Consider the following 72,089-nt stretch of genomic DNA (forward strand, 5'->3'; position numbering starts at 1 on the left):
AAGCCCAATAGATCACAAAACAAGGGGTAATTACCCAATATACACAATATGTTATCTGTAGCCCTGTAGGGGAAATGTACACTCAATGAAGAGTGGGTCCAAAATTCAGCCACGAGAATCCTTATAAGTGTCCTTAAATGGTTTAGCATATTGTCAAACTGGTAGCCCTTAGTCAAAATGTACTGACATGCCAAAGCTACATTGTATATTCTGAGATATTGTTGTTCTGTTCAGAATTTCATAAAGTATTGCCCATACACAAAATAGCACAATATCTTGTCACATAGTACAATAAGTTGGACTACTGGTAGCCCTTATATGGCCTATCTTGTTGAATTTCTTAAAGTGTTTATTTAATAAGAGGTTGAACATGTATAAAATAACATTGATTGATAATTTACTTTTCAATTTACAGAATATTATGGATATTGTTTGGCAGATACTTATTGCAGTTTTCATAGTGATACTGACAGCACTGGTCATTCTGAAACTGTATGTGGAGAGTATTAAAGGAAAATGCACAAGTGACGTAGATCTTTCAGGAAAGGTTGCCATAGTCACAGGGGCCAATACAGGTATAAATCCTCTTTGTAAAGTGTCTTAAGTTAACTCTTGCCCTACTGGTTGCAACAGTTTCTACTTACATGTATGAAGCCAGTGCAGACCGTAATCAGCTGGCACATCTGTGCCTGTCAGTATGTATATTGAAAATTTCTCCTTCAGTATAGACTAATCCATTCATCATTGATTGTGAAAATCTCAAAGTATGTACTGACTGAAATGCAAGCAGTGTAGATCACGATCAGCTTGACAGCGGAAAATGAGTATTATGTCACTTAAAACTTCTTATTACTTTTGAATGCTCTTTTCATACTCTAGATTAGAAGTATAGATACCGATAATAACTAAACTGTAACTCCTCTCTAAAATACAAACGAAATACACAATAATGTTGTTTCTTTTCTAGGTATAGGCTTCCACACAGCGTTAGACTTTGCAAGACGGAATGCAAGAGTGATTTTAGCTTGCCGTGACCTTGTTAAAGGTCAGATGGCTGTAGATAAGATACAAGAAGAGACTGGAAATAAAAATGTTCTTGTTATGAAGTTAGATCTAAGTTTGATGAAATCTGTGAGGGAGTTTGTGAAGCTGTTCGAAGAGAAAGAGACAAGATTAGACATACTTGTCAACAATGCAGGAATGGCAGGTATAGCAAACTAGTTATAGTGTGACTAGAGCTGTCTTTGATAGAAACGATATCAAGTATTGGTGATATTTTTCTATCAATCGGTAATTAATACACATTTGAATAAATCAATAATTTTGACTAATTAATTAAATTTTTATAAATTATAAAACTCACTCAAAACATACACAGAAGTGGATGTCCATTTTTATTACTATGCAATCATTACATATTGGACATTCTTCATAGAAGTGATGACAAAATTGGTTTGAAAAAATCATACAATTGGCATTTATAAGCTCATAATTATATTAATGTATGTAGTTGATATTTGTCATCCTATATGTATATCATTGGTATGCTTTGCACTGAATCAATGACAGCTCTAAGTGTGACTAAAAAATATGTTGGAACACAATACTAAAGTATATACCAGATAAGACGATTGAATGATAAAATGCTATAATCTTGTCTTTTAACATGCTGAAATGCACTTTAAGATGGTTATTTCATCTCCTTGTAAATTAATGAATGAAAAATGTAAGAATATAAAAAGCAAAATTTTTTCTATTTTGTGACAAGTGTTTAGAGGGACTGTCTAACTCTGTAGTGAGTTATATCTCTATAACTTGTTATAGTGTAATATGCCTCCTATTGTAGTACATGTACTATAAAAGTAATTAACACCTTTGTGAACTTATCAGTCTAATATACCCATTACCAGTACATTCCATTCAAACATTGTTTTGCAAAATTTTTTATATATTTATACACTATGTGAAATTTACAAAATACATCATGTATTGATTTGCAATATTTGGCAGAACCTTTACCCACAAGTTTTTGCAACAGTAGATACATATACAATGTACATAGGATACAAAAATGACTATCAAAGAGGTGCAAGCAGCATAACAATTATAAAATTTGTGTATGGTAATCCCTGATATTGAAGTAGAATAAGTAAATATTGAAAGTTTAATCTTTTGCTGTGACAGTAAAGGTATAAACTTTATTATTTATGATATGAATTATATTTACTGTGTAATAATGGGGAAAACATTTGCTCTGTTTGAATTGGGCAAGATTAATAGACTGCTGGCTTAGCTCAGTAACAAGATCGAGCATTAGATTTGTAATCTAGGGGTGGCAGGCTTGTTCAAGTCTTTGGCAAGGCAAACTTTTTATGTGATCTTGAACATTGAGTCTAATGGTCATTTGTCTCTTGTAGCTAATTCAGAAATCATGTGGGATAAGTAGTTAGTCACTTGCAGAAAAAAAGGTAATTACTGGTCAGTTATCTAGGAAAGTCGGTTACAGACTGACCGCAAAGTTGTCACCAAAAATGTTTTAAAATTGGCTTAAAAACTACTGGTTGGAGACCACAAAAAACCGGACAACCACCAAACCTGGACGGCCCCGAAAATGCCTTTTTTATTTGTTCATTGGTTGTTGATTTATCATTTGCTTTTTAATATATAAAAAATAACTGCATGTTTGTTCTATAATTAAGTAATTAAATTCATTTCAATTTTCGTAAATGGTAATCTTTTTCTAGAACGTTGACATTGAAAATTTGGACGTCAAGAGTCCAATACCTTACCAATTATACTAGCTATAATCATTTGTAAAGTAAATAATAGAATATCCAAAACTTCAGCATTTGCTGCTGAAATATTTTATATTATGTTAAAAATAAAAAATTAAAACACCAAAGCTTTTATTGAATTAAATCAGCATCATGGACATATCTGAAACATGGTACTGTAGTGTGGACAATATTGGTAATTTTGATACCCTCCTTCACAGGCCTCAGATATAAATGTCAACATAATCAGAAATAAACAAACTAGTCTGTTAGTTCAGATATGAACCTAGCTGTACTGTGTAAAATTTTAAGATCTCTAGCTTTTAAATTATAAAATCTGTGTGGTTTGTTCAAAAAGTGTCCGGTTGGTGGTCCCCGACCAGTAGATAAGCAAAATAAGATTTATAAATTATATCAATTTGAATGATAATGTACAATTTGTATTGACTAGTAATCTTTTATGCAGGTTTGCCATTGACAAAAACAGAGGAAGGATTTGAAGTGATGTTTGCTACAAACCATTTTGGACATTTTCTTCTCACAAACCTTCTCATGGGTAAGATAGTTCAGCCTTCCTATTTTATTATGTTTCTAATTTAATGTAAAACACATTAAATTAATTGACTGGTATATGTACATGTATGCTTTTCATAGTTGTGTTTTGACATTGATAAATTTTTGCCAAAATTATGATCTTTAATTCTGATGACTTCACCAGTAATGCTTTGTTTTTCATTAAATTCACAATAACTGTTTCATGATTTATATTATCAGACCTGCTAAAGAAGTCACAGCCCAGTAGAGTAGTGAATGTATCATCCCTGGCACATAACTGGTCAAAGGGGATTGACTTTGAGAACCTGAGGGCAGAAAAAGACTATTCTATTCACAACTGTTACTTTGATACCAAACTAGCAAATATCCTGTTTACTAGAGAACTGGCAAGAAGGACAGAATGGACAGGTTTGTTATAAAATAAATCTAGAACCAGTCGTGAGAGTCATGAGGCAAAAAAAAATGAATCCAGGAACCAGTCTACAAATACTTGCAATTTTACTATTGGTTGATCTTGAAAATTGTTATTTATCAACATCCAATCAAATGCCTAGTTTAGACTGGTTTCTAAGTTTAACTTTTAGAGCCTTAAAACTGATTTGAATTTTTATGCATGTTGTGCACATTCACATTCACGGGCATATTTAAATATCTTCTAACTGATTAATTTTATGACAATGTATATAACACTGTTTTACCAGCAATTGGACAAATTTGCTCTCTATCTAGTCTCATTACTATTGGCAGCATGATTTTTAACATTTTGATTATTAACATTTTACAGTTTAAATTAAAATGAGGAACATTTATTGCACACTACATGCTAAATTGAGGGTGAATGTTTAAAGTAATGTGTGATTTTATTGCATTGTAAAATAGAAGTTCATTAAATTCAGTATTTCTGTCTCTTGATTTTTAGCTTCATGATTTGAAGAATAGTGACTATTATACTCACCCATGTGACAGCTACACACTTTGGTTAAGTTTTTTGGGTGCAAGTTGGTATCTCCAAAACTACTGAAGTGAATGGTTGAAACTTCACACAGTAAATGTGCGTATTCAAGGCCCATAACTCTAACATGGATTTTGACAGAATTATAGCCCTTTCTGTACTATTAATATTAATTCTGAAATTCTAGAATTCATTTGTCAATGCCTAGAATTCATTTGTCAATGTGGGGTTTGTATAGGACTTTAATGTTATAAGCAACAAAACTCATATTGTGGAAACCAATAATTTGGCACCTAAAATTTAGTTAAAAAGGGGCCTAACTGTGTCATTTATAAGTTAAATTGCATGTTGTTATTCAGGGATATACACATCTGCATTACATCCCGGAACTGTTCGGACAGAACTTTTGAGGCATTTACCGCTGTTTTTGAAATTTATTGGCTTTTTCGTCAAATTCTTTTTTAAGGTGAGATTTTAATGAAGTCTTCCTTTGCCTGGCTAATCAAGACTACTCCTTTGCTTGGCTAGTCAAGAAATATTAAAGCACTGTTTCCTGAAGTGAAAACCCTTTCAACCAATAAAATAATCAGTGTAAAAGTCGTTTGATAATTTTGTTATTAAATCTATTTGCTATGGATTATAAGTGTGAAAAAATCACAATCTACTTAGTATTTAAACTATAAAGGGTTGTATTATAGAAAGTTATGGATTGATAATTGATTACGTAAAATAGCTTATTTAGAATAGATTTTTAAATTTTCAGTTTAATAACAGTGTCTGCTCTTTATAAATAAACAAAAATGAGCAATCTGTAGGTTTTTGATCATTAACTTGTAGAATCAAGAGATATAATTTTAACTCACTAATAGAAACAATACATCATAAATGCATTTAGTTTATAAAAAAAAGATACTTTGAAAGTAAAATATACTTACAGAATCTGTTTACTACATAAACTGCAGAGTGAATCCTGTAAACAAGGTGCCGAAAAAATCATATAAATTTACAGTGATTATTTTATACAGTAAAAGAATTATGACAACATGAAGGACAGTTTTGACATTCTTGTAGAAATACGAGTGGCATTTTAGCTTAATACATTTCATTTCTAGTTTATAACCTTAACCTGCATACATGCAGACTTTCAAAATTTTTTCAGTGCTAGAATAAAGCTAACATATGTTTGTTTTGTCGTGAATGATATACTCTCTCCCTCCACCAATTATATGACACACCCTGAAGCCCCACCCACACATCCCGTCTTCCAGATAAATGGACTTTGGTGTCTTCAGGGTGTGAAAGACCATGGTGACACAAACCAATTGCAGTGAGTTTCGTGTTTCGTCATAAATCGTTATCAAACCTGTTATAACATTACTATCATCATCTCTACGTAAAATTTTCAATATCTGACAAAAGCTAAAGGTATTTGATTATATCACTAATATCTTGTGCTTCTTTGAAATTCTAAGATATGTTGGAGTAGAGAAGTGTTTCCCAGGGTTAGATATACAAATTTGACCATAATTGTTAATTAAGTTCTACTGTATGATTTTTTATCCACTATACTTGTTTGTGATGTTAAAAAACATAAAATTTGTATTTTTTATATAGAGCAAGCAAAGAACATGAAATAGAGAAATCTGCAAAGACTTATAAAATGATATACCCAGAATGAAATTAAAAAGTGATTTTAGTGAAAAGGATTGCAAGGCTTTACCATTTTGGTCGTTTTGCACAATATTAATGAATAGTCTGGAAAAATGGGATGACTTAGTCTGAAAACTTGTGCACAGACTTTCGTCCATTTGTATCTCGGAAAAACATTTCTAGTCCTGTCATGCAAAGAAAAACCTCAGAGGAGTCCCTTTAAGGAGAGCATAGGTTGTAAAAGAAACTCTAAATTAAATTAATTCAGGTTGAAAAGGCAATATCAGATTTAATCTTCTCCCCTTTGGGTTTTTAGGATGGTTGTCTTTTCATTGCTGCATATTGTAGGACATTTCTCTGCCTTGTTGATCTTCAGTAAAATATTCAAGATTTCAAATGACCAAACATTTTAATAGTAGGCTTAAATAACTGGTTAAATAACTTTATGTTCTTCACATTTCAATAGGAGTGATAACTTCATGTTTGCATCCAGGGACAATCAATTCAGAAATCTGGAGACATCTGCCCATACCTCATGCTATTGTTATGGTTATACCTCGATATATATTCTTTAAGGTGAGATTGCTGTAGTAACTGGCATGCATTAGTGATGTTTAATGTTGTTCCAACCCAACTACATGCATGGTTATTATTATGAATTGTGCTTGATATAGTTATACATTTAAATAGTAATTTTCGGACTTGTTGGTTTATTTATACCTCCCTTCCCCCCCCCCCCCTAACCCCCCCCCAAACAAAACAAAATCCTTCACACTTAACACACTGTTTTTTCATAGCACCTGTATTTATGGACAGATATCTAATCTTCTCTTACAATATATAGAGGATATTGAATGAGTGTAGGTTTAACTGGTTGAATAAAATTAAGTCAAGCAAATGGCATGATTTTAGTGCCTTTGTTATGGAACAATCAGCTAAATTTTGCTCCCTGGGCAAGTAAATTTAGTTCCCTTGTTATATGACTATTGATTAAATTTTGCACTATGGGCATGATTTAGTCCCCTTGCTATAAAACAATCTACTAAAATTTGCACTCTTGTAAAAGAACAATCTGCTAAAACAATCTACTAAAATTTGCACTCTTGTAAAAGAACAATCTGCTGATTTTTTCACTGAGGGCAAGCAAAAGTTTACTTGATGAAAGTTGGACAGCAATCATGTTCTCTGCACCCACATCCAGAAATACCTAGATAAGGTATCTTTTTATTGAATGATTTGTTTATGTTTACATTAAGGCCATAAGAATAATTATGAATATCTTATAATTTATCTTGTTTTAGGAGTGACCACTTTATGTTTACATCCAGGGCCAGTTAATACTAAATTATTGCATGATGCTTTCAATCCTGTCCTAAAACCACTACATCCTATAGCTGCTGCATGCTTTGTAAAGGTAGTTGTACTAATATCTAACATTCTCATACCTTTGTTGTATTTATACATGTATTTCATTTTAGAGATTCTTCATTATTCTGTGTATATTTAGCTCAACTATTCCGAAGAATATATTTAGCATGGTATCAAGATTGAACTACTAATTATACCCCCAAAAACGAAGTTTAGGGGGGTATATAGGAGTCACCCGGTGGTCGGTCGGTCGGTCGGTCCAGACGTCCGTTGCATTTTCCTTGTCCGGATCATAACTTGAAAACTAATGGTTGGAATTCAATATAACTACATACAATGGTTAAGCACATTGAGAGGAAGTGCAGTGCACAATAACCATAACTCTATCTGGACTAATTACAGAGTTATTGCCCTTTGTTGATTTTCCTTGTCCGGGGCATAACTTGATAACTACTGGTTGGAATTCAAAACAACTTTATACAATTGTCAAACACAATAAGGGGAAGTGCAGTGCACAAGAACCATAACTCTATCTAAAGTAATTACAGAGTTATTGCCCTTTGTTGCTTTTCCATTGCTTTTTTTTTGTCCGTTGCATTTTCCTTGTCCGGAGCATAACTTGAAGACTAATGGTTGGAATTCAATATAACTACATACAATGGTCAAGCACATTGAGAGGAAGTGCAGTGCGTAAGAAACATAACTCTATCTTGACTAATTACAGAGTTATTGCCCTTTGTTACTTTTCCTTGTCAGTGGCATAACTTGAAAACTACTGGTTGGAATTCAAAACAACTTCATACAATTGTCAAACACAATAAGGGGAAGTGCAGTGCACAAGAACCATAACTCTATCTAAAGTAATTACAGAGTTATTGCCCTTTGTTGCTTTTCAATTGCCTTCTTTTTTTTGTCCGGAGCATAACTTGAAGACTAATGGTTGGAATTCAATATAACTACATACAATGGTCAAGCACACTGAGAGGAAGTGCAGTGCATAAGAACCATAACTCTATCTAAAGTAATTACAGAGTTATTGCCCTTTATTACTTTTCCATTGCTTTCTATTGTCCGGACCATAACTTGAAGACTAATTGTTGGAATTCATTATAACTTCATACAATGGTCCAGCACATTGAGAGGAAGTGCAGTGCACAAGAACCATAACTCCATTTTGACTTATTACAGAGTTATTGCCCTTTGTTTCTTTTCCTTGTCCAGAGCATGACTTTAAAACTACTGGTTGGAATTCAAAACAACTTCATACAATGGTCAAGCACAATAAGGGGAAGTGCAGGGCACAAGAACCATAACTCCATCTTGACTAATTACAGAGTTATTGCCCTTTGTTACTTTTCCTTGTCCAGGGCATAACTTGAAAACTACTGTTTGGAATTCAGTACAACTTCATACAGTTGTCAAGGACATTCAAAGGAAGTGCAGTGCACAAGAGCCATAACTCCATTTTGACAAAATACAGAGTAACTGCCCTTTGATACTTTTCCTTGTCCGGAGCATAACTTAAAACATACTGGTTGGAATTCAAAACAACTTCATACAATGGTCAGGCACAATAAGAGGAAGTGCAGTGCACAAGAACTATAACTCTATCTTCAGTATTTATAGAGTGTTTGCCCTTTGTTCTTTTTCTTTGTCTTTCTGGACTTATTACAGAGTAATTCAATTAAACTTCATCAATGGCCAACCACATTGAAAGGAAATGCAACATACATGAACCTAAATTATCTTTAATTGCCCACAACCATAACTCTATGTTTCAATTCTTTTACAAGGTATTCTGTTACTAGTAACATCCTCATTTCCGAAGCAGACTTGTGGGGGTATTAATCACATTTAGTGATAGTTCTAGTTTAAATATAGAGTTATGATATAGAGATATCTGTGTCATACAGGACTGACAAGAAAGTTTTATCATCTTACTCTTTTATTTCTCGCTTTATTTACAGTCATATTTCAGTTGACCATATTTGCTATTCACTGTATCTTGATTTTTAAGATTTCATCCAAAATATTGTATTGTTTATGATGGATCAGGATATCAAGTCTGTGACCCTGGATTATTAGACCATCATGCTTCTACCTAATGCATGTTTTGTAATACCACATTATATTGTATTAGATACCACTGTGTATTGTACTGAATGTGAATTAATTTTATATATCTAAGTTTTATAATATTACTTATTGTATTGTACATCTAATTTTCCTAACATCTTTTAGTTTTCTCATTTTCTTAATATACCACTGTGTATTTTACTGAATGTGAATTAATTTTATATATCTAAGTTTTATAATATTACTTATTGTATTGTACATCTAATTTTTAGTTTTCTCATTTTCTTAATATGATAATTTACATTAAATATTCTTTCTGTATTTGAATAAATGATATGTTGTAAATAACATATTAAATTATAATGTTTGAATAATGTTTGTGAGTTCTTATTTTGTATCATCTAGGAATTTTGTCTTTACTTTCGGTAAGAAGATTTTAATGAGGATTTAACTGTGAAATATTGAGTAATAAAATAATTATTTATCACACACCCATGCAGATTTTGCGACTCCGTAAAAATTGTATTGCACGGCCATGCATATATTTTGACATGAGGTCATTTGTGTTTTACACACATTATACAGACATGCAAGATGTTAGTGTTACATTATAGGTGGGTCAATGAAAAATTATTCTTTTGCACTTTGAACAGTCTTTATTTTGGGTATGTGATAAATAGAATGTTATGTTTGTGTAGGTTCATTACTGATTTAATTGAACTCGTTAAATAAAATAATATTATGCTTGCCAGAGGCTCGCATAATATAATTTTATTCAACTTGTTCAATAAAATTGATTCATTATTGAATTTACACTCATTCAATATCCTCTATATTTTTATCAAAATCTTCACATTTATGCACTTACAATTACTAGTAATTAATATATTTCATTTTTTTATCACAGACACCTGAAGAAGGGGCTCAGACCTCTATATATTGCTCAATAAGCAAGGACATCGAAGGGGTGTCCGGCAAGTATTACGTAGACTGCAAAGAGGCTGAAGAGCAGAGTTCTGAGATGAGCAAAGACATGGGTGTTGCCAAGAAACTCTGGGAAATAAGTGAACAGTACACAGGATTAGCAGAAAATAACTGATTAGTTATATAATTATATGCTTTACCAATGATGTGGTTTCTATTGCTACAAAACAAAATAAATGATTGTATTATCATCCAGAAGTCTTTCCATAGAAACATTGTTAGTCATTTCTTGTTCACTTTTATATTCAATCTTTGACAAACGACATCTATAGCTTACGACAAAAGACTATGTGCAGGATTTTTCATCTAGTTTTGATCTCGAAGGTTGTTTTTTTTATGCCTTATCATGAGTATATGTATACATATCCTTTTGTTTTCTGTCTGACAATTAGGTTTAATGATTTGATTTTTGCATGGATTATAATATACATAAATGTGAATTAAAGGCCCATTATGGGTCAGAAACACTATCATTTTTATTTCACAAAAACTTTTTATCTTTGGTATCTTGTTAAAGTTTCCCAAAACATTTGCTATATATACATGATCTATCTTTTGCATCTTTAGTTCTGTTGGCAATTGGTATAATTATTGTGAATTAGTATTTTGTATGGAAGTCAAAATACTACTTTTACATTTTGCTACTTTTACAACACATCGCTGCATGTTCAGCGCTACTTTTTCAGTTGTTAAACATCTAACATGCTCTAAATCCATTATTAAATACACATATTTGACATTTCTAAAGAATTAAAAAAATAGAAATGTGTCCTTTGGACACGGGTGCCCCCACCGCACCACTGTTCTGTCAATCTTTTTACTAAGTCAAGGGAAATAACTCTACAAATACTGGATAAATCCACAAGCAAAACCCCAGGTGCAAATCTAAATATGCTGAGCAACCTGCCCATAAGGTTTAATGACTCTATGTCAAATACTTTTTGAGTAACTTGCGACACAAGTTGAAAATTGCAAAAAAATTCTAAGTCAAGGGCAATAACTCTAACAAGAGGGCCATGATGGCCCTGAAGTCGCTCACCTGTATATAGGCCCCTGGAGCGGGGCCAGTTTAAACCCCTGGGCTTTTATTTGAACAAACTTGGTAGACACCCATTAGAAGATGTTTCATGCTAAACATCTAAGGTCTAGCTCGTTGGGTTTTTTTAAAAGAAATTTTTTCAAGTTTTTTCTTTACACATATAGATAAAAACAATGACACACCTGGGGCAGGGCCAGTTTTGACCCCAGGGCTTTTATTTGAACAATCTTTGTAGACACTTACTAGAAAATGTTTCATGCTTAATATCTAAACTCTAGCTATTCGGGTTTTTTCAAAGAAGATTTTTAAGTTTTTGCTATACACATATACGGAAAATCAATGTCCCCCGGGATGGGGCCAATTTTGACCTCAGGGCTTTTATTTGAGCAAACTTTGTAGACACTCACTAGAAGATGCTTTGTGCTTAATATCTTAACTCTAGCTATTTGAGTTTTTTTAAAGAAGATTTTTTAAGTTTTTGTAATACACATATAAGGAAAATGAATGATCCCCGGGGCGGGGCCAATTTTGACCCAAGGGCTTATATTTGAACAAACTTGGTAGACACTCAAGAAAAAATGTTTCATGCTTAGTATCTAAACTCTAGCTATTTGGTTTTTTTTTTTTTTTCAAAAAAGATTTTTTAAGTTTTTGCTATACACATATAAGGAAAATCAATGACCCCCCGGGCGGGGCAAATTTTGATCCCAGGGCTCATTTTTGAACAAACTTGGTAGACATCCATTAGAACATGTTTCATGCTAAATATCTTAGCTCTAGCTCTTTCGGTTCTTTAAAAGAAGATTTTTAAGTTTTTACTATATGCATATAGAGAAAATCAATGGCCCCCTGGGGCCGGGCCAATTTTGACCCCAGGGCTTTTATTTGAACAAACTTGGTAGACACCCATTAGAAGATGTTTCGTGCTAAATATTTAAGCTCTAGCTCTGTGGGTTCTTTAAAAGAAGATTTTTAAAGTTTTTACTATATGCATATAGGGAAAATCAATGACCCCCTGGGGCGGGGCCAATTTTGACCCCAGGGCTTTTATTTGAACAAACTTGGTAGACGCTCACTAGAAGATGTTTCATGCGAAATATCTAAGCTCTAGCTCTTTTGGTTTCTTAGAAGAAGATATTTAAAGTTTTTTCTATTGGTTGCCATGGCAACCAGAGTTCTGCATGGAATTAAATTCTTTGAACAATTTTCAAAGGTGACCACCAAAGGAACATTCCTGTGAAGTTTGGATGAAATTGGCTTAGTGGTTTATGAGGAGATGTCATTTAAAGTAAAAGTTTACGGACGGACGCCGGACGGACTCCGGACGAAAAGCGATCACAAAAGCTCACCCTGTCACTTTGTGACAGGTGAGCTAAAAATACGAAATAAATCCAGATGAAAGTACCTGGTGCACAACTGCACATGCTGATCAATATTCCTGTGAAGTTTCATGACTCTAGGTCAAATACTTTTTGAGTTACATGCGACACAAGTTGAAAATTGCAAAATTTTACTAAGTCAAGGGCAATAACTCTGAAAATACTATAAATATCCAGAAGAAAATATCCAGGTGCACAACAACACATGCTGATCAACATTCCTGTAAAGTTTCATGACTCTAGGTCAAATACTTTTTGAGTTACGTGCGACACAAAAGTGAACGGACGGACGGACAAGGGTAAATCTAAATGCCCAACACTAAAGTGGGGGCACAAAAATATGGACATAATGTGCCTTTAACTTACAAGCATTTGCCTTTGGACAACATGCAATCATATATACATTTATTTTAATTTATCAAATGGTCAGAACAATGTTTTATTATAAGAAATAATAATCCAGTTGCTTTATTGTGAGGAACAATAATTCAAATTAGAAAACTAAACCATTTATGTAGTTATTTCTTAGAGTCATCTTTAAATTATTATGCCTTACCTGGAAGTATATTCTAGGTTATTATTTTTTAATCAGGGAATGTTTTTTAAAGTCCACATACACAAAGTGTATACAGTACTGTCTATACAATATGTGAGTGAGATGTAATGTTACAAATTGTATTATGAAGTTTTATAAAGTTTGTCTCTATGTGACTAAATGGGCATTAATGTTTTATCAATATACATCCAAGATCTTGTTAATATTACCAATTACTGTTGCATGTACACATGTATTTGTATTTCTGACTCTTCAGATAAAAATATTTACATTGAAGAAATCTATAAACCAGACTGTCATTGATTCAGTTTAAAGCATATCAATAATATATCAATATGGTATGACAGAAATTAATGATATATCAAATATTATTGGATGACTGACAGAAATTATTGTTTTATCAAATATTATTGGATGACAAATTATGAGATATCAACAATATATTGATATAACCAGTATTTTATTGTCTGTATTTCACTTTTATACATGTACCTGGTTTCTTGAGTGTTCAGTAAAATACATGACTTTGTGCTGTACTTAGAAATATGATATGTATTGTTTAAAGCAGCATGCCTCCAGATTCCTGAATTATTTCATTGAAAATTTAAAAATGTATTTAATAAGAAAAAAATTTGTGAAGTGAACAAAGACAGTAATTTATACATTGCTAAAAAAATATATTAAAGGTACATTACCAAAAAGATGTCAGAATATGCAAAAACAGTGCTTACATTGTTAGTCTCAAAGTAGAAATATGGTGATAAATACTGCAAAGTCAGTCATAAATCACACAAAACATGTAAATTCTTACTTGAATCTTTTTACTTTTCTTTAAATCTTATTATAATTTTCTCAAGTTTGATGTTCTTGTAAAATTTTGGCTCATCTGGAGGCATGTGGCTGTAAAGTTCCTGAAGGACTTTGTTTTTATAGGTGCTTTTATAAGAATGGATCTGTAATGAACTATTCCATCAAGTAATATCACAACTGATTAATTTGACTGAAGACAGTACATTCTCCTACACTGCTGTATAAAGTTCTTTAAGCAGAAAAAAAGTCAGTTTCCTCGTGGGGCTATGGCTTAAACTGTAGTAGATAAACTTTACTTAAATTTTCTTATTACAATTATACACAGAAAAATGCACCTCCAAATATCATTCAGTAACAAAGAAAACCTTGCAACTGTAAACAGTACAAAGATTTTATATGATTGAAATTAATGTAGAATTTTTTGCACATTTTACTGGATATACTGATATTTACATTTAAAAGAAGTTTTTATCTGCACTTATTGCATTTTAAATTGAATATTGACATAGGCAAATTTACACTACAAAGCAGATAGATTTTCGGATCCCCTTGAGCCAATTTCATCAGTATTAAGCAATTGCCCCAATAATAAACCAGGAATTGGTAAGAGAAAAAAAAGTTGTTTTAAAAAAATTATATGGAACAAATGAGATCAATGTAAAACAACTTCAATATAAAATATTAACATCTTATTTTTATTTGCTCTGTTAAACATAAGAAAGACTTAACAATTATTTTCTTTATGTACAAAAGGTGCATTTTTTAAAAAACAAAAACACTCGAATGAAATTTTCATCTAATTTATTAGCACAGATTTGATCCATTAAAAAAAGCACCTTGCTTCCAGAATTGTGTTTATTTAAAAAAAAAAGATTTTCTAATGAGTAAAAAATGTTACTGAGTATTCAAATCAAGTAATACTATCCTTAGATATTTCTTTATATTATCATTATAATATTATGCAGAGTTTTTTTCTTACTCAATTATTAACAAGAGCTATTCTTTTTATAAAGTAGTACAAGTATAGTAAATTCCTTCAATTTTGAGCATACTACATTTGAATTTTTTACACTTTCACCTGTATTTGTGAATATTAAAACATTTCTTAAGAAATATTTTTTTCTAAAGTTTGATTTTAATTTGAATATTTCTTTCAATCAGCTGGAAGCAGGTGCTTTAAATGTAATAACACTTGAGTAACTCGGCATTTAACACTAGGAATGTTAGCGGCCATACAATATCACCGGTATAATAGAGCCAGGTCTGTCTGCAAACCAGTGCAGTCTGACCCTATCAATTTTAACAATTTTACATATAAAAGAAATTCTAAAAATACTATTGGACTGTTCCAAATTCAAAACTGGACAATTCTATTAACAGGGTACAGTTAAAGAAAATGGTTGATAATGTAGTAATATGTTGATGACCTTTATCTGGTGATACAGTCACCTTTGCACAGTAACAGGTTGACTCCTATTAAATTCAATAGTTAAGCCCATTACTGCACTAGGATGATATGTAATTATTTTATTACATGTCTATATAAAAAATAATAGCCTTGACATTTATATCACATTATTTCCTTGAAAGATACCATGCAAAAAAAACCCTCAAAAAATCTGTTAATTTAGTTCCAGATTAAATTGAATTATGGTCAAGCAACAGCAATATGTTAGTATAAATAATGACAAAATACTGACTAGGTAATAAAATTTCTGTGGTATAATAAAACTTGTAGTAAAGTATTACTAGAAAATGTATTTTCCGTGTATAGCATGCTACTTATATATGTATATTAAGGACTCAATTTTCTGTCTCATAATAAAATGAATACAGGAATTTTGGTGTTTGTTTTTTCATCCAATATATTATTTCTTAAATGTATATAAAGGCAGTTTTAAAAAAGTAATTAATAATTATATATAATCAAAAACAGAGATGGTGTCCTAATCATAATCAAATCATAATAAAATCAGTAATAAAAAAATCCACTGCACAACCACTTCAAAAGTATTTGGCATTTTCTTTTTTCCTCTTTAATAAGAGTTGTCTTCTGTAATATACAACATTGCCATAGTATATGACCTGCATCTCAGATCACAGAATGATCCCTGTACTGGAAACTATTGTATGACCAGTTAACAACAAGATTTGAAGACCAAATAATTACTTGTGATTTGTCACAAGTCGTGCTTAATATCTAATTTGTCTTTAACTTTGTTCTTTGCTTCTTTCAAGCTGTGGTGAAATATACACTTCCTTATAAATGATAGCGTCAGTGTGTATAATTCCGACTGGGTGTCCTTGGGTTTTAAACCAAATGTTGAAAATTGGTTTGGGTCTCTATAGCATGAAAAAATGCCAACCCCCCTGGGGGCGAAAAAAATTAAAAAATTTCTTAAAAATCAATAGTTTCACTTTATCAATATAAAACATCAATAAAATTTCATACCTTTTAGGGATAAACAAAAAACTTTTCAACTTTATTTATATGTATGACAGATTGCAAAGTGCTTCCACAAGCCACAGCGATCATAATAGTTACTTTTTTTTTCGAAACAGACAAATAAAAAAAGGCCCCAAAACTTTTTACTCAAATCAGGCTAAAAAAGTACAAAATTTTTATTTTTATTTTTTCCCCAAAAGGGGCATATTGGGAAAAGGCACCCCTCTGTCTGTTTCGTCTTCACCTTTTATTCGAGTCCAGACGTAACTTGTCATACAAATTTAGGGGGTTTTGAAAAACATTTAATTTTGGGTTGGCAAAAATGTCTACCCCATCAAGACGATGTGTTCCGTCCGAGAACCACATCCCTACCTCAAAGGTCAAGGCTACAGTTGCATTTTGAAGTTTCAAATTATCACGAATAAAGTTAATTGGTACACACATTCGTGTCCGGACTGTAACTTTGTCATGCATTGAAGGATTTCAAAATTACTAGGCATAAATGTTAACCACATTAAGATGATGTGTGGCGTCTAAGAATTACGTCCCTACTTCAAAGGTCAAGTTCACACTACCATTTTGAAGTTTCACATTATCACAATTAGAGTTAATAGGTACAAACAATCATGTCCGGGCTGTAACTTTGTCATGCATCAAAGGATTTTAGAATAACTTGGCATAAATGTCTACCACATCAAGACGATGTGTCGCTTTCAAGAATCGCGTACCTACCTCAAAGGTCAAGGTCACCCAACCATTTTGAAGTTCACTTTATCACAACTAGAGTTTATAGATACACACATTCGTGTCCGGACTGTTACTTTGTTGTACATTGAAGAATTTTAATATAACTAAGCATAAATGTCAACAACATTAAGACAACATGTCGCATTTAAGACCCCTGTCCCTACCTTCATGGTCAAGGTCACACTTATAGTTTGAAGGTACTCCTTCTCTCAAGAAGAGTTTAAAGATACACATTCATGTCCGGACTGTAACATTATCATGCATGGCAGGATTTTAAAATAACTTGGCACAAATGTCTACCACATCAAGACGATATGTCATGGCTAAGGCTCATGTTCGTCTGGGGACCACTTACACAACAATCATGTCCAGACTGTAACATTGTCCTGCATTGACGAATTTTAAATAACTTGGCATAAATATCTACCACATCAAGATGTTGTGTTGCATCCAAGACCCTTGTCCCTTTTCAAAGGTCAAGGTCACACTTATATTTTGAAGGTTCACTCTATCACAATAAGAGATTATAGGTACACATATTTGTGTCCTGACTATAACTTTGACATGCATCGAAGGATTTTAAAATAACTTGGCACAAATGTCTTTCACATCAAGATGACATGTTCCTACCTCCAAGGTCAAGGTCTCTCTAATAGTTTGATGGTACTTATGCTCATAAGAAGAGTTTGAAGGTACACATTAGTTTCCAATCTGTAACATTGTCATGCATTGAAGGATTTTAAATAACTTTGCATAAATGTCTACCACATCAAGATGTTGTGTCGCATCCAAGACCCTTGTCCAAAGGTTTTAAGTTTGCTATAAATAGCACTTCATTTTACAAAAACAACATAAAGCAATTAGTCACTTTCATTCTCTTCTCTTTAAATAATATCTGCAGGCTTAAGAAACCTTTTTGGGGGCATTTGTCACCTGCGTGACAGCTCTTGTTTATTTCTGAGTATACTTGCCTATTTTTCTATTTTAGTACCATAGCTGATCTATGTAAATAATTAAAATTTTCAGTTTCTGTTTTTGGACCTCAGTGGAATTCCTTTTAGAGGAAATTAAATATAAAATTTGGATACTACCTGAATATTCTGGTGGTACAAGGTGTACTTTCATGTTTAATCCAATACTGGTTTTATCTGTCTCCCCAAAACTCAGAACCGGCATATTATACTGTTCATATAGACGTAAGAAACTCTTGTGCAGATCTTTTAATTTTTCATTGTCTGAAATGTTGGTTTTGAACAAAAAGACTAATGATTACAAATGAAATCTTATGTTGGTAAAATTCTTCAGATTTATAAAAAAAAAATTTCTAAGTCATATGGCAACTTTCTAGATTTTCTAGTGGAGGAAGACCTCAGTTGCTCATCCATGCATTACTTCAGGAAGCAGAAGCCTCCCCACAAAAAAGAACCACCAAAATCTCTGGAAAAATTCGAATCAACAATGTTGATTGATAAGTGGTTTAAAATCAAAGATCATAACCACTTGGCTGTGGATGCCCCACATGATCAAGTTAATAACAAAATAAAACTTTCAATACGCTTAGGTAATGTATTTACTCAGAATGTGATTTGGAATAATAAGATGTAAATATTTATAAATTCCTAAAATTGTTTACAGATTTTTCTTAAAAAAAAAAATATATATATATATATATATATTTTAAAATGTTTACTAATCTGGCAGCATATATCCATAAATATTTACCTTGATTTAATTCTTGAACTTCTATAGAAGGAAACAACATGTATTTAGCAAGAGTGCTGATTTTTGCCAGGGCTGATCCTTTATGTGGTACACTATAGAATACCACACCAATTGTGTTGTCAAACACTTTAGAGAACCTTTTATCCATGCTAGCTATATTTAACATCTCTTTTATTAACAATCCTGAAAAAAATGAAGCATTAATATAACTTTCATGTGAATAATGAAAGTATAATATGCACCTATTTGAAATACAATTTTTTTAATAAATCTTTGGTAAAAAAAAACAGCCTTGATAATGAAAATCTTAGGTAAAAAAAACAGCCTTGATAATGAAAATTTTTCTAACTTCAAAAAGGGCCATAATTCTATCAAAATTCATGTTAGAGTTATGGGCCTTGGATAGAGATCTCCTATTATAATATCAAGTGTATGAAGTTTCAACCAATTCCCTTCAGTAGTTTCTGAGATAAAATTTTGCACACTAAAACTTAACTAAAGTGTGATGCCTCCCCCATGCTGATGCCTGGGTGAGTACATTAAAATTTTACTCTCCATATTCTCCAAATGTTCAAACTGAAAAATGCAAATCAAAATATTAAAATCATCTACAAGGTAAGTGTAGCTGCAAACATACAGAGGTGACATACAAGATTTCCACCAAAATGAAGTCAATTTCAAATCTGGATGAAAATGTAATCTACTCTGTATATTTTTATCTGAATTTTTTCAGGACCTTTTAAAACAACCTTACCACCCATAGAATGCCCCATCCATATCACAGGTCTTTTGCCAACACCAGCTCTCTCTAGCTTTTCTAGAAGTTCCATCCCTCGACCAGATAATGTCCTCCTGAAACAAAAAACATCTTTTATAACAAAAAAATCCCGAAAAGATGGCTTTGTTATTTTTGCCAATGATGAACTTTATGCAAACTATAACAGGAGATCATAAATTAAATGTTTTTGAGAAATAAAAGATACAATTTTAGAGCTTAATGGGTGTTTAACTTAAAACATCCTAATAATTTCATCCCTCATTCTGTATAATGAATATGAAGTTTCGGTGAGTTCATCATCATAAATAAACAAGCTTCTTGCAAAATAAATCATTGAATAAGATACCAACAGCATAGATCTCGGTCATAATGCATGGACAAACAGACTGGCAAAGGTTAACACAGGTAATGATTATATAGGTATGCTGCAAAATTCTGCTTTAATTTATGTGACCTACTTTTCAGCTTCCAGTGGATGTCTGGTATCCCATGTAGTCAATTCTGTTTGATATCCAACATTCAATATTCGAAGGTTATGTACATCTCTAGCTAACCAATCCTGATTTATAGAAGCAAAAATTAAAACTTCAACATTCTTTATATTTGACATCAATTGAACATTATGTTGAAGTATTATTATGAAATCAGCTTTAACTCCAACACATCTTGCATAAGGAAGTGTACTTATATCCATTAAGTATTTATTCATGATTGGAAACTTAAAAAAATCTTATAATTAAATTTGTTTCATACAATGCCAACTATGCAGCTTACACTTATCACACTGAAATCACTTCCTTGTTGTAATAGTAAATATACAAATAATGAATGAAGAGATATAAAGTTTAACTAATTTTCAACCATGACAACTTAATGCAATCTCACTATTATCATACCATATGAATCATTGATTTAATCAGCAAGTATAAAATACTACAAGAAGAGAATTAATAAACTAATAACAAACTAACCTTCGGCCAGAAGAATGTATGATTCTGCCTGACTGAATCTGTAACAACAAAATCTTTCTCGGTAAGTCGACGATCCTCTTGTCTCCATGTTTTAAATGGTCCACCCAACAGACCATGTACAAACACTATATCAACCTTCACCCTATTTTTTCTATCTCTACAATAAAATGAAGACAGTGAATGAGTGTGGGTTCCAGAATCAAGTTACTGAGAGTTGAATAAAATTATATTATGTCAGTCCCCTATAGCAAGTTCAATACATTTTGATAATGAACCTATGTGAATATTATATTCTAATTATCATATAACCAAAACAAAATAAGATTATAGTAAAAAATAAATCTTTCTTTACAGACAACCTTATACTATATCACTAACATTTGCTTAAATAGTTAAACCTGCACACATCCAGATGAACCAAAATGTTTCAGGAAAATCAGCCTTGAGAAAAATGTACCAAGGTTTTTAAGCAAAGTAAAAACATTCACAATTTAAGAAATAATTTACATGTTATATGCAATAAAAGGCTGATTTCCTCAATATTTCTCTGATGTGACTAGAGCAGTTAGGGTAGGGTTATTTTTGCATATTCTGCCATTTTTTTGGGGGGTAATTTTTGCCCTAACCGACCAGTGCAGACCATAATCACCTTGCACAATCATGGTTTGCACTTTTGTTACTCTTCTTCTCTTTTTTTATTGGGATTTACGTCGCACCAACACTGTATAAATCATATGGTGACTTTCCGGCTTTAACTGGTGGAGGAAGACGTAAGGTGACCCTCTGTACATGATTTCAGACCATACTGGCATCTGAGTAGAACCACTGACATTCTGTACACTAGCTGGATAGCTTTCAGTACATTTTTTTTTAAATTTCCCCTAAAATGATGAATGGTTTTGTCAGGATTAAAAGATGGACAAGTCTATTTAAGATATTTAGCTAGGTAAGGGATAATAAATACATACAGTATTTTATGTACAGGGTATGTCAGGTACACACCATCCTCATAGAATGCTTTAATATTTTCCTCTGATTGCCAGTCTCTATCTAGGTTAGCTAGAGCTCGGGCTGTGAGGAAAAATAGAGCTGTATCCGAACTTTCCAACCATCTGTGTAAAACAGCAACCCAGCCTGCAAATAACAATGATTTATACCAGATTATAATTTCCAGGAGCTGTCCATAAAGACAGTGCATTTTATATTGCAATGTACATAATTTTATCAAGGATAAAAACTGAACTGAAATATTCTTTGTCAAAAAAGGGACAGAACTTTCTCAAATGATTCTCCATTTACTTCCCTTTTAAAATTTAAAGTTAAATCCCATTTTGGTAATAATAAACAAGACTTTTATTTTAATTTTGATGTTATTATCTTCAACAGTTCTTGAAAATTAAACCTTTAAATACAAAGCTTAGGTGATTAATAGTAAAGAATGGGCATAACTGCCACAATGAGTTTTGAAATAACTTTATTTCACATTTTGATGGTGAACAACAAAGTATTTCAAGAATGAAGAGAATACCTACGTAGGTTTTTGAGAAATGACCTAGACATAAAATATTTAAAACATTATTGGAAGGGGATAATGGACATGTATTTCAAAATTTAATTAAATATCTTTGATAATTTCTGAAAAATTGACATTAACTAAAAAATCTTAATCAGCACAGAAATTACTTCACTTTTTTTTCAGGGTTACCTATCTTTTTAAATAATTTCTTATGCTAACCTACCTCCTTCTGTTACAGATCTGTGAAGGTTGTCATTCAGAGATATGTTAGCCAGAATCCTAGCTATATATCTCCGTATAGCTACATTCTTATGAAACGTCAAGTAAACTCTCTGTAAAATTTGTAACCCACCAAGTTCTACCAATTTTACACACTGGTTTGGTACCTTTAAAATTGTAAATAACATAAGTCAATAACAAGTACATAGTCAATTACATGTGCAGTCTTATTAAAATTACCTCCTAAATAACACTGGTCAGACATTTGGTTCAAAACATCATCTTCCACAATCTAGTCTGAAAGTAACTTGTCAACATTAAATATCACTGCACTGAAGGGCAACTGATTCAAAATCAACAGTCTTAACTAACAAGAAATGTCGGAGGACAGAAACGCTCGACTATTCGAAAGTTGTCACAAGGGTGTTTCATTGGGAATAATAATGCTTGCCTATATGAATACATAAAATTGTCCGAAAAGGTACAAAGGCTTGTTATTAAGATGTTGTATTGAGTTAATCACTGCTTTATTATTATGAATGCATAAAATTGTTGCAAAAAAGGCACAAACCCTTCAGTAGTTATCGAGATACCAGCTTACAAGCCAAAATTTTACCTAGAATTTCTAAGCCCAAAAAAGGGCATAATAATGCAAAAAAGCAAATCAGAGTTATGGGACTTGTGCCAATCATGTTAAAAATTCAAAGAGAACAAGTGTGTGAAGTTTCAATCCATTCCCTTTCGTAGTTATGGCGATACCAGCTTACATGTAAAAACTTAACCACAGGGACGCTGACAAATGGGTGACTGCATTAGCTCGATTATTCTGGAAATAGTAGGGCTAAAAATTGTGCAAGTGGAGGTCATATGGTGACTTTCAAGCTTTCAGTGCCTTATTTCAGGCAGGAATGAGCACCTGAGTAGAACCAAAAGCATCCTGTAAGCTAGCTAGATGGCTTTATCACATGAAATAGTCCAAAGTCCATGATGGGGTCTAAACCAACTACAGTCAGAGGAGCAAGTGGTTTGAAGTAAATGAACTCAACCACCCGGTTACAAACACCTCTAACATGGACTAATCTTCTGTAAACACGGACTGATCTTCTTCAAGAAAACAACATGCCACTCCCAAAATATCAAATAGTAATTTATTAGGTAATTTTGAGAAGTTTCACATTGAGGCACTAACTATACAAGCATTCAAACTTACAAAATAGTATATGACAAAATACTTACAAAGGTGTGATAGGCCAGAGCTTCCAAACAGTAGGTTTCAAACAGACCATCTGTTTCATCACTGAGAAATTTCACAAATTGTAGTGGTGTCCCACCAAAATTCCACTGTCCAGTCTGCAAACATGTATACATGGTATATATTAGTGTTATTTTGCATATACTTATGAGTCAAGGACAATAACTCTAACAATGCAGGACAGACACTGATGTTAAACCATGAATATGCATGTATTATGAAAATAGGCCGCATCACAGACATTTGTTAATATATAATAAATTCTTTTCATTGTATGTATCATTTACATGGACATAAAATTTCTGTAACTTTATAAATAAATTTTTAGTATAATGTACAAAAACATTTTGTGACTATAGTAAACATAATACTTAAATGGACATGAATATAGGGCTGTCATTGATGGAAAATTTTGTACTGATATATCGGAAAGTGAATATTGAAAATATATAGAATTCAATAGCTTGTACATTTGAATATGTGTAATAAACAGTTATCATGATGTACCCAAACATATTTTATACAACAAGCACAGACTATGAAAAGAAAGTATGTTTACTTGTTATCTCTTACAGACCTTTAAAAATTAAATTAAGTGTTCAAACGAGGCAAGAAAAAGGGAGAAAAGTGACTTTTTTTCCTTAACACAAAGTAGAGTGATATTTTCACAAGACATTAACTGTATTGATATTATAAATTTATGAATTGATATTGTAGCGACTGTTTAACATCGATGATATTTCAATTTCCCGATTTTCAATGACAGCCCTAATTGAATATTCAATATAACTTTTTTATTATGACATATAATAAAAAAAGGTTAAACTAGGTTAACAAAATTTAAGTGAGGCCCTATGGGTAGGTTAACCTTCAGTTAACAAGATATGGTTAAGAATACCTCTACAATATTTTTGGGTTTTCCTTCCAAGAGAATCTTGTCGGTATATTGTTTAATGCCGTTATCAACAACATCCTTCTGAAGAGATGCCAGTAAATTTCTTAATGAACGCTCTACAGTCTCCTGCCACATAAAAACAAAAATCATTCTTCACTATTTATTCTATACCAAAGCATGAGATTTTCTTACATTTTAATGAAATTATAAAGTTAATGAATAAGTTCTAGGAAACACTTTATTGAAAATACATAGCTTCCATAATTGAAATTTTAAGACAAAATCTTGAAAAACTATGCATTTCATTGTTATTTAAAATCTGATCATTTCATAAATGTTTGTACACCTTTTATCTCAAACGGGATAAAAACTACCTTAATAAGATATATAACCATTTTGTATAAAATTGGCAGCCATATTGGACGCCATCTTGGATTCTGAAGTGTTGTGAAGCAAAATTTTGTAAGATTCAGATTTTTGTTAAGAAGAGAATATATTCTTGCTCTGGTGTAAGTTTTAGATTTTGACAAAAAATTTGATTTGATGGCCTTCAGCTCATAGGCTAAATCCAAAATATCTATAAAGTTAACAAAAATGGACATATGATTATGTACTAAAATTTTACCTATGAAAAAAAATTTGGAAACATGTACTATACGCTTAAATATATTCACTTATACATGAACTACCTTTGGTGGAGGAAGCCATGGCATTGGTCTAAACAATCTGTAGTCAGATTTAGGTATTCTTGCTAAACTAACCATTGTTTGGTTAGAACATGCCTGTTGTACCATCCTGTATTGATAATCTGAAACATTTAATTACCATGTTATACATATAATTATATAAATATATATTAATATATAAATATTATTATATAATAAGAAACATTTTTGCAATTATAGAAATTAATAACACCAACATACTTAGATGAACTTACCTCAGTATTGAAATATCTATAAAAAAAGCTGTCAGAAGGACAGCATGCTTGACTTTAATAGTAAAACAAGAGCCTGGATAATGCTGAATTTCAATGAAAGTTCATAAAGGGCTATAATTCTGTCAAAATTCATATTAGAGTTATGGGTCTTGGACAGTGATCATCTATTGCGCTCACAAATAAGTGTGTGAAGTATCACCTACTCCCTTCATTAGTCCTGGAGATACCATCTTGCACACAAAAACTTAACCAATGTATGATGCTGACACCTGGGAGAGTACAATAGCTCTCCCTATTCTTCAAATAGTCAAGCTAAAAACTGTTTTTTAATTTCAATATTGGAATTTAACATAATTATAATAAAAGTATTTCCCATCCTGTTCAAAATTTCAAATTGGGAAATTTTCAGTCACAAAATTAGGTTTATCAGGATAGTATCATTTTGGGAAAAATACGAGTTTCTAGAAATATGAAACAAATCTTTATACAGAACATGTATAATGAAAGCCAAACAATGCTATAAAAGAATAAAAATTTAGTTCTTATAATCACAAACTGCTAAATCCAAGGTAAGTCATATAATCGAAAGTAAAGGAACCGAATCCATGTTTAAATTTCTATCTATCCAAACATTTCTACAACCCTACCTTCCCAGTCATTATCGGATGTTAAGGCGAGAAGACCTCTACGACGTATCGAAGGATCCCTGGACTCGGCTAGCTTTAATAGTATTGCTGGATCTCTCGTCTTCGACTGAGCTAATGGTATGACCAAACCTGCAAACAGTTATTTGATTACAAAAATATTTCATATGCATAATCATAAATAGTAAGCATGACAGCACATAACAATACAATTTCAAACAAAACCTTTTACACAAGGTAACAAATATGCTTAAATGTATGCATAATGCTTACACTTAAAAATACTGAAATAATGAATGTATATCATCAAATAGCAAAAATAAAGTATTTTTAATGCAATTTTTTAACAAATTCAATTTCTGGTCATGTCAGCATAAATCCACCCAAATGACTTTCAAGAAAAATTTTCCGGTAATTACCACTTTTTTCGCAAGTGACCAACAGCTAATCCAACATGATTTCTGAATCTGGGATGAGAAACAAAAGACCATTAGACTCAATGTCTGAAATCCATTGTAACAGAGAAATTTTGCCTCATAGCGACAACTGATATCCAACATTTACTCACCTTTGAATTTTTCAAATTTATAATTTATCCTGGACTTGATATCTTTTGTAACTGAAAGAGATAAGAATCTTTGTTACACTATTGTATGTTTTATAGTGCTATTTCTCTTAAAACAAACAGAAAGTACAAAAAATAGAGTAAAAAAATGAGTATGCAAAGATTCCAACCCTAACCACAAACTCTAACATCAACATTAGTGACTTTGACCTCAGTTTATACCAAAAGATATACAGTAGACTCTCGTTATCTCGAAGTCTTCGGGACCGTCAAAAAAATATCGAGATAACGAAATGTCGAGATAAACGTATGAGGGTTTGAACATGTCAAAAACTAATTTTTACAGAAGACATGCGCATACCTTATAAGTCAAATTAATACGATGTTTCATAATCTTGTGTCAATCCTTATAATAAAAAATAACAATTTGTTACATAATTTAACGGATGTTTACCAGCGAAATACAGCATTTAGGTGCTATGTGATAAACACATAGTGAGGTTTACTCAGTTATACACCACTAAAACAGAAACGTTGTTTTCTAACCTAATTTATTTATTTATTTAGTACTTTAACATTGCATAATAACACATATTACATATAACATATTTCATAGCAATCATTTTGTGAGAGTAATAGCACATTTATAAAAGCACACAATTTATGAATAGTTAGCACGTTTATTTAATTTACCGATTATTCGATAACAAGTTTACAAACTGATATCACTTGCAGTAAAGTTTATTCGAATGAAAGCACACAGTATTAAACACATTATTAATAACTTTTCTTAAAGAATGATGTAATGTCCGTTTGTTTTCCGCATCTGACTGCTAGGTGTTTCCTTGAAATGTATACACAACGGAAAATTCACTCATTTTCGACATAAGTCAATCAACACGCTAATTAGATCAACAATTATTTCAAAACACCTTGACTTGTTACAAACATATCATCATCAATTATTATGACACGCGCTTTGAGCGATAACCGTCCGCTTTGTGTTTTTCACACCTCTGCGGGAGGGCGCAGACGAACAATTAATTGTTGAGATAAACAAAGGATTATAGTGTGAAAATAACTATTGGGACTGAAATATCACATCGAGATACTGAAAAAATCGAAATAAAAATATCGAGATAAAGAAATATATTCAATATAGATAAAGAAGGGGAAAAAACGGGACTTTCAGAATTTGATCGAAATAACGAAATATCGAGAAAAGCGATGTCGAGATAACGATAGTTGACTGTAGCTCTATAGATGGAAGTTAAATATGTATAGGAAAGTAGTCAACAAATAAATGCTTTACGACAAACAGAAGAAAAATCTGCTTTGCTTTTTATTTTTAGTCTGCTAATTGCATCAGCTTCTATCCATGCAACCAGAACAGACCATGATCAAGTGGCACATCTCTGCAGTTTGACCTTGGTCTGCACTGTGTTGAAATTTAAAATGAAATCCAAGCTACTTTTATACCAATTATATTGATAACATAATCAGCTTATCATTGACACTTATAATGTTTAGAAGCTTAACATTAAAAGAATTTTTTAGTGGACTAAATAAAAGCAATTTCAAGAAGACAAATAAAGTTTAGGTTTGAATCTCCAACACAAGAATTTGAGGGTTTACCGCAAAACTGTTGTTAGTCATTCTTTACTTCATATAAGTTACTACAGTTTTGCAGTCAATTCTCCAGATGTAAATATAAAAGTAGAGAGTATAAATAAACTTACAAACATCATCATAGGTGAGTTTCAGCGGCTCTTTAAAATACAATGGCCCCCTGTCTCTATCTATATCATGTGTATTGCCAACTATTTTCAACCTATCACCTAATGTCCACACTTGATATGTCACAAAACAGGAACTAAAATTTGCAACAACACAAACACATGAATATGAGTCAACCCTCACACAGGGTTTTCATTTTTATCTGAGGCAACAGATGTGCCAGAGAAAACTACAGATTTGATCAAGATACAAGGTGAATATTCTAATCTACAGGCTGAATATACAACTGATTTGAACAGCATTTTAACTGATGATATGGATTGCCAATCTGCTAATAATGAAAACCCTGCTTACATGAAATGTATGTACTCAAATTAAATGATATCACAATTTCTGGAAAGTGGCTACAGCCATGTCTATGCGACTGTTAATGTCAATTGATCCATATAAATTTGAAAAACTAAAAACACATAAAAAAAAACACACTAAAATTTCATAATTGCTAATCCACATACTTTAAAAAAAAACAAGAAGCGCCGCAATGCGATGAAAACCAGGTTTTCAACAACCAAGTTTTGATGTGACAGCAATCAATAGGTCAAAAAGCACTGAAGTTATTGAGTAGAAGCTGAAAATTCTATTGTAAGCAAATGACCTTGAACTTGCTCCCAGATATCTTAGTGGCAATCCAAAGCTGCCACTCAGCAAGTTTGGTGTCAAAAGGTCAAAGCAAACTCAAGTTATAACATGAAAACTAAATACATGTACATTAACCTTGATCACAGACACCTGGGTAGCAATCCCAAGCTGCCTCTTGATATAAGCTACCAATTCATCAAGTTTGGTGTCATTAGGCCAAAGCAAACTCAAGTTATTGAGCAGAAGCTGATTATCTATTTTTAGTAACAGTGACCTTGACCTTGATCTCAGACACCTGGATAGCAATCCCAAGCTGCATCTTGATATAACCTATCCATTCACCAAGTTTGGTGTCAATAGGCCAAAGCAAACTCAAGTTACTGAGCAGAAACAGTGACCTTGATCTTGATAACAGACACCTTGGTAACAATCCCAAGCTGCCTCTTGATATAAGCTATCCATACACCAAGTTAGGTGTCAATAGGCCAAAGCAAACTCAAGTTATTGAGCAGAAACTGAATTTCTATTTTTAGTAACCGTCACCTTGACCTTGATCACAGACACCTGGATAGCAATCCCAAGCTGCCTCTTGATATAACCTATCCATTCACCAAGTTTGGTGTCAATAGGCCAAAGCAAACTCAAGTTACTGAGCAGAAACAGTGAACTTGACCTTGATAACAGACACCTTGGTAACAATCCCAAGCTGCCTCTTCATATAAGCTATCCATACACCAAGTTAGGTGTCAATAGGCCAAAGCAAACTCAAGTTATTGAGCGGAAACTGAATTTCTATTTTTAGTAACAGTGACCTTGACCTTGATCACAGACACCTTGGTAGCATTCCCAAGCTGCATATTGATATAACCTATCCATACACTAAGTTTGGTGTCAATAAGCCAAAGCAAATTCAAGTTATAGAGCAGCAACTGAATTTCTATTTTTAGTAACAGTGACCTTGACCTTGATCACAGACACCTTGGTAGCATTCCCAAGCTTCCTCTTGATATAAGCTATCCATACACTAAGTTTGGTGTCAATAGGCCAAAGCAAACTCAAGTTACTGAGCAGAAACAGTGACCTTGACCTTGATAACAGACACCTTGGTAACAATCCCAAGCTGCCTCTTGATATAAGCTATCCATACACCAAGTTAGGTGTCAATAGGCCAAAGCAAATTCAAGTTATAGAGCAGCAACTGAATTTCTATTTTTAGTAACAGTGACCTTGACCTTAATCACAGACACCTTGGTAGCATTCCCAAGCTTCCTCTTGATATAAGCTATCCATACACTAAGTTTGGTGTCAATAGGCCAAAGCAAACTTAAGTTATTGAGCAGTAACTGAATTTCTATTTTTAGTAACAGTGACCTTGACCTTGATCACAGACACCTTGGTAGCATTCCAGTGCTGCCTCTTGATATAAGCTATCCACACACCAAGTTTGGTGTCAATAGGTCAAAGCAAACTCAAGTTATTGAGCAGAAACTGAATTTCTATTTTTAGTAACAGTGACCTTGACTTTAATCACAGACACCTAGGTAGCAATCCCAAGCTGCCTCTTGATATAAGCTACCTACACACCAAGTTTGGTGTCAATAGGCCAAAGCAAACTAAAGTTATTGAGTGAAAACAAAAGTTGACGCCCGCCCGCCGACTTCGGCATTACAATAACCTGGTTTTCGTTGAAAACCAGGTTAACAAAAGCAACAGAAAACACAACAACAAATATTTTTGATTATGTAAAACCTTAAATTAAAAATTTATATCTGTGCAGAATAAATTGGATAACAGTAATATACACATTTTATCAAAACAGTTATGACAAAAGTCTGCATAATTCTGGGAAATTCGCAATTACTTTCAGTAATATTTCAAGGAAGTTACACAGTCACCCCTTACTATATAGCCCAAACCAAATGTTGCAGAGCATTCAATTTCAATACAGGCTTTCTGCTATTGCTTTAGCACAATCTCTTCAATACATTCATTAAAGTGAACATCTATGATGACATAATTGTGTATACAGCATACTGTATAGAAAGTAAATAAATTTTGTTTACATACTTGTACTTTTGTATGAATACTATGATTAAGTCCATTTGTATAAAACTTTCTAAAAATATAGCACACAATTACTTATGTAAGGATGTGCATTTTGTAAAGTAAGTAAATATAAGCTCAATAATTATAAGATAAAAACAAATTAATATGACAGAAAGACTTAATTCTCTCACAATTTCTTTTTGTTTGATTTTCAATATTGATTTTAAACTGATAATTACTGTTCTGTTTTTAGCAATGATTATGTCTACTACTCTACAAACAGAAACAATTTATTCAACTAAAACAGTAGCTGCTGTCATAAAAAAAAATATTATGCAATCATACATACCTTCCAACAAGACTTCCAAGGAAAATTCCTGATCATAAGAAATAATATAATAATAATTATATAATAATAAAATATTAAAATATATAATACATGTAAAAATCTTTAAATAAAAAAACAACAAAAAACAACAACAAAAAAAAAAAAAAAAAATGATTATCTGAAATATTTTACTTGTTTTGTATAATGAGCATACATGTACAATCTAATGTTTTAATTATTTCTATTATGTAATTCTTAACTGCGTAAGTATATTTCTGACGAATGCCTTTGTAAAATGAACACCAGTAAACTGTAAGAAATTGCCAGAGACATATTGTTTGTAATCAAATTGTTCACTTCTTTGCTTTCTTAAGAGAATAAAATTTAAATACCTATTTTTTGTCTCCTGGAAAATTTCAAGTATGCTTTAAATGTATCAGCTGTCTTTTTTGATCTCAAGTTCACCTTCTGCCAAATTGTTCTGTGATTGAAGAAGTTTGGTCCAATATACAAGATCTTTCCTCTTGAAACTCTGATACCGGTAACAGCTGATTTATGTCCCTTGCTCAAAAGATCGGTCATTCCAGTTGGTTTGAAAGTTTCATTTAAGGAGCTGACTCATCTGACTGAAAATACATAGTAAATATGTATAATGATAACCCTTATTAAGCAGGGATTTTTTTCACTATATAACCCCTTAAAGTTATGAGGGCATATTTTTCACTACAGGTATATAACAGGAGCCTTATAAAAGCCCCTTCACAATTTCAAGAAGAATCCTTCACAATTACAAATGCCAGCTTCACAACTGACATACCACTGTTCACAATCAACAGATTCTTTTGACTGCAAAATTACAACATTTCAAAATATTAATTTAAATTAATTAATTCGACAAGTCGACATGTCCAAAATAAATGACAGTCGGCGTCACGTTTTTAACACCTCGTGATCATGACAAAGGTAATTAATTATAATGTTAATTGATACAAAATAAGAGGTGCTGTAACTGATTTGTTTCCTTTTACAAGGAACTGATAAACTTCACTACATGCCAGTGCTGAGGTACAATGAGACTGACCAATGGAAGACTTTTATGATCAATCAAAATGAATTTATTAAAGTGATAAGCACTGTCAAGGATAGTCCTATAACATAAAACGTTTCCGTTAGTATTACGTACACTACTGGTCGGGACCATGAACCGGACACTTTTTGAACATTTTTCCGTACAGATTTCATAAATTTTAACCTAGAGACCAACAAATTTGACACAATTCAGCTAGGTTCTTCTCCTAACTTTTATGATGTGCCTTTTTTCTTATATAAAATTATGCAATACATCATAATTAATAATCATATAAATAGGTAAAATGTTTTAAAAATACATTTTGTTAAATTTTAACTTAAATAGTTAAAATTAATATCAAAATTTTTGTCTTTAAACATAGATTTCAAATATTTAAGTTTTATTTTTCTATTTTGAACTTTGTTCCAAAAATTGTTATTTGGTGGTATTTAATTATAAATTTTCTTAAATAAGATTTGGAATTCTAAACAGTTGCAATTGTTATTTTTGGCAAATGGCTTCCATTAGCACCTTTTGTTCTGTAAAGGATGTTTGTCATTGTGTTAACTTGTTGGCTTTTAAAGCTGCATGCCTCCAGATGAGCCGAAATATTTCAAGAAAATTAAATTTTAGAAAAATGTGCTAAAATTTTAAGAAAAGTAAAATGTTTAAAGATTCAAGTAATAATTTACATGTTATATGCGATTAAGGGCTGATTTTGCGGTATTTATCACCATATTTCTACTGCGTTACTAACGCAGTAAGGGCTAATTTTGCTTATTTTGACCTCTTTTTGGTAATTTATGTGGATTGCAAGAGCTGTTTGCAATGTGTAAATTATTTTCTTTGTTCACTTCACAATATTTTACATTTAAATACATTTTTTAAATTTTCCTTGAAAATTAGCGTGAATCTGGAGGCATGCTGCTTTAATAAGCTGATAGGTTATCACCTTGTTTAGCATTAACATTAATTACTACAAAAACACAAAAGCTGAGAGATTTCTCAGTCCAAATGGCACCTCCCACTCTTCAACTTTGTGACAGTCTTGATTTCTGGACCAATCATCACAAACCAGGTTCAGGAAGAACCAATTGTATGTTGTACCAGAAACGAAGACAAGTTTTAAAATAAGGAAATTTTGGAGCCAAAGTATCATTCTTATGCGACACTTTGGACGTAATAAATTTGTTGTTAATTAAAATTCTGTCTTCGTCATTTCCAGGTGTGTACAACATAATATATTTTTTTTATTGTTATAATGTAATTTTCTCAGTACATGTTAAAACTATTTGAAGCAATAATGAAACTTTATTTTTGATAAATTAAGTAAGGACATTTTTATGTAGGAACAAGATATGTTTGTAAAACATGTATGCCCCCTATCAGCAGCCAATTATTCATGTGATAAGGTAACTATGCATGACTTCTGACCCAGTGATCAAACAATTAATATGGGTTATCAAGTATCTACTGGTCATGACCTTGACCTTTGACCCCTTGACCCAAAACTCAATAGGGGTCATCTGCTGGTCAAGACCAATCATCATACAAAGTTTGAAGTTCCTAGGCCTAAGCGTTTTTAGTTAATTGATCAGAAACCGTTTTTACTTACAAGGTCAATGTGACCTTGACCTTTGACCCCTTGACCCCAAAATCAATAGGGGTCATTTGCTGGTCATGACTAATCACCATGCCAAGTCTGAAGTTCCTAGGCCTAAGGGTTCTTTTATTATTGATCCGAAACCGTTTTAACATACAAGGTCACTGTGACCTTGACCTTTGACCCCAAAATCAATAGGGGTCCTCTGCTGATCATGACCAATCACTATGCCATGTTTGAAGTTCCTAGGCCAAAGCGTTCTTTAGTTATTGATCAGAAACCGTTTTTACTTACAAGGTCAATGTGACCTTGACCTTTGACCCCTTGATCCCAAAATCAAAAGGGGTAATCTGCTGGTCATGAAAAATCACCATACCAAGTTTGAAGTTCCTAGGCCTAAGCGTTCTTAAGTTATTGATCAGAAACCGTTTTTACTTACAAGATCGATGTGACCTTGACCTTTGACCCCTTGACCCAAAACTCAATAGGGGTCATCTGCTGGTCACCACCAATCATCATACAAAGTTTGAAGTTCCTAGGCCTAAGCGTTTTTAGTTAATTGATCGGAAACCGTTTTTACCTAGAAGGTCAATGTTACATGACCTTTGACACCTTGACCCTAAAAACAATAGGTCATCTGCTGGTCATGACCAATCACCATACCAAGTTTGAAGTTCCTAAGCCTAAGGGTTCTTAAGTTATTGATCGGAAAGCATTTTTACCTACAAGGTCAATGTGACCTTGCCCTTTGACCCCTTAACCCCAAAATCAGTAGGGGTCATCTGCTGGTCATGACCAATCACCATACCAAGTTTGAAGTTCCTAGGCCTAAGGGTTCTTTAGTTATTGATCGGAAACTGCTTTACCTAAGAGGTCAATGTGACCTTGACCTTTGACCCATTGACCCCAAAATCAATAGGGGTCATCTACTGATCATGACCAATCACCATACCAAGTTTGAAGTTCCTAGGCCTAAGGGTTCTTTCGTTATTGATCGGAAACTGTTTTTACCCAAGAGGTCAATGTGACCTTGACCTTTGACCCCTTGACCCCAAAATCAATAGGGGTCATCTACTGATCATGACCAATCACCATATCAAGTTTGAAGTCCCTAGGCCTAAGGGTTCTTTCGTTATTGATCGGAAACCGTTTTTACCTACAAGGTCAATGTGACCTTGACCTTTGACCCCTTAACCCCAAAATCAATAGGGGTCATCTACTGATCATGACCAATCATCATATCAAGTTTGAAGTCCTAAGGCCTAAGGGTTCTTTCGTTATTGATCGGAAACCGTTTTTACCTACAAGGTCAATGTGACCTTGACCTTTGACCACTTAACCCCAAAATCAATAGGGGTCATCTGCTGGTCATAACCAATCACCATACCAAGTTTGAAGTTCCAAGGCCTAAGGGTTCTTTTGTTATTGATCGGAAACCGTTTTTACCCAAGAGGTCAATGTGACCTTGACCTTTGACCCCTTGACCCCAAAATCAATAGGGGTCATCTACTGATCATGACCAATCACCATACTAAGTTTGAAGTTCCTAGGCCTTAAGGTTCTTTACTTATTGATCGGAAACCGTTTTTGCTTACAAGGTCAATGTGACCTTGACCTTTGACCCCTTGACCCCAAAATCAATAGGGGTCATCTACTGATCATGACAAATCACCATACCAAGTTTGAAGTTTCTAGGCCTTAAGGTTCTTTAGTTATTGATCGGAAACCGTTTTTGCTTACAAGGTCAATGTGACCTTGACCTTTGACCCCTTGACCCCAAAATCAATAGGGGTCATCTACTTGTCATGACCAATCACCATACCAAGTTTGAAGTTCCTAGGCCTAAGGGTTCTTTAGTTATCACTCGGAAACCATTTGGTCTACGGACCGACGGACCGACGGACCGACAGACCGACGGACCGACGGACCGACAAGTGCAAAGCAATATACCCCCTTTTCTTCGAAATGGGGGCATAAATATATCTTATCCTTACTTTTTTGTGAAATTGTACTCTATTTTGATTTTTGTAAAATTGTATATAACAGAAATGTTATAAGTAATTTTATTTCATAAAATATTTACTTGTTTTAAAAGTAATAATGTGAGTTTCTTTATAAATAATAAAATAGGAAAGCTAAGGGCTAAGCTATTTAGTATTAAAAACAAAGAATCACTTTGTTAAATTGTTCAAGTAAATATTAAAAGAAATGTTTCAATCAATTTTTAAGTAACTATAGAAATCTATTTTTGTGATAATCTAAAGTACTTTTCATATAAATGGTACCTCTCATATGCAAAGCTTAATTTCCCATTTTGCCTTGTATTATTTTAAATAAGTACCAATCTGTGTTAACATGATATAAGATACATGTAACTTGACATTATCATTATGTATTAATTGATATGCATAATAAACTTTGTGTTAAAATTATTATATGTTTACAACATTTGTTATAATGCATGTATCATTCTTATGCGATACTTTGGACATAATAAATTTGTTGTTAATTAAAATACTGTCTTCGTCATTTCCAGGCAAAAACGACTCCGACCTATATAGGTACCGCCCCAGGCTCATCGTCGGCCCAGTTGTTTGCGTGTGTAAAGAAACGCCTCATAATTTTGTTTATTTCTGATTGTATAGTGTATATCTGTGGCTCGACAAGGAGGGTATCAAAATAACCTTAGTTGTCTACACTACAGTACCATGTGTCCGGACAGATATGTACATGAAATGATTTAATTCAGATAAAAGCTTGGGTGTTTTGATTTTTGATTTTTAACATGATATACAATATTTCAGCAACAAATGCTGAAGTTTTGGATATTCTATTGTTTAGCCTGCAAATGATTATAGCTGGTATATGAGGTCAGGCATTGCTTTCTTGACACCCAAATCTCAACGTTAACATTCTTGAAATAGACATTAAAATATTACCATTTACGGAGGTTGCAATAAATTTATTTACTTAATTTTAGAAGAAACATGCATTTATTGTTGATAAAAAAGTGACTGACAACCGCTGAACAAAGAAATTAGTAAATTAAGCATTTTCGCGGCCGTCCGGGTTTGGTGGTTGTCCAGTTTGTGTGGTCCCCAACCAGTAACAGAAACGTCTGATGTCAAGGAATCAAATCATGGTCATCCAATTCACAGATAAATACCATTCCAAATAAGCAAACCGGACAGTGCTTGTAAATATGATTATATTTCTTTCCTTATTTACTACATCAAACTTAAGATAATTGTATTTTTTAAACGCTATCATAGGTTTTATTTATTGGGTCGAATCGTTTCGGGGACGAAATGTATTTTGGGTCAAAACGTAGAGCAATTTTGTTGTAGAAAAGTTTATTTTGAACATTAGATAATATACATAGCCCTAGATACCAACCTTATATGACGTTCGTATAAATTAACATATAATCTATCACAAAAACATGACAGAAAAATATTACACAAAGTGAAAGTAAACAAATGTTTTTTTCTTCCTAGACGCTTGACACCTAAGGGAGGTAACATATTTGCAAACTCCAAATTAATTAGTTATCTCCCTTTGTAAAGTGCGTGGTCCGAAATGTCCTTAATTCCGACGCTTCTCCTAATAATGGCGCGAAATATTTAAAAAAAACTCCTGCTATAACATTGCAAAATTCATTTTTAATCATTAACTAGAATAATTTATTATCAATGCATGTCTAAAATATTATATGGCTGCTTTAAATTTCATTAATATAAAACTATCTAAAATAGTCAGATCCCCTTTCAAAATTCCATTTTATTTAGTTCCGCCCATTGTTTTCTCGTTTAAAGGACAAAAGCATTATTTTACTAGGGGACCATACGCCGCTTTTCATGGCACTACAGAACTGTGTCACATTGAAGGTTCCATGATAACCGCCGCGGATGTTTCTAAATTCAAAATTTCACCATTTTCGTGTTAAATGTTGAATTCTGCTTAAGCCGGTGCTAGGGGCGTGGACGGTAACTTGTACTTTCCAGTACCGTCCATGAACAGGCTCAATCAAACCGAGCCTGCAACATTTTCAATTTTGTTGTGTTGGACAGAGACATAGATATCTATGTCTCTGTGTTGGACTTTCTTTAGGGTTTCTGTTCTTCTCTATTTTATTTATAGTCTTATATCAATGAAATTTATAAGTACTTTTTTTTGTTTTACTAAAATATCGATGTTTTAAAAACATTTTGAAAAAATAAATATTTAATTCATCAAAAAAGGGAGTGGTCATGTAGCGGTTACGCTACGGACAGTAACTAAGATCACTGCGTGGGAGATTGGTCCTGATTTGCCGTATGCATTTTTAGTATGCAAGCCACGCACCGATTGCCTGTGGTCAGGGTCTTTCGAATTTGAAAGACCCTGCTGTGGTTTACCACTGGCACCACTTATCTATCAACATACCATTCAGTACAGCCATATTTAGCAATGAGCATGTATCGCCGTGTTTTACAGACCCCTGATTTAAACATTTTTATTTCTTCTTTTTTAAACAACTATTTTAATATTCCTGCAAATATGTCAACGTCCCCGCGAGGGGTTCGACATTATTGGAAGATACATGCAGATAGCCATACCAGTGCGGGCCAATTGGTCCAGTGATTACACTATCTGGCTATCGAATTCGATAAAACTTGATAAAATGTAATTATTGCACCATGTGACCTCCCAAAATATCATCTTCTCATCCGAGTCTGTTTTAAATTTGCCAAGTCACAAATAAATAGATAAATAAATAAATAAATAAATAAATAAATAAATAAATAGATAAATAAATAAATAAATAAATAAATAAATAAATAAATAAAGTAAGTAAAGTAAGGTGAGGTGAGGTGAGGTGAGGTGAGGTGAGGTGAGGTTAGGTAAGGTAAGGTAAGGTAAAGTAAAGGACAGGACAGGACAGGACAGGACAGGACAGTAAATATAAAGTAAAGTAAGTTAAAATAAAGTAAAAGTAAAGTAAAAAAAGTAAAGTAAAGTAAAAGTAAGTAAGTAAGCAAGCAAGTAAGTAAGTAAGTAAGTAAGTAAGCTGGGACATAAGATATGCTTATCGTATGTCCCAGAAGTAAGTAAGTAAGTAAGTAAGTAAGTAAGTAAGTAAGTAAGTAAGTAAGTAAGTAAGTAAGTAAGTAAGTAAGTAAGTAAGTAAGTAAGTAAGTAAGTAAGTAAGTAAGTAAGTAAGTAGTAAGTAAGTAAGTAAGTAAGTAAGTAAGTAAGTAAGTAAGTAAGTAAGTAAGTAAGTAAGTAAGTAAGTAAGTAAGTAAGTAAGTAAGTAAGTAAGTAAGTAAGTAAGTAAGTAAGTAAGTAAGTAAGTAAGTAAGTAAGTAAGTAAGTAAGTAAGTAAGTAAGTAAGTAAGTAAGTAAGTAAGTAAGTAAGTAAGTAAGTAAGTAAGTAAGTAAGTAAGTAAGTAAGTAAGTAAGTAAGTAAGTAAGTAAGTAAGTAAGTAAGTAAGTAAGTAAGTAAGTAAGTAAGTAAGTAAGTAAGTAAGTAAGTAAGTAAGTAAGTAAGTAAGTAAGTAAGTAAGTAAGTAAGTAAGTAAGTAAGTAAGTAAGTAAGTAAGTAAGTAAGTAAGTAAGTAAGTAAGTAAGTAAGTAAGTAAGTAAGTAAGTAAGTAAGTAAGTAAGTAAGTAAGTAAGTAAGTAAGTAAGTAAGTAAGTAAGTAAGTAAGTAAGTAAGTAAGTAAGTAAGTAAGTAAGTAAGTAAGTAAGTAAGTAAGTAAGTAAGTAAGTAAGTAAGTAAGTAAGTAAGTAAGTAAGTAAGTAAGTAAGTAAGTAAGTAAGTAAGTAAGTAAGTAAGTAAGTAAGTAAGTAAGTAAGTAAGTAAGTAAGTAAGTAAGTAAGTAAGTAAGTAAGTAAGTAAGTAAGTAAGTAAGTAAGTAAGTAAGTAAGTAAAGTAAGTAAAGTAAGTAAGTAAGTAAGTAAGTAAGTAAGTAAGTAAGTAAGTAAGTAAGTAAGTAAGTAAGTAAGTAAGTAAGTAAGTAAGTAAGTAAGTAAGTAAGTAATTAGTAAGTTAGTTAGTAAGTTAGTAAGTTAGTAAGTAAGTAAGTAAGTAAGTATCAAATTCACTCATTGCACTCCATCCAGTTTGTGTCCAAACACTGATATCATTCCCTTATAGAGTCCAAAAAGTCAATATCAGATACATATTGTACTGAAAATAACTGTGTAGTGTTAGTATCATACAAACAATATACATGTAAAGCTGATTTTTGGTTTGTTTTATTTGATTGTTGTTTGGGTTTTTTTTCGCCCAAAATGATACAATATTATACCCAGTGTCAATAATGTATAATAAATGTAAATCATACTTCAGTGTAGAATCAGGAAAAATACCCACCCAAGCCGAAGGACATGACCCCTTCACAGATACGTTTCATTCAATACTCAGAATAAAACGTTAATGTAATATATATAGAACCATGCGCAGTCTAATTTTCGTCCTTTAATTTAAATCGGCTTTTAGTGGATTAAATATTTAATTACCTGGTTTCAAGTAACTGGACAGATATCATGTACACCGTAAATCTAGTGCTATTTTTATGAATAATCCAGAAAATTATCAACAGTTTTTGATAAAACGCGATTTAATTGAAAAGGAATATAATTATATAATTATATTATTAGAACTATGTATAATTCACCAAAAGTGCTTGTATATTGTTGTTTAGGGAATCAAATAATCTAAAAAAAGTTATGGCGGGACTGTTTAAAATGGACACAGTCGATGCCTTGGATAGTCATGGGATATCACATTCCAAAGCGAACAAAGATCCAATAGGATTTCCTTCTATTTCAAAACATGAGCAAACTAAGAAACGCATATTGATTCAACGGAATAAAACGTTTGCAGGGCGTGTCCCAGCGCCTGGTCATGAATATGACTTCCGCCGGACTCCAGATCCGGGCCGTGCAACTCCGAAGAAATGCATGAATGGTCAGTTAAGGCCATGTATACCCGCGGACACACCGGTTGATATTGAGAGACTTTGCCTCAATGAATCTCCCGTGATGTCAAGATACAGGGGAAAGGTTTGTCAGGCTTTTTTATGTGTTTATTTATACATGTTTATTCTTTATTTATAGAAATAAACGTAACAAAGGTATACACACAATATGTGCAGGTAATCTTTTTTTAGTTTTGATGAAATAATAGGGACTCCCTACTCAAAAAAAAGAAAGGTGTCCAAAAGGATGCAAGTAATGCCAGTTAAACAGTCACTGGCGAAAAATTGTTCACTCAACCTTTTGAGTCCTGGTGCCAACACGTGACCACGGAACCGCCTATGTTAGTACCAATTTACAAATGTCAAAGATGATACTGTGAAATGCAATATCGTTTGATATTGTTTTATCAAAACTTCAAAAAAAATAATTATTTTGGATATACAAAATGTAAATCTAAATGATTATAAGAGATAAAAAATGGTTTCTTGAAGTTATGTGTTTCAACTTTTGTTCCTTATTGATATTAATGAGAACATGATTTGTTGCAGTTTACATCAAAATATGCACAGGCATGTTATAGTCAACATGTTTGTCAAAATATTTTGTTGTTTTGTATTATCCCCGTACATTAGTTAGAAAAATTCTTAACACCATATCGAAAGTATATCAAACTCTGCTCATGATGTTACGAAGTCATTTTTGTTACACCAAGCTATGAGCTGCCATTAAAGCTGCATGCATGCCTCCAGATGAAGACAATCAGATCTTAGAAAATTGTACTAAGTTTGTAAATAGATAAATAAAAAATTCACAATTCAAGAAAATATTTTACATGTTATGTGCGATTAATGTCTTATTTTGCAGTATGTTTTACCATATTTCTAATACATGTCTAACGCAGTAAGGCATTATGAGCATTATTTGATGATTTACGTATTTGCAATGCGTAAATTACATTCTTTGATCACTTGACAAAATTTTACTTTGTAACACATTCTCACGAAAATTGGCATGAATCTGGAGACATATATACTGCTTTAAATGAACACATGGTTGATTGTAAACATAAAATTATTCTTTTATTAATTTTCTAACGCAGGAGAAACTGGACATAAATCGAGCACCTACCCCTATGCCGGTTGATTCGGAATTTAATAAACACGTAGAGCCTTCTGCCCCTCAACCTACAGCACGATCTGCGTGGGGTAAGTAGTATTGACATACCAATCGCGTCTTCTCGGCTCTTTCCGTCAAACTTCGGATAAAAACAACAATTTGTATTGTTTCTTTATGATAATATCAAGAAATTTTCATTCACGAAGAAGAAAAAAAGAAAGAATTTTATTGACTGTTATTATGAATAGTGATACTGTAGCCGAAATGTTCCGACCGTTAAAAATGCTCCAATAACTTACTTCCGGTCTAAATGGTTACATTGTGAACATCTGATAATAATTTACTACAGGATATACGATTGAATGTTTACGATAACATAAGTACGGGCAACGCGTCTGTCTAATGGTCATTATCTCTCACTGCTACTTCAGATGTAGTCGGTAGCTTGCGGAGAAATTAGTAATTACTGGTTAGCTATCCAAGAAAGCCGGTAAGGTGGACCGACAGCCGAGGTACGTGACCAGAACTGTGTTGAAATCGGCGTAAAACAAACAAACTGGATAGGAGAATACTGTTTCAAAGTCTTTTGGAATTGTACTAAAGAATTATCACGATCAATTTAAATACAAATCCTATTATCTAATTAGGAATGGCAGTTGTTTTTTATTAAATGCGCATAAAAATATTGAATTAAGTTACACCAATACATTTATGTTTGTCGTTGTTTGTTTTGTTTGTTTGTTTTTACATTTAATTTTTTGACAATTGTTGCTTTCTTACACTTTAAGACACTGTTTATCAAACTTGATTTATTAGTATTAGTTGACATGTATAATGGTTGCCCTAGAAGTTTGCGGAATTATGCAGAGACATTTTTTTATCACTGACAATTTTGAAACCTTTTTTGATATATCTTAAATGTAACAAATCAATTTGTCATAAATAATGACTTATATATTGATCTCCAGAGCAGCACACACCTACGTATAATAGTGCGCATTTCTCTGGAATTGTAGCCTGTTTATGATGTCGTGGAACGTCGCAAAAACAGTGCTCCGGATAAATTTAAGCACATGTAACATAAAAAACTATAAGTTACATTTTTCTATTATCAAAATAGTGTGTTTATAATTTTTAGATAAGTCTGCTAATATCGATGAAAGATCTTTATGAAATTTTAAAACTCTTTTGCCAGATCAAACGAATGCCGGCACTGCCGACGGAGGGGATTTAGAGGTTGTCTTTGACGATTTTGAACTGAAAACACCAAGATATCCCGTATTCAAGATGAAAGATCGTGCTGGTCGAAAGCTCAAACCGGCGACTCAGCAGAACACCTATGACGTCATCATGTCCGATATTGAACATGAAAATATAAACCCATCACCTACGCTAAATGCTCCATTAAATTTGACAGAAAATGTGCTCAATTATTATAACTATCATAAACCAGTAAATAAAGATAGACGTATTGCAAGATGGTTGGTGGATTGTAATGAAAAATCACAAAACCAACTACCTGCACATTTACCGGATATTAATAGTGCTAGTTCACGCAGAAACAATGGAACCGTGTCTTTTGAAGATATTTGATGGTTGAAGACGACAACATTCATATCAATAATTTCCATTGAATTGTGCTTCTTTCTCGCCAAATAACACCAGAGGTTAAATACAACGGCAACAGAAACAAGCTGTACCCATTGCCTATTAGCTCTAATTAAAGTGAATTGGTCCGTAATGGAAGGTCTGTAATGCCATAAATAATTATGTTGGTAATATTTAGTATCTTACGCGATAACAAACCAAAAAATCTTGATTTTTATATTGTTGTTCATTAGTGTGGAATACATGATCCGACATGGCCTAGCTTTGTATAGCAGATGAAAGATTGTTTTAGAATAAAATCTTATTATTTATCAAATAAATGTTCATACAAAATCAATAAGAACTCTTGTCAACATTTTATTTTTCAGTCGTAGTAGGGCCAAAGAGCAGGGCTTCTTTGACAGTATACAAATTCGATAGTAATGTACAATGAATTTGCACTCTTTTCTGGATGTTTCTCCTTCATAATTATACTGTCAAACTTTTTCCAAAGTAAAGTTCGAATTCAGAGAATAACGGAGAAGGACTAAAATTTTATAGTCCGTCTGTGGTGCCGTTATATTTCGCAACGCCGCTAAATGCCGCAATGGTAACGTTACACGACTTTCCCTTGTCGGTGGTTCTACTCGGGATCCCGTTCGTGCACGGACGGACACCAGAGGTATTCCTCCACCTTTAAAGCTGGAAATTCATTATATGACCTTACTGTGTTGGTGTGTTTTAATGTTTAAAAGCTAATAAGGATTTTGCATGTCCTAATGAGCACTTTTATCATGGTTTAAAGATGATTTCCTGAAAGTTTCATGCTTGTATCACCATTTTCACTATTTTGACATCAGATACCTTATTCCCCCCATATAAAGGAAATGAAATATTTGTGACACCAGACTCGTTTATTTATATTGCATGCTTTTGTTATTTATTATTTTTGTTGCACCAACACAGCTAGTATAAGATATTATGGCGACTTAATAGTTTTATAGTTTTACTGGTGGATGAAGACCTCAGATGACTTTCCGTGCATAATTTTTGCAACGAACAGGGACCCGAGTTACGTAATCCAACTGGATAGCTTAATTCCTCTCATTAAATAATCCAAAATCCCAGTTGGGATTTGAACCCTAGGCGGTGATGGGTTTGAAGTCAACGAACTAAACCACTCGGCCACGAACGCCCTACGGCTGCATATATTTCTTTAGTTGAAAATAACAGTATTTTCATTAGAAAAGTTATCGGTATAATACATGTATATTAAAAAATTAACATCCTGTCAAATTAACATAAACACTTACTGTTACATCACTTCAACATGATAGAACAACTTTGATCATACGGAAGTAAAACTTTATTATTGTTACACGTAACTGTATTACTGTAAATCTTTCTTTCTTTGTAGTAAAGGGGAATTCATTACGTTCTGACCAAAGCTTAGCCTTTTGATCTATAAAACCGTCCAAGCACTATTTCAACACAACACTACATTTAATGTGATTTATTTGGTTTAACTGCAAATCCGCACTCATTATTTTATTTCTTACAGATAAGCTTTTAATACTGACGATCAGAGTATGTCAGGTGTCGCCTTTCACAAGCTATAAGTTAAACTCCACAAATATCTACTTTTTAATTTCACTTGAAATTATCAAACTATATACATGTATAAATATAGAACAGCAGTCTGCTTTTTAGAAGTTCAAGTACTCCAAAAATACACATTTTTAGGAAAGTGTTTCTTTACTTTTTAGACATTGTGTTGATTTTTGCTGAAATAATATCTGGTTATTATATTTAGTTTAGTACAATTCTGAAATTTACTTGACGAGTACACAACTGTAAATCTATATTGGACGATACGCAAGCAGAGTCCAATATACGTTTTGCAGCTGTGTACGTGTCATTAATATCAGCATACTGTATACTTGAGGTACATTGCAAAGTATTTGATTTTCACCATATATTGTGACAGTTGCTCTTAGTGTTTTACAACCATGATTTCCAGTACTTATCCATTTTTATACGTGTTTCTCACCAATATCTTACATTTTAAAATATTTTTTTATTTGAATAGAATAGAATAGAATAGACATTTTTTTTTACATTTCCACATCTATTAATGCCGATGCAACAGGTATACTTTCGGTTTTTCGGATCCAGATGCTGAACTGTGCTATTGCTAGCAGAAGTTTTGGATTTCTACATGTTATCCACCTTTTGATGTCAATAAACTAAATGTTGCTTGCTATTTTCAATTAGACTTTTGATAATTTTCTATAATATAAAGGCTTCATGGTCTCAGATTTCCTTTGAAAGTTCCATTTTATTTAGCTTCGCCAATTTCCAACACGTTTGGACAACATACGCCACTCTTAATTAAATGACACATGCGTGTCACATTGAAACTTCCATGATCAGCGCCGTATTTACACATCTATCTCTTGATTCAAAACTTCACCATGTTGAATACTGCATAAGTCGGTGCTTGTGTGGGGGCGTTGTGCGTGGACGGGAGCTTGCACTGTACCGTCCATGAACAGGCTAGTTGTGTAGGGACTACGTACTTTTTCGACTTTAATTTAATAATGTTGGTAATTTTTCAAATATGACTCATGCTGTGCTTGATTTTCTTGTATCAAATAAAACTGGTGATTCTATTTTCTATTCTTTAAGGAACTCAACACTTCTCTCATTGAAGGTCTCGAACAGCCTCAAGTTAAAGAACTTCTGCTACAAAAACAACACACCTTGACAATTCTCACAGTGATTGAGATATAACACTTGTTTCCGTACTTAAGTCATGCCAATTATCTTTTACCATGAAAAATATGTATCAAACCTAAAAGCAGAACAGTCAAACCTTTGTTAAAGACAGCATTCAAACAAAGATCACCCTGTAAATAATGAACATTCTTTGACCACTCCAAAATTTATTAAATAAAACAAAGGGACATAGTAACTTCTAAATAAAATTGTGACCCTCGCGAGGCTGGTGAGATCGAGAACGACACCCCACATAACTACTTGTAGCAGCGTGTGCTTATCCCTCGGGTTAATTTAATGCACTACCATCCCCAGAATGATCTTATATCCATTTTATTATACCTAACATAAGCTAGCAGTAACAATTACATGTATAACAAAAACAGTTTAATCTAAATCACGACTAATGATAAATCAACAATTTATAAAGGCGACAGAGCAATTTAAATTGTTAGAATATAAGAAATAAAATAGAAGTTTTGGAATCCAGGCAGACCACACTGTCTACAGCACATTACATTCGTATTATCATCACCATAGACAACAACTTGATTCCCCTTCTCTGCGCACGCGCGGATCCTTCTTCCAACTTGAATGATGAAGTCTGATGGAATCGTTTACGACTGGAAAATATCAACAAAGATACTGTAAGATATTAGATGGCTAATGCAGAACCTCCAATCCGTATAGTTTCCTAATGGAGGCCATTTTTTTCATTTCTTTTTATTATTTTTGATTAACCTCCCTTATTTTTGCACAAATGTTCAGAACGTTATCTAGGTAATTATTAGTACAGATTTATATATACTTGTAAATCTGTCGTTGAAATAAGTGAAACTCATCTTTAACTGTTGAACACATAGTTGTTGTTCTTCTATATAGATGTTATAAAAAGTTTAAACTTGAATCGTCAATATTTTTCAAACAAGATGGTCACTGTTTGTTATTTTTGCAGAAGTGTCAAAAATGTAAAGTTTTAAATGACTTTTGAAACATTGTCAATTATAAATTCATTATAAATTCAACACCTTACAGTTACCTGAAAATGAAAAAAGGACAAACAAACGAAATATATTTTTTACACAAACCTCCCTCAACTAAAATATAAAACTGAAGAAAATAAATACTTTAATAGAAAAATAGCTTACGTAGTTTATTGCACGCTTCGTTATCCTCCCAAATAGAATAATCTTTTGCGATCTTTTTAAAAAGCTGATCTGAAGCGGGAAAACATAGATTTCATACTATAGTTCTAAAACAGCAAATACAGTTCGTCAATTACTATACTCTAACGAAGCAATGGTAAATCATATGTGAATTAATGGTCGAATAGGTAAATGTTTCCACAACTTGGAAATGTTAAATTGATATTACAATAGAGTTCTAAATAACTACGTTTTGTGTTTTGTAATGACGCACTAAGTTATAAGAATATATTTTTACCATGCATGGTATTTCGACAAGTCAGTTTTTATCGTCCTTTTTAAAGAAGTCCATTCAATTAAAAAGAAAACAAACAAATGAAAACAATCTTGAATTTGCTGTTTAAAGCTGCATGCCTCCAGATGAGCCAAAATATTTCAGAAAAATTAAACTTGGGAAAAGTGAAAATATTGATTTTGCAGTATAAATCACTATATTTTTACTGCATTACTAAACCAGTAAGGGCTATTATTGTTTATATTGACCTCGTTTTGGTAATTTACTTCGAATTGCAATATGTAAATTGTTTTCTTTATTCACTTCACAATATCTTATCATAAATACGTTTTTTAAATTTTTATGAAAATTAGCATGAATCTGGAAGCATGCTGCGTTATATAGCCACAACCTACTTTCACTAAAATGTTCTGAATTTTGTTGACCTTAGTCTACCGAAACCGGAAGTGATTAGTTTTTTGTCGCCAGTATAGAGCCAGGCCAGACCGTACATCCATCTTACGCTGTTTATAATTAATTGTAGCTCATTTAATATATTCTGATATTAAAAACCCTTAAACTTTGAATGGACTGTTCCAAAATCAAAGCCGAGAAAATCCATTACAGACATATAGCAGATTAAGTCATGCATTGTACAAAAAGTAAACAGATTTAAGAAAATGAGATATTACCTATATTTTCCCCGGTTTTACTTGAAGTCTCAAAGTAGTCTGTCTGTAAATCTGAAAAAGTGTTCTATAAACGTTAATAATAATGTTCTACTAGTTGATATTTTCTATAATTGTACAACATTTTACTTCTTGAGATTTAGGAAACGTGTGTTAAGATTTTGAGAATTCGTAAAAGGACCATCAATAAATTGGCTCAAGTTATTTTTATGATAGATTCTTGAGATTTTGAAAACATGCCATAGTTCACTATTTTTCATGAATAAATTTTTGATAATTTGTACACAGGTTTTCAAAGTATTGACTCAAGTCATATAAATAATTTTGCCCATTTTTTCCTTAATGAATAGTTTTTGTTGTTGTTTTTTTAGAATAGGGTTTATCAAGGTATTGGTTCAGGTTTTTTTTTAATAAATAGCTTTTTTTGAGATGCTTTTTCTGTAGAGCAATTTTATTTATGTTGCCCCATTCACCCCTATCCCCTGGTTTACAAAATTTGTATTTATGTATTATATTGTAAGTAAACAAGTGTTTCAAGACTGAATACAGGAAAATCTAAATATTCTTTTTGTACTACCATGAGCAAGTTCCTGTGCTTTTTTCTTTTCGATTTGTCGCAGTTCTGGTTTATCTTCAACCAAATCATATTTTGTTCCACAGAAATATACTTTACAGTCCTGCAAACATACAATGTTTTGTATAAGTCTAATAAAAATATAGAAAGCAGTTAAATGTGTTAAATGATAATGTCTAAAATTTATGTATTGACTTACATAGTAGAGTATCTTTTTCATACTTTTTATAAACTTATACACAATTCATACAGCGTTGTCACTTCTGGGAAAAAACCGATTTCGACATTTATGACATTACAATTTGATATGTGAGGGCAATGTGAAATAGTATTTTATGTTACGAAAATAGGGAAGCTTCTGTACTTATTTTCAGACTGAGTATTCTTAAACTAACTTATGAATATATTATGGTTAAAGGAACATTACTGTATGTCTTTACTATGTGTTAAAATGTTTTAAAATAATGGATTTAGAGCCTAACCTTTTCTTCTTGAAGAACTTCTGACACCCAAAATCTGGCAGTTTCATATGTTGACCTATCTGTCAAATCAAAGCAGACGATAGCTGCACGTGCATTTCGATAGTACATCCGGGATATTGACGCATAGCGTTCACTACCAGCTGTATCCTAGAGAAAACAATAAATAGAGGATATTCAAGTTTTTTTCCTATAAATACGGGATTTATTTTCATCGAGAGGTATGAAAATAAATATTTCATGAGTGGTGGTAGCATAAGATGAAAATTAATCATGTAATTTTAGAAAAATCTTGAATTTTCTGTTTATAATATACATTTTTCTCTATTTAGACATTACAATTTGAAAGACTTTCACTTAAATTTTGTGTATTGGATGAAAATTAGAAGAAAGTAGTTCGATAAGACAAGAGTGAAAATACGGAAAATATCATCACTTTTTGGGTAAGTGAAAAAAGGTAATATAGCGAGCCCATCTGTACTTCTGTACTTTGATTTCATAGACTGAGTCTGTCTTGTATACTAAAAAGTAAAAGGCATCCGGTTGTGGGGGGGGGGGGGGGGGGGCTTATAAGAAGTACCGACACTACGTTAACCTCGAAAGCTCATATGGAATGGTTTTCCTTCCACGATTCTATTTAGGATTGAAACAAGCGCATCATTCATTTGTGTATTTATTCTTTAGTATAATATATTAATCAATGTTCTGGCGATTTCAAAGTTTATTAAAATTTAAACAACGCATCATTCTTTCAATAATAATTACGAGAATGGATTTGTAACAATATTGATGACACATAGGAAAAGAACACTTAAACCAGACTTTAAGTGCAGAGTAGCTAAACAACCACTTGAATGTTACTGAACTGTGACATACATATGTTGTACATGTAATTAAATGTACACATAGAAGAATACTAGTAAAATGTAAAACGATCGTTTATAATATAAAATCATACAAACCCAGCAACCTAAAATGACTGAAACGTTCTGCAAAACTTCCTTCTTAGATGCAAACGATCCTGCAATTGTCTGTAATCAAAGAAATTTATTCTAATTATTGAAACATCCATAACCATTAAGAAATTAAGAAAAATCAAAAGAGAATAACTTAATAGCCTTAGTAATTTACTATGGTGATAATACGGAATATGTGATCTCCACTAAAGGGTATACGAACTATGAAGGACTAAATTATATGTGAAGAATGAAGGACTAAATGATATGTGTATAATGTGAAAAATTAAGTACTTAAGGATATGTAAACAATAAAGGAGTTAGGATATATGAACAATGAAGGACTAAAAGATATATGAACGATGAAGGACTTAATTATATGCGAAGAATGAAGGACTAAATGATATGTGTATAATGTGAAAAATTAAGTACTTAAGGATATGTAAACAATAAAGGAGTTAGGATATTTGAACAATGAAGGACTAAAAAGTATATGAACGATGAAGGACTAAAATATGTGAATAATGAAGGACTAAATGATAATGGAACATAAAAGGACTATATGACATGTGAACAATAAAGGACTGAAGGATATGTAAAGAATATAGAAAATATTTCACTAACCGCATTTGTATTCATACTAAACTGCCCGTGGAGATATCTATCTAATAAACAAGTTTTTCCTACACTTGCACTTCCAAGAAGCACTACTTTACAATCTATTGTTGCCATACTTTAAAGTTCTTCTTCCACTAATTTATTTTCCGCTGCATCGTCTTTGCTTTCATAATATCTAAATCTATTTCCTTGTTTGATACAATTGAATAACCTTTACATATTTAAATCATTACACGTAATTTCATATAAACATTCTGAATCCCGGTTTGTTAGCAAAAAAGGGAAACAAATACTGTGATTTAGTAATGTTCTAATATATACTCCACAGTTTTATCCTTTCATGCGAAACTAGATAACTTTCATTTTAATATTATCGATAAAAAACTCCTGTAACATTTTAAATGGAGTGAGAATTATCCATTCCTGCCGCTACGATTCTAGAAGTCTCTGTTTGATGAAACTGACTGATTGAATGAATAAAATCAACTTAATGTGGTTTGTACTAACCGGAATAGATAACTTATCATTTGACAATAACGTTAGCTGTATATCCGTGTTGATATTAATATAAACGAATTTTCCTTCCTTATTAGCCAGATCAGGTTATATCAAATAAGATAGTTATCTCTCAGCGTAAATAATAGCAAGAAATTTAAAGGCAATATTTTAATGTAATGGGTACTTTATTTTGTACCAATTTTTACTCTCCTGTGCATCGGTTGAATGTTTCACTTCCAGTAACGGATTATTCAATACGCTGCAAAGGGAGAGTAACATTTTTTTGTTAATCAGTTAAACATGCAGTTTATCCATTAATATTTTGACATCCATTAATATTGCTTAAAGTATATAAGTGTAAAACAAAAAAAAGTAAAAGAATAAGATAATTTTTCTTATTTTTTTTATTATTTCAATGTATTTCCTTTATACTTCGAGACAACAACCTACTGAACTTGACCTTCATTCATTAAAGACCTTGTCATTCAAGGTCATTTTTCAAAATTGTGTCTGATTTTTGCTTTAAATAGCTATAACTTTGTTATTTATGAATGGATTGCCTTCATACTTTGACCAACAACATTTAAAACAAGGCCTGCAAGAAAATCAAACTGATCTTGACCTTGACCTATAGCTTAATTTGTTTAAGGTAAAATTATTGAATTTTGCTGGATTTTTGCTATAACTGGTTATAACTTTGTTATTTATGAATGGATTGTCTTCATACTTGATCACAACAACCTTTCCGGAAAATCCTTTTAACTTGACCTTGAATTTGCAATGGTCCTGGCGTTGAATGTCATATTACTATATTTTTCACTTTCTTGCTATTAGTGGCTATAATATAACTTTGCAATGAAGAAATGGGTAGTCTTCTTAGATGGACACAATAACCATAGGAACATGACCTTCTAATGGTTTGATGAAACTTGACATTGACATTTATTTGATCATGACGTTCAAAGAAGAATTTTGAATTTGCTAGAATGATTGAAACTCTGTTATTCATCTAAGGATATCATTCAGACTTGGACAAAATAACACATGTTACTTAACCAGCAAAATGGGAAAAAACTGATATGACCTTTAAATGACATTGACCATTAAGGTCAAATCACCAATTTTGCTAAAATTGTTATAATTTTTATATTTGTTGATGGATTTGATTCATACTATGACAAACAACACTTGTAGCGAAACCAACATAATAAATTATTAAAATATTACTTTGACCTTTAAATGACATTGACCGTAAATGTCAAGTAAATGCAAGTTGCTAAAATTGGCCATAACTTTGTTATTTAATAAATTACAGATATGATAAGTTTGGGTAAAACGACAATTATGACACAACAAACATGTTAAAAACATTTGATATGGCTTTGACATTAAAGTGACCTTGACAGTCAAGGTCAAATTATTGAAATATGCCTAACTTATGATAATTTTCTTTATTATTTACGAACTTTACTTATGTTTGGACAAAACAACACTTATGTCAAAACCGTTATGTCAAATTGTTTAAATATGACCTTAAAATGGCCTTAATCATCAAGGTTGAATGATTGAATTTTGCTCAAACTTTCTGTGATATTATTTTTTTTTCTATTTACAGATAAAGTTCATACTTGAACAAAATTAAAGACCCCAATGTCAAAATCAACATGATGAATAATTCAAATATGACTTTGACCTTGAACTTTTGAACTTTGTTTTTAATACAAAAACCCATACACTAACTGCCTAAATTACAAGGCTGGCAAACACTTCTGTCAAGGGGTTGGACTTTTATTTTTATCTCGTGAAAAGACGTAAAAGATAAAGAAAATAGTCGAATAATTTGTCTATTAAATACTTTAACAACGCAGCACTTGGTCAGTCTATTAAATATTAATTTGGCGTCGATATCGTGTGGCCTCTCACAGACGCACTGTAAATGTACAGTCGTACAGTAATTCTGTAAAAGTAGGGACTATTTAGAACTATTTATTATTGCGTATGCTGCTGACACGGGTGATGTTAGGTCACAACAGAAGAGTAGATGAGGCTTAAACTCTATAGTCTTGAAACCTAAGGATTGCCAACCCGGAAAAAACATCTCGGAGTTTTCCTATAATAAGTGTACATGTATTTAAAGATTAACAACTTCAATCGAAGACATATGAAACAATTTTTATTTGTTTGGGTAGTCAGACCAAACAAATAATGGTAGCGAAATTTCTGACCCTGATATTCTTATTTAGTCCAAACTCCTCGAAGCGGTTACTTCCCTTCATATGTACGAGTACATTAACGCCGAAAAATAAAGGGGAGATCACTGCGTAAAGATTGCTAAATGACAGGCGCGTTAATTTTCGTAACGAAAAAATAGTTCAATATTGTATTATTCTTATAGATATACATGCTTACATTCAGCTCCATCATGGCATGTTTATTTACTTCAGTGTTAAACAACAGGTTTACCATGAACAAAATACGTGTATATCGAAATTAATAAGTGTTACAAACTCTAATTTAGAATAATAAAGTATTCTTCAGGCTGTTATCTTATAACTCCCCGTGATCGAGGGGTTTACTCGCTCGCTTTGGAAGCGAGAGGTCTGGAGTTCAAATTCCAGTTCAGACAACTCATGGTTTTTTTTTAATTGTTTAAGCCAAATAAACATTGAATTGAATATCAGTGTTGCAATTAGTCAATTTACTATAGTTATAACACTGGAAACAGCATTGGTGACACTATACAAACAAATTGGTTTATAATCCTACAACCTTCACCTTTCTGACAGTCTCAGACCAAAACAAATTCAGCGCCTTCTGTGCTTTGATTTATTATTTCTTGGTTCTTGATTTGATGAAAATGTTCAAGACTCAGTTTGATTAAGCTTATTTATCGACGGCAGTAGTTAAGACAAGCTGTTTATGCCCCTAGCACCTGCCTAAGCAGAATTTTAGTCAATGTAAGGGGTTTAAAGGGGAAGGAGTCTATTAATCTCAGAAAACTGGCAAAAATCAACATTTCATAAACAGCTATGCAGTATTCTTTAAAATAATAATAAATTGACAAATCAGGTGATGGTTGATGAGGTAGCACAGCAAAAACAACAAACGCTATTCAATGAAATGCCGTTAACACCTCCATAGCACTGATCCATGATCCAGACCAGCCTGCGCATCCGCACAGTCTGATCAGGATCCATGCTGTTCGCTTACAAACCCTATAACAAGTAGTGAAACTGATAGCGAACAGCATGGATCCTGATCAGACTGCGCGGATGCGCAGGCTGGTCTGGATCCATGCTGGTCGCAAACGCACTATGTTGGTTTTGTCATGACGCGGCTCGTATATTTAAGATACTCGACCCAATGTCAATGTTGGTTAACGCCACTGTTCTAATTGTTATTTGAACGGTTTTCCGAGACTGGAATGTCAAAAATTTCATAACGTAGCTTTTGGGCTTTCTTTTCGTATTTACTGGAGAATTTTGATACCAATGACAGGAAATTCATTCTGCATTCTTTCATTTTCCAAATGTATAGAAACAAGTTGATGAATGAATTCGCTTGAATACACAAGTAGCTAAGGGAACGGAATGACCTCATGACGGGCGTGTCACGTAAAGCTGGGTCAATTGTGCTGACTATCGTGACTACAATAACTGGTGCCTTTAGAAGTATGTTTGAAGCTACAAGATTAATAATTATCTTCAAGGCAGCAACCTGTCGTCTGCTTACACTCTCGATTGATCTGGATATATAAGCGCTTGGTGTAAGCGCATCTATTTCCACTGCTTGGCGTCTCGCTACCCGTATGATACTGATATTAGCAAATATCAAAATGACGTCATATATGATCATAATCAATCCACATGCATATTTTGTCGTTTTAATCACGTCATGCAGGTCGCAGTTTGACAATTTAAATCTACAAAGTTTGTAAAATCTTATCAGAGTCAAAGTGAGTCCTACTAGGGCATGAAATACCCACACAAATACAATAAAAACAGTAATGTTCAGCTGTCTCAATATCTCTTGATATTTTAGATGTGCTTTTAAACTGACAACTCTTTCTAAAACTATCACGGTTATTGACGCGGATGAGATGTTATGCAAAACTGCAAAGGAAACAATGCGTATACAATAGGCTAGATCCGTCTCCACTGTGAAACCAGTTATTATCACAGTCATAGTAACAAATTGTACTGCTCCGATCAAATCACCGAGAATGTAACTAAAATATAACTTCAAACATTGCTTTGGTATCTTTTTGCAACGTTTTAATATGTGTAAAACACCTATATCAGAACATGCAATTGTTGCGGCTAATCCTGACACAATCCAAGTCAGTATTTTCACGACACTATCATCTATTATCGAACTATCTTCACTTAAATTTTCGGTATCTATAGTTGTATTCATTGTTTGACCATCGTTCGTATGATATATTTATCTATATTTAAAGATAATAACTAACATATTAACTGCCTCTTTATACATGTTGCCAAAGACTTGCGCGATTGGTTAAAACTGTAGACTACCCGTTGACTACAGGCAGTGAATATATCGATAAACCAATGCTAACGATTGGTTAAAATTACACCCAATAACAGGCTTTGATACTAAGTATATCCCCAAGTAAAATATGCTCGTTTTATTTTACGCATTTATGATTACTTTATGTCCATGGATGTGTGTAATTTACTAACTTTGAACGATAGAAGTTGTACTTGCAAACATGTCATAAATGAACCAACCCGTTTCCTGGAACTAATCAGTATTGGTGTGACCACTTTGTCGTACTTTCGCGCTGCTATGCGCTAGGCAAAAACACAAAAATACGACAAAGTTGTTCGAGTGCCCCGCGGACCGGAAATACGACGATATTGTACAAATCAGCCGGCATAGTCATAGTGTTCTTATTAATGGAATGGTACTTAACGAAAATGTAAGTATTCCAGACAAAAAATATAAATAACTGTTTCAGATTCTCGGCTTTACTCATGCAATAAGGTCAAGAGATTTTGTTATGCCCTGTGTATAATACTTTTTGCATTTTGTTTGCAGATCTATACATATATGGCACAACAGCGAAGTTGTATATTAATTATTTTATCAGTTAATGTTAAGGTGCTTCTATTTTCCATCTCCTGCAATAGGCAATGACGGAGAGTTATTTTGGAATATTGATAAATCACATGGTCACGTAAATCGTAGGCTTTGTAATCATATCTGTTCTTGTTTAATCAGCTTATAGAGAGGATTCTTGTTTGATTATAATTAATATATGGAATGGAATAATAAACTTCAGTCAAATATATACTAATACAAAACATGTATACGTACAAGCTAAGGGATTATTAATATTTTTTCTCGGATATAACGTCGTCATAGTTACCTTTATTTAACCCATCATTGTGTATTTTAAGCAGACTTTTCGTATTCATGCATCATTTATAATTAGTTATTAACAATATTCTACAGTGTAACTTCTGAAAACCGAACACCCATGGGACTTGTCAAAAAGTTCGGATTTCAGAGGTTTCCGGAATTCAGAGGTTTCGGATAATGTGGACAAGACTAAGCCACTTAATGTAATTAAATGTCAAGGAAAATGTGGCCATTACTGTAATATCATATATAATAGTCTTTTAATCAAAATAAAGATGTGAAGGAAAGGAAAACATTTATATTTAACACTTTATTTAATACTGCAAATGCCTTTGAATTTCTACCAGTTTGTAGAAACGTTAATTGCAAGTCAAGTCAAGTCAAGTCAAAAAACATTTTATTCTCTCATTCCATGTACAAACATGACATAATGGAGTAATAAACATGAATAAAGTATAATGAGGCTCAAATAACAGTTAATTAACATACTAGCGAAAAATATAATAGAATTGTGCTTCCAGTCTTTAGGTACGTGGAGAGCCAAAATTGTTGTGTATATATATATTACTAAAACATATTAAATAATAAAGAAAGCTAGTATTACATTCAAAGGTATTTTTTCATTTTTTCTCGTCACACGCACGCGCACGCACAAACACACACACGCACACGCACACGCACACGCACACGCACACACACACACACACACACACACACATATATATGTATACTTTCTATTTCAACAATGTGTAGTATTAAATTGACGATTACTGCTCAATAGTCGTAACGACAATCAAATATTTTTAACGTAGATGAATATACTACAAAAATTTAAGTAACCATACGAATCATTTTTAAGGTATAAAAAGGAGAAGTCTAAAAAGTTATGGTATAGAGATGCGAATAGTAGATGAGGGGAGATAACAAAAAAAGGCTTTGTACGTAGATGTTGTTGCATTTACTTCCCTTTAGTTTTAAGTGTTAGGTAATATTCAAGTGTTTAGTTTATGCAGATGTGAATTTGAATATGATCTAGAAAAAACTTTCTGATCGGCGGGAAAAACTGGGGTCTCCGTCTACTCTATCGTGGACCTGAACTCAATCAGAGCACGACCTGGGGCATGGAAGCCCTCCATAAGGTCTTCCTGCGATGAAAACGCGCCCCAGGGCCGTGCAAAGGTGCACTCCTGTCCCCCGACTTCCCAATGGCGGTCGGGAGACAGGAGTACCCCCGACTTCACGGTTGAGTCCTATTACAAAGGTGTTCGGAGGCCACAGTTTCCCACACGATCTTACAATATTTAATTAGCGAAAGGCTATATATCATAGGCCCAAAAGGAAAAAATAGTTTCTTTTGTATAATGTAGAAAGAAATAACACATTTTCATATAGTGAAAATACCATTAGATATTGAGATACGAAAGTTGGAGTTGATTAATATTTCTAAACCTAGACAACTTCTTCTGACCTTTCCTTTAGAAAAAATCAAAGATCTGTGGTCTAGTTGAAATGCGGGGATACTATAAAATGTGTGGCCACTGGGTCTACCCAAAAACGATAAACAGAGACTTTGGCAGCAAACTTTTGATATTTCGGAGAAAAGAAAGTTATATTATAATGCATTAAACAGTAAGGGGTCAATGCCTTAAATTCTAAAAAGGAGGAATCAGAAAACACTTAACAAATTTTACCTAATTTTTGCCAAAGACGTTTTCTTGTTAAATTGGGTTAGTATTTCAGTGTTAAATTCAGATGTTTTTGGGATTCAATATTTGGGTCCTTTCTAAAAATAATAGGGTTTTTAAAAAAGGCGATTTACCGCTTCATTTTCCAAAAGATTTTGCATTCGAATAAGAAATGAAATTTCGTCGCCTAATCTTATAACTTAACCAGACGCGTACATAGTTTCTATCAATTTAATTGAATTCTGCCCAGTTTCCGATTTCTATCGAGGGAAGATGGTGGTTTCGAAGTACGAAAACGTATCAATGAAATATAGGAATTGTTTGACTTTTGGCAAGGTTTATAAAAATGATTCTTCTTTCAAATTTTGCATTTAAAAAAAGTTTATAGAAGCTAGCCTTAGAAGAGTTTTCCCTACATTAGCAATACCATTTCGTTTAATAAACAGATCTTTTTAATTTTTGTCCCCGTACTGAAAGTTTTAGCCATTTACTGTTTGGGAAAATGATGGTTCGTCCATAATATGTATCATTCCACCATTTGATAAAAATGTTCCTTAATAATTATAGCAAACCAAGGTAATTTTCTTTTCAATGATTCATTGCCCAATGTTTTAGCTATGTTAACTACATTTTTTTGAAAACTATTAAGATAATTTATTTGGGCAATGTATCTGGATTAACATTACATATTCTTGACCAAAATGCAATAGTTTTCTCTTCAATATCTATAGAGAGAGGTGTACAACCGGTTTCCCCATATACCATATAGTTTGGGGGTTGACTTTTTTAATTTAAAATATACTTAAGAAATTTAAGTTGAAACACGTTTTCAATATATCATAATTTTCCAAAACCCCATATTTCAGATCCGTATAAAAGAATTGGTTTGATTGTTTTATTGAAAATGTCAATCTGTAAATCTATGGGGTAAAACTTAATCTATTTGAATTTTTTAATTAGGCTATACATAGCGCGAGTTGCTTGTGTAGATAAATGTTTTCTTTACATTTAAAAAATGATCCGCTTTCTACTAAAAATATATTCCAAGGTACTTAATATTCTTGCACTATTTTCTAACTGTTGATTATTAAATGGAAAAATGAATTGATGAGGTATTCTTCCTTTTGAGAAAATTAAAATTTTAGATTTTTCAATATTTACTTTAGATTCAAGCATCACAATATTCTTCATATAAATCAGAGAGTTTTTTGTAATTCATCTTCACTGTTAGCTAAAATAACAGTATCATCTGCATAAAGTAAGATAAATAATTTTAAAAAAGTCTGCATATCATCTGTATTTTCACTATCAGGTATAAACTATTCCATTTATATTAGTAATTATTGTCAAAAAAAATGTGTAGATCATTTAGGTAAAGAGAAAACATGAAAGGCGAAAGGTTTTCGCCTTGTCTTACACCAATATTACATGGAAAGAAAACTTGATACAGTTGAATTTGATTTAAACACATGATTTAATATTATTGTACATGTTTTTTAATAAAATGAAACATTTTCCATGATATTATAATTACCTAATTTATTCCAAAGACCATCTCGCCAAACAGTATCAAAAGCTTGTTTAAGGTCTATAAAAGCGCAAAATAATTTCTTTTTGTTATTATTATTATATTGAATTAAATGTTGAAGAAATAAACATATTATCTTGAGTTGAAAAACCTTTTCGAAAAACCAGCTTGAGAAATTATGTTAAAATATCATTTTGATTCAACGTAATTTGTCAATCTGTTATTGATAATGCAAGTAAATAATTTACCAAAGCAACTGAGCAGTGTTATGGGCCCTGTAATTTTCTGGTTTGGATTTGTCACCTTTTATTTTATAAATTGGATTTATGAGTCCAATGGTCCATGATTTCCGGGATTGTGCCATTGTCTAAAATCAAATTGAATAGTTTAAGGTAAATGTTTTTTAAAAATTTGATACGAGTATTTAATGTGTTTCATTTTACAATATTAACAATTCCACATGCATTTGTTATTTTTTTTAGAGATTTGACTGCTTTTGATATTTCTTCTTTAGTTATTGGACAGTTGATCGTTTCATTTATTTCTGCATTTTGCGTTTGAATGTGAACCTCTGGTATTTGATCGCTTATATTGCTTGCAAAATTATTTTCTTTGAAATAAGAATACAATTCATTAATACAACACTCTACTTTTTCTTTGTTGTTACCTTTTAAAATTTTCCAATATTTTCTAGGATCAGAATGTTTTAATTTTCTTAATTTATCTATATTTTTATTTTTAGCTTTATTATAAAAAAAGTTTCATGGTTTCTTTATACATTTTACTTTTTGTTTTAAGGTTTTTTCTTTATTTGTCTCTGATTTTCGCAATTTATAAAGGTATTTAGCCTTATGGAATTGTTTACGCGCAGTTCGACATTTATGCCCAAACCACGTCGATGAAATCAGACGATTTTTCATTTATTTATAGTTTTTATTTTTGCGCATAGAACCAAAAGATGTTTTTTTGATGATCGAAGAAATAAAGAAGCAATATCTGACATGATATTATCCACAGTTTCTTGGTTAAAATTGTCTTTAATTTCCTGATTATCCAACTTATCTGATAGTCTACATACTTCATTCAAATCTATATTAAGTACGAATTCATTTATTTTAGAGTTATCCCATAATCTTATGTCAGGAGTATCGTTAGAATCGGTTTCAGTACTTTTAGGAATTCTATGTTTAGTGTTAAACTTAAAGGGGTTATGAGCATCCGATAACAATGGACAGAAATCTAATACCTGCAATGTTGTTTATATATTTGAAAATATTTGAACTGCATAAAAAAATAATCTACTGTGCTAGAGGACTTACAAAGTTAACATTCCTGTTTCGTTTCCCTTTGTTCTGCCATTTAAGATATAAATATTATTAAACTGGAGAAATTCGATAAGTCTGTTACCATAATTATTTGCAATATGATCACAGTTTCTACGACGCTTCGACAAAATGTTCTGCATTATCAAATTTTTGCATTTCCGCATTATACTCATCACATATTTCATGAAGATTTTGCATTTTAAAAAAGTCGGTGTCTAACACAATGTAGTCGTTTAGTTCTTTTGGTCCTAGCGTTAAAATCACCGAACAATGAATGGTACGTGTATTTATCTGATAAACTGTTCAGTTTCTAGTTGAATCTCTAAAAAACGGGTCTTCGACCGAGTAATCTGATCTTTCAGGTGGTATGTTAAACCACACCACATAAAATGTCTGATTCAGTTTTGAAAAGTTTTTTTTTCGATAGAGATAACCAAAGAACAAGGTTAGATTTTGATTCTATTACAGTTACATATTTCGACAAAGCACATCTGTAAGCAAGAGCGATTCCGCCTGAAGCACGTTTACTAAATTTCCTGTTTTAAAATGAAGTTTGTAACCAGAGAGTTCGACATGATCCAGATCATTTAGTTTTGTTTCTTGTAATCCAATTACTTCATATCGGTTGAGCATTTCAGTAAATTCAGGACATTTCATCTTTGATTTCAACCCACAAACATTCAGCGAAAGAAATGAAAGATTACAATTAATTTTATTTGATATTGTATTGTTCTGTAGACCTTTACTATCATCGTTATTTCCATTATTATTACTTCTATTATTATTATCATCAATTTGATTATTATCATAATTATTATTATTATTATTATCATTATTATTATTATTATTATTATTATTATTATTATTATTTGTATCATCATCATTATTATTATTATTATTATTATTATTATCATTTACGTTGTTATTGTTTATGTTGTTTTTATTTACGTCTATGTTATTTACTAGTTGGGCTTCTTTAAAATCATTACTGCTATAGATACTATAGTGATACATATTTGAAAAAAAGAATACAAGTACATTGTAAAAATAAACAAATTCTAACAAAGTATAATATAAATGTTGATGCAGATGAATAAATGAGCAAACGTACATGCACATACACTCGTGCAGAAAACATGGTATACACAATAAATTATTATTCAAGTTTGCTTTTGCATATTTACAAACACATGTTGTGTGGCAGTTAGAGCTATTATTAGCAAAAAAATATAATTCTTCTTTCCCAAATGGCACTGTTCTTACATTAAGATAGTATGTCAAAAATTCAAAGCAAGATCGATATAATTCTATCTTTGCTCTTATAGTATGATAACCGTTAATTAAGTACTCCGCAAAATGTAATGCCGTAACCTCAGACAAAAATACATGTTTAAAAAAGTGGATGGCAATTGATTGATTTTGAATATAAAAATTAATCATATTGTAAATTACGCTACAGAAAGTCACACCAAAATATACAAAATTTTGTAAAATTAACATTAGATTCAACAATTCTAAACAGTATATGGTGGTGATATGAAAATGGAATTTACGTCCTATCATATTAAAATTTATGTGGTAGTAACAAAAATACATGAGAAAATCTGTTAACGTTGTGTAGAAGAAAAATAACAACGCATATGTCAGGAAAAATGCGCAACACAATTTTAGATAGCTAATTACATAAAATATGTACTGAATGACAATCAATAATTGATATTGAGCTTTTAAACAATGTGTGTTACAGAAGAGAAATTGAAAATACGTGATCGCATAAATAAACAAGGGTAAGAAATTAACAGTATGCGTCCCGGTCCATTCAATTGGAAACAAGTTATCATTTCTTATATTTACATTGTTGGGGTATTCATATTTAGACGGGTTACCCTTTGCTTTATATTCTAATGGGTGATAGTATGCCGTTTCTACAAATTGATTATGTATATTGAAGATCATACGATGAAAAGTGCAATACAAAATCAAACAGGCGTTTACATAGAATAGTTGTAAACAGTAGATGTTATTTAAACGGTAAAATTTACACGTGCATTCAAGCATTTCACATACAATATCTGCTGTATAGCAAAACTGACACTGTCGACTGCGATAATAGTTTACTAGGTCACTAAATTGATCACGTGACTCTCCACATCTGTCCTACACTATTTGAGGCGCGGGCGGTGTAATTACTGGCAAATTCTCATTAACTGAATCTGTTATTATTTCGTCATTTAATAAAGAAACTAACGGAATTTCTTTTCCCGAGAAGTTTCCATGAATTGTCGTGGCGTGGGAGCTCGGTGAAGAACTGTCATCTAGACGCTTTGTTACAAACTCTATATCTAGTGGGGAACAAACTTTCCGTTTCTGTTGGTCGGTGCGGTCTAATACCGCAAGTGATTGATACCGGTTTGGGGTAGTGAAATCCAAAGGTCTTGAAGAATCCAAACGCTTCCGGTTTTGTATGCTCGGTTTATAACGATATGTGTTTTTGAAACCATTGTCTTGTGAATGAGCGTGTCCCTGTACAGGGATATTACTTGGTCCTTCCGAAGTGTTAATATGTGATGGATGGATGTATCGGTTACTATCGCCGTATGCCGGAGGCTGTGGCTTTGCTAGAAATTTAGTGTTACCAAATTTGTCTGTATATTTGTAAGTTTGTGGGTCAAACAGTTTATTATTGACATAAAGACGATCTTTGACTAACACAACCTTTTGATCTTGTTCTGATAGTTTTCGAGCAGGATAATACAATTTTTTTCTCCGATCTTCTACTTCTCTGGGGAAATGTTCATGAATTTTAATCTGTTTTTGACTTTTATTAAATAGTATGCCTGCTTTTCTTACATTTTCTCTATCACTAAATGATTCAAATGATGCCACTATAGGTCTCGGGCGATGCGACTCTGCTGCTTTCACAGGATCACCGATCCTTTTCACTTGCGAGAATTTTATGGAGTCTACGTCAATTGGGGCCTCCTTGTTTATATCAATATTGTTTTGTATACTGTCTTTCAGGGTTTTTCTAATGGTAACTTCTGGGATTTCTGGTTGAATTCTAGGTGCATTTTGATCCTGGTCAAATCCTCGGCGGGCCTCATTTACACCGAATACAATGAGGTTATTTTTCAGGACATCGCATTGTGTGTCGAGGCATTTATTATACATGTCTATATGTTTACTTTCTAAATAATTGTTTTTGTGTTCGAGTTCATCGATTTGCGACTGAAGATTTTTGTTGGTTGCCTTTAACTGCCTCACAGATTCTTCGGTCTCACTTTTTGACTTAAGCAGATCATCAGAAATACCACTTATATATGAGCAGGAGTTTTCTGTGTGAGCTATTCTAGTAGACATGGATTTATTTTCTTCCGCGAGTTTCTGCACATTTACTTTTAGGTAAGCAACATTTTGTTCAATTTTTGATATTTTATCTACATTTTGCTCAATAGATTTCAAGCGACTGTCCATAGACTGCATACTGTTGGACATTTGTCGCATTAGATCATATAATGTTTCATTTGAATTTGTATTGTCATAATTGTATGTCTGAAGAGGACTTGATGTTGGCGCATACCCAGGGATTCCTGGAATGTGGAAGGGTGGCAAGAATGGATATTGTAGCCCGCTATAAGGTGGAATGAATGTTGCACTGTTTTGGGGGGCTCTATTTACACCATCTGACCCTGGCGAGCTTGCAGGGTTTGTTGAATGGTTACCTTTGTTTATGTTTTGTCCGCAAGTTTTCTTACCAGTATCGTTAGAAGCCATGACTTTTCACAGTTTTTTCACAGTTTCACAGTAATGTCCAAATTTTCACGATTATTTCCATAAAATCACTAAGTATTATCAAAGATACTAAACAAATATAGTTTCCAAATCAATATATCCAAATATTTTCCAGTTTTCTTCGCAAACACCAATTTTTTTTACATTTCGAGTTTCACTATTTGAAAAAAGCGGCCATATTTTCGAGCCTCGTTTTCGTTTTTGTTACTGTGCCTAAACTGCATAAACTTACATATTGTCCGATGCTAGTTGATTGATTTGTACATCAAATGCAATAAAATCCCTAAAGACGTTTGATGCATACATTGTCCCAACTAATTGTCATTTAATCCGCTAATAAACACTTCAAATTAACTGACTGCCGTAAATTACTTTAATTAACCGCATCACTTCAAACATACCATTTCACAGTTTGTGATTTTAACGTGTGTCAAATTACACGATCACCGCTAATTGGTAAACAATCGATAGGGAGATTTAATCTTCCTGCAGGGTAAACATTCTCGATTTACAATGTTTTTCACACCTTTGGATATTTCCGGTTTTTGGAGGTAAAATTGCATTGATTTGACTCTAATTTTACGAAAATATCGTCCGGAATTCAGAATTTAGAAGTTCCGGAATTCAGAAGTATTTTATTAATAGAAAAAAGAAGGGAAAAAATCGGGACCGAAAAAATTGTTCGGTTTTTAGAAGTTTCCGGATTTCAGAAGTTCCGGAATTCGGAAGTTACACTGTAATTACAATGCTGATCCGTTAATTGAAAAGACAAGACACGTAGTATTAAGCAAAGAAGGTTCGCTAAGTATTTTTTTACAAGAAAAGAGAGCTGCATTTTTACAAATTTACGCATAAATTTTTATAAACATTTAGCATGAACATTACTCCACAGAACAATTTCACATACTACAAATCAGGTCGAGTATTTTTAAAGTTATACTTTTGTTATTTGTTATTTCATTATAATTATAGGCTACGGATTCTTCAAACATGACAAAATAAATCTACATTGTATTTTAATTGCGCATCATTCAAGTAGAATTGTTTCTTTATGAAACAAGTTGATTTACATGGAATTTCCTATACGTGTTGATACGCTGATAAGTTTCTATATTCACGGTAGGGAATCACGTGACTTTTACGGTTACGCGTACAGACAATATGGCGGCCTAAAACCTCGCTTCACATGTGTTTTTCAGGTAATTCTTTATTATATCCCTTTTACTTGCATATGAGACCTGTTGCAGCCTACGCGAAATAAAGAATTGTTGCCGCCTATACCTTATTTTCCACCCCTGTGCTCAAAGCTTTCACAAACACTCAAAAATTCAACAGGATTTTTCAATGTCGACAATTATTTTGCGGGTAACATTCACGCAAAATTTGTACTTTTTATGAATTTGATTAAACTTCGTCGACTTATCAAAGAGAAAATGTGCATAGAATGTCTTTATTTGATAACGTAAATATTAGGCATGTTAAATGTTGACTGGACATTTTCTATTCCAACACACAAGAGAAAATTGATTTGGGTAACGGCCACGCAAACTTTTATTGTTGATAACTCCCACGCAATATTTTATGTGCAGGCAATATCTATGCAGGTTTTAGCCTAGATATTGATTTAACAAATCATGACTGATGCATTTAGCCTCAGACTTTCAAATAACTTTGAATAATATTTAAAATACCGCCAATAGGTCCTGGATAGAATTAAACCAGCAGGCACATAAACGTTTAACAACGTTGAATTATGGTCAGATTTTAACGTTGAAATAACGTTGGATTTATGTTCGGATTTGAAAGTTTAAACAACGTTGAAATTCAACGTTGGCACAACGTTAAAGTTTCAATGTCATTTCAAACATACTTCAATTTTAAATATAAAGCAAAGTAACAGAGTATAACTGTTTAACAAAAAAAGACAGTTTAAATGCAGCTTTAATTTTAACGATTTAAGAAGTCTTTTTAGCTAGAATTAAGCTACAATCTGTTCCACTCTACTACTAGTACTTCTTCTAGATCTCTCCTGGTATGTCTTAAGTGTTTCATATGGTGTTTGAATACTTCGTTGGCTGTCTCTTACTGCTTCTGCAAATAAAATAAGAAGTAACTTATTAAAAGTGACTTGGTCAATCTTAAATATATATATAATTAATCAACTTAAATTAGTGATATGTTTTATCTTAAAATGATTATCTCTAAGATTTACATAATAAAACAGCATAGAAATTAAGATACAGCTGAAGTTCCATATTGACAGCAAATAATGTACATAAAACAGCAAAAACTTTTTTAAAAGAAGCTATTTAGAAGTCTCACCTATGATAGGTAAGAAACACTGCTCCCCTTCAGTTACTTGCAGCATATTCCTAAGAAATATTCATTCTAGGCTCTAGCTAAGACCATTGTATGCAGCATCCTGAAAACAACAAATATGTAAATTTTATATTAATAATGTTACACAAGTATTCTAAAAATAATATACATGTATTATTAAGACAAGATAAATGTCCAGTAGTTGCAATTTTAATACTTTGTTAAGAAGTATATATATATATTAAATATTAGAATTTCAATTCAACAAACCTGACAGTCCTTTTCATGTGAAATGTATGGTATACAAACTACAGCTGCAATACTCTCAATTTCAGCCAGGACCAGGATCTAGAATATAAAAATAGATTTATTATTACCTATAAATTCACGACAATTAAGCTTAAAATTTAACATTAAAGAACAGTTTAATCAATATTTGTGTCGATAATGCAATGAATATAATGATTTTTTCAAACTAATTCACGCATATTTTTACTATCACTAAGATATAAATACAGCTAGATTGACGAATCGTCTTGGGACGTTCTTGATATGGGCCGAATAACACTTCATCTGCTTATAGGTTACAATAATACGATAAATAAATTTCAAAAAGGCATGACCTGTAAAATCACAAATTGCCAAGGACATCAATAACTTCGCGTAAGGCCTACCAAACCCAAATCATTCAATTAGGTCGCGTTTTAATACAAAAGTATCAAATATTAGAAGGAGGTTTTGTATTTCTTTTTTTAGTATAATTACAGTTGACATTTTTCATATTTTGCAGATATGAAAGTTTCCAGCTCGGATATTGATTGTGATAAATGTGGGAAACATTTCATTCACGGAATGACCACATCGGCACAGGACCTTATAACTTTTGTGGTAAAACATTTTATAGCTCAGCAAATCGGAAACGTTACGGGTTTTACTGTTAGTATTAAAATAACAATCAAACATAAGTCCTCTAGATTTTATTACCTAGTTTGTAAAAAAAGACCCATTCTAATATGCTTTAGGGTTGTTTTTTTTTAGCTCACCAGAGCCGAAGGCTCAGGGTGAGCTATTATAGTATCAAACGGGGATGCTCCGGCGTCGATCGTCCGTCATCATGCGTCAACAATCGTCTTCTAAAAATAGAAAAACCTTTAAACATCTTCTTGTACAGAACTAATCGATGGATGATCACCAAACTTTGTCAGTAGCATTCTTGGGAAGTCTTTTATCAGGTTTGCTCATATTAATTTGATTGGCCCCTTTTAGGCATCTCTAGGGCTAAAAATAGAAAAACCTTTAAACATCTTCTTCTACAGAAATAATTGATGGATGATCACCAAACTTTGTCGGTAGCATTCTTGGGTAGTCTTTTATCAAGTTTGCTCATGTGAATTTGATTAGCCCTTTTTAGGGGCCACTAAAATTAAAAATAGAAATATGTTTTTAACAGCTTCTCCTGTAGAACTAATGAATGGATGATCACCAAACTTTGTCTGTAGCATTTTTGGGTAATCATTTATCAAGTTTGCTCACATTAATTTGATTGGCCCCTTTTAGGGTCCGCGATAGCTAAAAATATCTTCTACTTCAGAACCAATTGATGGATGATCACCAAACTTTGTCTGTAGCATTCTTGGGTACTCTTTTATATTAATCTGATTAGCCCCTTTTAGGGGCCACTAAAGCTAAAAATAGAAATACCGTTAAATGTCTATTTGTAGAGAACTAATTGATTGATGATCACCAAACTTTGTCTGCAGCATTCTTTGGTAGTCTTTTATCAAGTTTGCTCATATTAATTTGATTGGTCCCGTTTAAGCTAAAGCTTAAATGCCCCAGGTCATGGCATTTCTTAAAATCATTGTTTAAACATATTCTATGCTCAAATTTAATATTAGAATATATTGACAATCCAACACTGAAAAGCAGTTGTTTCTGATGAGCGACTAAGGGCCATCATGGCCCTCTTGTTGTTTGGTTTGTTGTTGTTGTTGTTTTTTTTTTTGTTTTTTTGCTTTAGAATTAAAAAAAAACATAATTATGTTAAATACAGACACTAATTTTAAAAATAATTGGTTACATAAGAGACTAAGTGATAAAATGATTTGAATGTCTTTAAAATCTTAATATTAACAGTAAAATGCCATACCTGTGACAGTTCGATTTGCAACAACGTTTACAAGGTCCTGTGCCGAGTAGCCAGTTTAAATGGTCATTAAGACCTGTCCATGAACGAAATGTTTTCCAACATTATCCACAAACAATATCCGAGCTGCAACCGTCCATATCTGCAAACTATGAAAAATGACAACTGTAATTGTGCTTAAACTGAAATCGACCTCCTTCTTATATTTGAGACTTTTATTTCAATTTCTGCGATTAATTCATCTATATCTTTATATCGAAACTTCATTTAATATATTTACGTGAGTATGTATTCTGCTACCCATAGGCGCTTAATTCTATCCAGGACCTTTTGGCGGTATTTTAAATATTATTCAAAATTCTATGAACGTTTAAGGCTAAATACATCGATCATGATTTTGTTAAATCAATATCTAGGCTATAGCCTGCATAGATATTGCTTGCACATAAAATATTGCGTGGGAGTTATCAACAATAAAAGTTTGCGTGGCCGTTACCCAAATCATTTTTCCCTCGTGTATTGGAATTGAAAATGACCAGTCAACATTTAACATGCCTAATATTTACATTTTCAAATAAAGAAATTCTATGAACATTTTCTCTTTGCTAACTCGGCGTGGTTTAATCAAATTAATAAAAAATACAAAGATTGCGTGAAAGTTACCTGAAAAATAATTGTTAACATTGAAAATTCCTGTTGAATTTTTGAGTGTTTGTAAAAGCTATGAGCACAGGGGTGGAAAATAAGGTATAGGCGGCAACAATTCTTTATTCCGCGTAGGCTGCAACAGGTCTCGTATGCAAGTAAAAGGGATATAATAAAGAATTACCTGAAAAACACATATGAAGCGAGGTTTTTATGCCGCCATATTGTCTGTACGAGTAACCGTAAAAGTCACGTGATTCCCTACCGTGATATTTTGTTCACCAGTTTATAAAGAATGATGAGAAAAGGTTCTTAACCAAAAGCCCCTCAGTTGGTTATAATTTTAAATGACCAAAAGCACCTGTATAAAAATTGCGACATAACAAAATCAGCCCTCGAAAAGCCCCTCAACAATAAACAGCAAATTGAACATCCTTCCCCAATGGAATTTTATCCAGAGAATTTCAATGACTACAAAATATGAACAAATTTACAAGCAGAAGAAGAAGAAGAAGAAGGAAGAAGAAGAAGAAGAAGAAAATTTCATTTTATTTAACTTATACATCTTGTTATACATTAAAACTACTAAATAACACACATGTACATATAAAACACATTTTGTCACGGTTGGTATCATATAAATGTACGAAAACGGGCCGAGCGCGCCGAGTTCTCGCGGACGTTCTACTTGGGCTAGCGCTATGAGACTTACATTTCTCTCCATCGCTTGCTTCACACTTGTACACAATCGAATCCGCAACGGAATCGGACGGATGGTTTCGAAGCAGTGGGAAGTCACTGCTTGCTATGCGAGACACTGGTTGCTGCGGGGAGTCGGTGGTTGCAACGGTAGTCCGTGGTCGCTATGAAGTGTCACTGGTTGCTATGGAATCATTGGTTGCTTTGGAAAGAAAATGGTCGCTATGGAAGTCAGTGGTTGCTAAGGTGGTTCACTGGTTGCTATGGAAAGCAAGCGGTCGCTATGGAGAGGTTATGGCTGTTGTGGAAAGTCAGTGGTCGCTAGGGGAAGTCAGTGGTTGCTGTGGGAAGTCACTGATAGTCACGGACAGTCACTGCGTGCTTAAAGAAACTCCACTTAGGTTTATAAGCCTAAAACATAATATTTTAATTTTTCTCATAGATAAACCTGAGCATTTTAAACAGAAATATAAATAAAGTATAACTAAGAAATACACAAGAAATACATTTAAAATCATATTTTTGCGCTATTCTCAGTCCGATTTGAATGAAAAGCGTTTAAACGCTTTTCAATTTTGGGTCATTTTTTACTATTATAATAATCATTCTGGAAAAACGGAGCGAG

General features: G+C 32.5%; 4 protein-coding genes and 1 long non-coding RNA gene across 8 annotated transcripts; 2 read left to right on the forward strand and 3 right to left on the reverse strand.

The window, feature by feature from the left end:
- The first annotated feature begins 386 nt into the window (after positions 1-386).
- LOC132744695 (retinol dehydrogenase 11-like) lies at positions 387-12,315 on the forward strand. Of its 4 annotated transcripts, none has more exons than XM_060733463.1 (6): positions 387-575; positions 968-1,207; positions 3,241-3,330; positions 3,549-3,737; positions 7,233-7,345; positions 10,283-12,315. In XM_060733463.1, exons 1-6 carry the CDS (start codon positions 422-424, stop codon positions 10,472-10,474), a joined length of 978 nt encoding a protein of 325 aa, XP_060589446.1. In that variant the 5' UTR covers positions 387-421; the 3' UTR covers positions 10,475-12,315. The 4 variants fall into 4 exon arrangements, with proteins under 4 accessions (XP_060589446.1, XP_060589448.1, XP_060589447.1 ...); XM_060733465.1 differs by lacking the exon at positions 7,233-7,345 and adding an exon at positions 4,641-4,747 and having other exon boundaries at positions 388-575; XM_060733464.1 differs by lacking the exon at positions 7,233-7,345 and adding an exon at positions 6,398-6,507 and having other exon boundaries at positions 388-575; positions 10,283-12,314.
- A 5,990-nt stretch (positions 12,316-18,305) lies between these two features.
- LOC132744696 (protein SERAC1-like) lies at positions 18,306-37,785 on the reverse strand. Its single transcript, XM_060733468.1, has 16 exons — positions 37,657-37,785; positions 31,981-32,214; positions 31,610-31,637; positions 28,578-28,711; positions 26,842-26,892; positions 26,277-26,405; positions 25,379-25,497; positions 24,693-24,815; positions 23,779-23,892; positions 22,547-22,709; positions 21,776-21,941; positions 20,808-20,964; positions 20,295-20,395; positions 19,813-19,910; positions 19,059-19,241; positions 18,306-18,571 (listed from the first exon to the last, which is right to left on the reverse strand). Exons 2-16 carry the CDS (start codon positions 32,168-32,170, stop codon positions 18,321-18,323), a joined length of 2,007 nt encoding a protein of 668 aa, XP_060589451.1. The 5' UTR covers positions 32,171-32,214; positions 37,657-37,785; the 3' UTR covers positions 18,306-18,320.
- A 3,177-nt stretch (positions 37,786-40,962) lies between these two features.
- On the forward strand, positions 40,963-44,134 carry LOC132744686 (uncharacterized). The gene is made up of 3 exons (XM_060733448.1): positions 40,963-41,310; positions 42,326-42,431; positions 43,538-44,134. The coding sequence occupies exons 1-3, from the start codon at positions 40,975-40,977 to the stop codon at positions 43,933-43,935; spliced, it is 840 nt and encodes a 279-aa protein (XP_060589431.1). The 5' UTR covers positions 40,963-40,974; the 3' UTR covers positions 43,936-44,134.
- A 2,890-nt stretch (positions 44,135-47,024) lies between these two features.
- Positions 47,025-51,978, reverse strand: LOC132744697 (ras-related protein Rab-24-like). Its single transcript, XM_060733469.1, has 7 exons — positions 51,449-51,978; positions 50,831-50,899; positions 49,872-50,018; positions 49,393-49,492; positions 48,819-48,869; positions 47,856-47,924; positions 47,025-47,330 (listed from the first exon to the last, which is right to left on the reverse strand). Exons 1-7 carry the CDS (start codon positions 51,554-51,556, stop codon positions 47,239-47,241), a joined length of 636 nt encoding a protein of 211 aa, XP_060589452.1. The 5' UTR covers positions 51,557-51,978; the 3' UTR covers positions 47,025-47,238.
- A 15,637-nt stretch (positions 51,979-67,615) lies between these two features.
- LOC132744687 (uncharacterized) lies at positions 67,616-70,909 on the reverse strand. Its single transcript, XR_009627738.1, has 4 exons — positions 70,124-70,909; positions 68,245-68,322; positions 67,978-68,077; positions 67,616-67,746 (listed from the first exon to the last, which is right to left on the reverse strand). It is a non-coding gene; the product is annotated as an uncharacterized LOC132744687 (long non-coding RNA).
- Between the last annotated feature and the right edge of the window lie 1,180 nt (positions 70,910-72,089).

Source organism: Ruditapes philippinarum, unplaced genomic scaffold (genome assembly GCF_026571515.1).
Source record: "Ruditapes philippinarum isolate M1 unplaced genomic scaffold, ASM2657151v2 ctg308_1_1_1_1, whole genome shotgun sequence".
In the NCBI taxonomy this organism is placed as follows: domain Eukaryota; kingdom Metazoa; phylum Mollusca; class Bivalvia; order Venerida; family Veneridae; genus Ruditapes; species Ruditapes philippinarum.

Coding starts and splice junctions, on each gene's coding strand:
- LOC132744697 (XM_060733469.1), bottom strand. CDS start 51,556: ATGGCAACAATAGATTGTAAAGTAGTGCTTCTTGGAAGTGCAAGTGTA. Junction 49,493..49,871: donor AAGTTCTTCAAGAAGAAAAG/GTTAGGCTCTAA, acceptor GTATGTTTGCAG/GACTGTAAAGTATATTTCTG. Junction 47,331..47,855: donor CGAAGCGTGCAATAAACTAC/GTAAGCTATTTT, acceptor GATATTTTCCAG/TCGTAAACGATTCCATCAGA.
- LOC132744696 (XM_060733468.1), bottom strand. CDS start 32,170: ATGACCGATCTTTTGAGCAAGGGACATAAATCAGCTGTTACCGGTATC. Junction 25,498..26,276: donor ATCCGATAATGACTGGGAAG/GTAGGGTTGTAG, acceptor TAAATGTTTCAG/ATTATCAATACAGGATGGTA. Junction 19,242..19,812: donor GATGGGGCATTCTATGGGTG/GTAAGGTTGTTT, acceptor CATTTTTTTCAG/GATTGTTAATAAAAGAGATG.
- LOC132744695 (XM_060733463.1), top strand. CDS start 422: ATGGATATTGTTTGGCAGATACTTATTGCAGTTTTCATAGTGATACTG. Junction 1,208..3,240: donor CAACAATGCAGGAATGGCAG/GTATAGCAAACT, acceptor TCTTTTATGCAG/GTTTGCCATTGACAAAAACA. Junction 7,346..10,282: donor CTGCTGCATGCTTTGTAAAG/GTAGTTGTACTA, acceptor TTTTTATCACAG/ACACCTGAAGAAGGGGCTCA.
- LOC132744686 (XM_060733448.1), top strand. CDS start 40,975: ATGGCGGGACTGTTTAAAATGGACACAGTCGATGCCTTGGATAGTCAT. Junction 41,311..42,325: donor TGTCAAGATACAGGGGAAAG/GTTTGTCAGGCT, acceptor TTTCTAACGCAG/GAGAAACTGGACATAAATCG. Junction 42,432..43,537: donor TACAGCACGATCTGCGTGGG/GTAAGTAGTATT, acceptor CTCTTTTGCCAG/ATCAAACGAATGCCGGCACT.